We start from the raw sequence: 65,325 nt of genomic DNA on the forward strand, positions 1-65,325 counted from the left end.
TGACATACATTAGACCTGATATACTCATCGTCACTGGTGTTATCCATAAGGAAGGTGACACCAGTGACAGTAACACCAGTGACAATTTTCATGAAAAATGCATTTTACAAAATGTCTGCTGCAAGGTATCAAGCCACATGTTGTCAGTCATGGTATACTCACTAAATTAAGTAGTTTAATCCATTTGTATTATAGTTTTTTTTACATTTCCCTAACAATAAATAGGTCACACCAGTGACATCAACTAAAAGCTTCATATGAAATCATGAGATAAATGAGAAAATTTATCATAACTGAAAAGAAACAGTGGACTAAACATGGGCCTGTTTTCATAGATGTTTAGAAAATAGGAAGGAGGAAGTCGAGTGATGTCATCAGTGTGATTTTTTATTCCAAAATAAAAGACTTTTGTTAAGCGGTAACACCAGTGACACAACTCCAGGGGACCACTGTTTTCATTATATATTTTATAATATTTTTTTGGTATTTTGTTTTATTATGCCATTTATATCATATATTTGATAGTTATGAATAGACTTTTGTATTTTAAATGGTAGAAAATCCTGTTTTTGACCTCAAAATAAAGCACTTTCCTGCTGTGCTGTGGGGACGAGCAGTTTTGTGGTACTTGGAATTCTATATAATTAATAAAAAAAATAATAATGCCACATTGATGGCTCAGGAAGATGTAATTGTTCAAATAACATATTGTTTCATTTTCAAATATAAAAAAAATTGTAACCCTAATGTGTATTTCAATTGTAATATTTCTTTAAAGTCTAGGGACAGAAAAGTGGACGTTTCTGTAGAATGACCCACCTCAGGAATCTTGCTAGCAGTCTCCGGCGCGAACTGGCGCGAATCGTCTCCTCCGTAGTAAAAAGGTGTTGAGGAGCAGTTTTGACGCGAAGGTTAGTCGATTAACATAATTAAGCGATTATGGTATAAATGCGATATTTTACTTACAACAATACAGAAATAAAACGAAATGGCATGTCGCGGTCATAACAGACTAAAATGACTATGGGCTGACTGGATTCCGTTCAAAGAAACTAACCTAAGGTTAGTCCCTATTGGTTCACACTAGCTAATTTAAATAACGGACGTCTTTAAAAACTACACATAAAGTGTTAGCACATTGGTCTACACATATTGTGTTAAATGCTGTGTGTAAATTCAGAAGTTGTGTTGATTTTTAAACTACACATAAATATGTGTAAAAGAGATTATTCTTTTCTACACATTTTTATTTAATATTGACACAAAATGTGTAAATTAGAGTGTGTAATTTTTTAACACACCTTTTCTAAGAGTGTATATGTATTTTTTTATTTTATTTTTTTTGACAGCTATGACCGATTCTGTGGCAGAGAACAGGTGCGTTCAGCCTGAAGAGGCACTGTGCAGTAGAACTGGGAATCGATTCCAAAAAGAATCGACTCCTCATTCAGAGCTTTTTTCAGTTCAACAAAGCTTATCTGGGTGCCTCTCAAATGGAAGGCTGCATCCTACACATTTAAATTCACGAAAATAAACTGAAAGAAAATGAGTCGGTACTAGATCATCATAATTTGAGGATGCAGCCTTCCGTTTGAGAAGCACCATTCGCCTCATGCTCGATAAAAGCCGTAATTACGAGAGTTGTGAGATAAAAGATTAATTTTTATATATAAAAGATCTATTTCATTTTTATATTTACCCTTCGCCTCATGCTCGCTAAAAGTGATTAGAAGTCTGATTCGTTTCCACGAAAAGTTTTCGGATAGTTTTAATGAACCAGTTAAAAAAAAAAAAAAAAATATATATATATATATATATATATATATATATATATAGATATATATATATATATATATATATTCAGGGGTTATTTTACGGTGGAACTGGCTTATATTGTCCACAATTATGAGCGCTGCACGACAGAATAGATCATGACGTGATTGAGGATCTTATTTCCATCTAAAATTCTATTTTTATTTCTATCAGCCAATGATAATTCTAAAAGAAAACGTCACGAGCATAAATCAGTGGCCGAGCATCTGAGTGACAAATAAACCACGAGCTCTATCGGTGTTATTGTTAATGTTCTGGTTATTTTGTTTCAATGTACAGTTTGTTAATTTTGTCCAAAGCATACAGTCAAAGTAAACTTCATCATTCAGCTGAACTGTGCACATTTATTTTAGACACTTCATGTCTTGTTCAATTCATGCGATAAATGCATGTCCCTGCTGAGCAGTGAGCTATGACTAATTTCCCGGGCAAAGCAGAAAAAATTACAATTTAAAAATCAATCATAGCTATAGAAATGTATTGTAATTTTTTACAAATAAAGCTTCATATTATGAGAAGGATGCTATCTACGACCTTTTATATCCTGCAGTCATGGCGAGATTTGGTTCCTTCGATCTAAAAAAAACAAGAATCGAAAACAACAGAGGAATCGATTCTCGGAATAGACTCCCATCGATTCCAGAACCAGGAATAGGACTCGAGTCCAAAAATTTCGGAATCTTACAGCCCTACTGTGCAGACCCATCAGCGTACCAAAGTATCGCGAGAGCTATATAGAGAGCAGACAACTTCGTATGCTTTTGAATAGCTCTCGCGGTAGTTTGATGCCATAATCCGATTGGTCTGCAACGCTTCAACTCAAACACATTTACTTTCAGTTTTCTTACAAGTAACGTTAGCATTTCAGAAATATTATGCAAAATATACAATAATTATATCGGGGCACCATGATCATCGGGTATGTTCATGTTAGTAACACTTTACAATAACAGTACATTAATTATCATGTACTAATACCTTAATTAATAATTACTTGACTATGAACTAATGAAGAGTTAAGACATGTATTAATCAAGAACTAATGAAGAACTAACTTAACTACGACATGAGTCATATGAATTACCTCATGAATAACACCACCTTAATTACATGTTAGTTCCTGCATGTTAGTTAATGTATTAATTAACACTTTGGGGTAAACTAAATCAAACATGCTCTAGAAGAAAGATTCATGAAAATGGCACACTGCAAAATTGTTTATAAATTTTCCACCTGCAGCTATGTCACAAACATCAGTGAATGACAGTGGATTTCTTGCAATATTTACGTTTAACCTAACTCATCCAACGCACAATGATGCATTCATAATTAAAAACAATTTCATCTCATCCTGTTTGGAGTGATTCCACTGCTGCCCTCCTACAATAATGTATTCATTAAGCAGATGCAATTTCCCAAATTAAAATCAGTGTTAGCATAGAGATGATGGTTATGTTATGGATTGGTTTACTGTCTTTATATCATAATAATTCACTGCAGTCAGACGTTTGTCTTGTGTTCTTGCTCTTCTTTTGGGCCACTATTGCTCCTTCAAAATGTTAACCTTCCTCCTACCGTTCAGTTCCTTCTCCATCCAAATGCAGCCACATGACCTCTGCTCTTCCACTTTTTTACAAAAAAATTTCTTCCAAATATCTGATTTTATAGGAGGCGCCATGTATGATTTAAATCAAACTTCGCTTATCAATACATACATAAAACACGTGCATATACACCTATAAATTACTCGCATATGCATGTATACTATTGGATGTTCACAATATATATACGAAAAACACGTGCACACTAATATGAAATCCATACCAATACATATTAGGTTAGTAATGAATGCATATACACTTGTGAATAACTTGTGTATACATATAAACTTGACGCATGCATACACCTATAGACACTCGCTTATATATATAAACTCGATCCATGCATATACACCCACAATAACACACGCACATACATATAAACTTGCTGCATGCAGACACACCTATACATACTCGCATATACATACAGTATAAACTTGATCCATGCATATAAACACTCACACATACATATAAACTCGATGCGCGCACACACCCATAAAACACCCGAGCAAACATACAAAATAAAATTCACAAACGTATACAATTCCGATAAGAAAGACAAAGACTTTAGTTGTGTATATACGTATATGCAAGTGATTTTATATGTGGATGTGCGTGAACTTCTCAGTGCAAACGGAAGGCATTTCAGTGTAAACGGAAGCAGCGGCACTTCCGGCGGCATCTCCAGATGCCAGGACATTTGAAAATGCTTAACGTGGCTTAATGCATTAAAACAGTGTTTTTAAAAGACCAAACTCAATAAACACATTATTAATAAAGAATACGATGTATAGACAAGCAGATGAGTCCAGAATAAGAACGTAACCCGTTTAATTACGCGTAAAGCCTTTTCTTCCCATAATATGCTTAACCTGGCTTAAAAAAGTGTTTTTAAAATGCCAAACTCAGTAAACACATTATTAATAAAATCAAACTATGTACAGTATAGTATGATTTATTCATAATGTGTGTATTGAGTTTGGCAGTTTTGGAAAAAAAAAATAATATCATGAAAAAATATTTAATGACATGAAAAAATATTTAAAAACGTATATTGTAGCAGTAAATTTAAACTGGAGAAAGTTTTGAAGCGCTATTGTGCTTGATGGTTAAGGAACTGTCTGACAATTCCATCGACTGGGTTAAAACGTCCAATGTATTTTTAATTAAAATTACTTTTAAAATAACACATTGTCAAACTGTAAAGCTTGTATTACTTATATAGTGATTTACAGTGATTTTTTTTTGCCAATACATCCCTTAGGTAGTACACAAATATTTAAATAATAAATGCAAGTCCAATTTTTCATGTAAAATTATTGTGTACTGTACGTACAGTGAGGGAAATATTGGAAGTATTGTCTAAGGTGAGATATTGGCAAAATATATTCAAATATATTCAGTCAGTTTGCCCACTAGGCAAATCTCCAGATGCCGGGACATTTTAAAACGCGTAAAGTGGCTTAATGCATTAAAACAGTGTTTTTAAAATACCAAACGCAATAACATAGTACATCGTTTGATTTTATTAATAATGTGTTTATGGGCGTCGGAACCATTGTATGTGGGTGGAACAGGACCCACCCACTTTTGAAGACCGATATTGGTCCCACCCACTTTTACCGTCTTTAATTCAGCTAATATGTCTGTGCACTTTTCAGAGCGCCGTCAGTCAAATCCATTCCACGTGACATGACGAATGCCCTAATAAATTAAACTTAATTTAGCTACAGCCTTGAACACTGCTGCTTCCTCAAATCTATTGCACTTGGCTCATTCAGAGTCCATATAAATGAAACTCCATTCCGTGTTTTCACTAGTTACTCGCGCCTGCTGCACTACCGAGACACAGCGAAGTAAACAAAGCATCTACCTGCTGCTCAGATACACCTAACCCTAACCGATACTTTATTTATACTTTTAGATTATTTCCTTCATTTTTATTTTTATTGAAAACAAATGCCTTTCCGATGTAATAAGAGATGTGAAAAGGGAGAAGAACGATTTCGGTAAAAGGCGGACGCGAACCCGGGTCTCTCGCGTCAAAAACACTGTGGTACAGGCTTTACCACTTATGCCACTTAAATTGCATATAATTAGCTGTTTTTTGTAATATTGTTATGATAGTGAGCAGAGGTAAATTTTAACATCCAATAGTATACATGTATATGCGAGTAATTTATAGGTGTATATGCATGTGTTTTATGTATTGATAAGCGAAGTTTGATTTAAATCCTACGTGGCGCCTCATAGATTTAGATGAGCTGAATATGTATAAAACATGTGTAATTGATAACTTTTTAAAGATGTGCCCCTCCAAGACAAGTCATGACATGATACATTAACAACTCATAAATTCATGTTACCTTATAAGTAATTAATTATGAGTTAGTAATATTCTGCCCCAACACTTTGTTGACCAAAGTGCTGTACAATAATAAAAATAATTCCACAAAACAGAAGAAAACAGTAACAAAACACCAAAATAAAACATCAAGGGACAGTACCAGAAACCAATGCCTCAACACGCTGCCGTCTCAAAAGCTACACATAAAAAAAATGAGCCTTCAGACGTTTTTTAAAAATATTTAGAGTAGGGGCAACTCTAATGTTGGAATGAAGACTGTTCCATCGTTTTGGAGCCGCCACCCCAAAAGCCCGATCCCCCCTTCGCTTGTACTTTGTCCTCGGAACAATTAAAATAGAGTGGTCAGAAGACCTCAAAAACCTAACAGGTTTGTGTACCAGTAATAGCTCCGACAAGTAGGAGGGAGCTAACCCATTCAAAGACTTATAAACCAAAACTAGGAGCTTAAAGTCAATCATATACTGGACTGGCAACCAGCCCAGAGAAGACAGAATAGGGGAAATATGATCCCACTTACGAGTCCCTGTCAAAAGCCTGGCGGCAGCATTAAATAGTAGTTGTAAACGGTTTAAAGTATTTTGACAAACACCTACATACAACGAATTGCAGTAATCAAGCCTCGAAAACACAAAGGCATGGATCACCTTCTCACAGTCTTTAAAAGACAGAAATGGTTTAACCTTCGCCACCAGTCGTAAATGAAAAAAAAACAGATTTAACGACTGAGTTCATCTGTTTATCAAATTTGAGGGTATTAATCAAATAATACCCCTAAATTTTTGACCACAGGTTTACAGAAAGGGGTCAACTCACCTAAATTTGACAGTTCAGGTGAATTAACTGTCCAAACCAAATGAGTTCTGTCTTATTCTCATTAAAATTCAAGAAGTTTGCTGACATCCAGGCTTTAACTTCCTTCAAACAATTCACAAGAGAGTCCAAAGCATTCACGTGATTTTTCCTCAAAGGCAAATAAATTTGTGTATCATCTGCATAAAAATGATAGGAAATCCCATACTTTCGAAAAATTGCCCCTAAAGGTAAAATGTAAAGGGAAAATAAAATAGGAGCAAGAGGAGCTCGAATAAACAGACTTTCAAAGTGTTCAACAGCTGTAGAGTCTAATTTCCTAACAAAACGAGTAGAAACAGCAGACCTACTTGTCTCATGACTGAAAGACATCTCAAAAGTGACAGCTTTATGATCTGAAAAGGCCACATCCTCTAGTACAATATTCCAAATTGACAAACCATAAGATAAAACAAGATCTAAGGTATGTCCACGGTCATGTGTAGGCCCCTGAACATGCTGCAGTAGATTAAAAGAATCCACCAGATTTAAAAAATCTTTCGCCAAAGTATCAGATGGGCAGTCTACATGAATATTAAAATCACCCAAAATTAATAATCTGTCATACAAGGGTAAAAGTCCACTCACAAAGACAGCGAATTGTTGAATAAAGTCCTTATTCAGTTTGGGAGGCCGATAAATTAGTGCACATACTACAGGACCAGAGTGTGTATTTGAAACAACTGCAGTTCAAAGCTGGAAAAAACTTCAGCGTGCAGAAGCCTGCAGTTAAAACAGTTCTTATATATAGATGCAAGACCTCCTCCAAGTCCCGACAGTCTAGGAGTGTTAAAATAATTACAGTTCGATGGGACAAGTTCGGTAAAAGGACTAAGATCTCCTATGGTAGCCCAAGTTTCAGTCATGAATAAAAAGTCCAAGTCCCTGGCGTTAAAAAAATCGTGCTATGAATGTTGGCTGGGTGGCTGCATTAGGATGGAGAAGGAACTGAACGGTAGGAGGAAAGTTAACATTTTGAAGGAGCAATAGTGGCTTGCTGACGTCTGACTTCAGTGCATTATTATGATATAAAGACAGTAAACCAATCCATAACATAACCATCATCTCTATGCTAACACTGATTTTAATTTGGAAAATTGCATCTGCTTAATGAATACGTTATTGTAGGAGGGCAGCAGTGGAATCACTCAAAACAGGATGAGATGAAATTGTTTTTAATTATGAATGCATCATTGTGCGTTGAATGAGTTAGGTTAAACGTAAATATTGCAAGAAATCGACTGTCATTCACTGACGGTAATGCCATGGTCTGTCTGAATACTGGATTCTGATTGGCTGGCAGGTGTTGATTAAATTCGTTGAACCGCACAGGTAGTTCCAGGTCAGTTTAATCACGTTCTATATTAATGCACTTCCTATAAACATTGGTAACCATAGTAACATACAGTTACAGTTGAATAGTAATACAGACGAAAATAACCGTCATTTTTATCGTCCCGGACAAATATTGCAGCGCAAATATTATTAACATCTTTAATATGTGAATGCTGGGAAATGACCATGGCATAAAACGGGATAATCAACTGTTTTTGTTTGAAATAAACAGAAAACATCCATCCTTTGGTAAGAGTAGTAGTCACAATTTTAAAATGTAGCCGACTTATTTGGGGGATATCACATTCATAAATTAGTTTCCACAAAGAACCCAATTGTTCATTTTTAAGATGTTACTGTTGTGATTAGTAATTAATTGGTTGTTCTTTATTAATTGGTCATAGTTTGCAAGTAGTTCTCAATGAGGATATTTTTATTTAATAATTATCACATATTTAATAAGGAACTACCTTTGTCATAAAATTGTTACTACTTACTGCTTAGTTAATCTTGCTTCTCTATTAGTTAACAGTATTAAGTTAAGTGTTAATGTAGTACTACCTATTACTTCCTGCGTAGTTACTTGTTAACAACGGACCATTATTCTAAAGTGTTACTGTTTTGAGTTGACAAAACCAAACCACTCCAATCTTTGTTGGTACCATGATGCTGATCATCAGCTTTCTTTGTCAACTCAGGCTTTGATCCTGAGTTTGTGGAGCGCGTGCAAATGTGTGACATCAGTGTCAAGCAGCCAATCACATGCCTCACAACACAGAGCAAGTGTGATTCACGTCTCGCGACAGAGCCAGCAAGATCCAAAACTGTTCTGCTAAAGGTTAAGAGATTGAAGAATATGAGGAATTTAAAGGGGTGGTTGACTGTTTTTTTTTTTCTAGGCTTGATTGTGTTTATGGGGTGCAGTCAAACATGTGTTCATGCTTCGTTTTTTTAAAAATGCATTATTTTTCACATAATTTACCTTTATTCTACACCGCTCTGTCCCTTCTCTGATAAACGCTCTGATCTTGGTTTTATGAATCCCCTCCCTCAGAAATATGTGATGGACTCAGATTGGTTAGCTGGTCCAGTGTGTTGATTGGCTAAACTGTCTCTAGTGCGCGTCTAAACGTCCCGCCCCTCAGCTCAGCGGCATGTGCTCCGGTTGTATTTTAAACAATGGCGTCATCAATATTGCTTATCAATTTGAGGCCGATTGAGACCCATAGAATATTAGTTAAAAGGATTGTGCAGAACCTGTGCAAGCACGGCTCTTAATGGTATGTTTTTTGTTTGTTTGCTATTGGTTCGTACTTTCAGATACACTGTTATTTGTAAGTGCTACTGCTTTGGTTTTATCCTGATGAAAGCTTTAATACATCACAGCAACCGCACGCGTGTCCATGTATAACGCTTCTCATAGCTATGTGAAAATAAGTGTATAATTGGAACAGTTTGTTGGAGCTGAGCTGACGATCTGAATGAGAGAGAGAGATGCAGAGCAGGGTGACCCGAGGAACAGTATTAAGAACCGCTACTTTATAACATATGATTTTGAAACTTGTGAATCCATTAGAATCGTTAGAAGACAGAATCGCGATTCATATATGAATAGATTTTTACGTGCACCCCTAGTTTTCTCTTCCTCTTCTCTAAAGCAGCACAACGTGGCCTCGCCCCATGACCTCGGGGTTTATCTGGGTCCGTGACTTAACGGACCTGGGAAGTAACTTGTTGTAGTTCCTAAGAGCCATATTTGTAGGCATTAAACTGCCAGATTTTTAAAGGACGATATCTCCTTTCGCATTGAACTTTCAGCGCCGCAACTTTGCAGATATTGTTTATGCTCAAACAGCAACATTACACACTAACTAACGTTAAAAAAGTGAAATCGCAATCAACCACCCCTTTAAATGCATTTACACTGAAGAAAGTACTTGTCCATGAAAGAGGACAAATAAAAGACATTATCTTGCTTTATCAGTGCAGTCACAAGTGAAACTTGTAAAGTTAATTTATAGTTATATTTATAGAGAGAATGTATATTATTATATTATAATAATATATTAATACATAATATATTAATATTTTATAAATATATATAAATTAATTTATATAGAGAAACTGGGGGAGTGACTTTTTTGCGTTAGACATCAATTTCAGTTTGAGATCTCTAACTCAGAACAAAACCTGCACCGGAGCAGGTTAGCTGTGGAATGTAAGTTACTATGGCGATGAATGTAGCTAAAAGCCAAGCTACTTTCATGGTACCTAAAACCCAGGATTGGTGCAAACTAACCTGAATCTTACCTGGCTAGCCAGCTAATCCGTTTTCATGGTACAGGCCCCTGATCCAGCTAATCAAGTCCTTCTGGCTATTTGAAAACTACATGGGATGTGTGTTGGAGCAGGGTTGGAACTAAACCGATGTGCGTTAATATGGGTAGTCACTTCCCATCATGCTTTTAATGTTGTGAGATTATTGACATCATAGCAAGTCAGAGAGCATTTCTAACTGTCATGATCCCTGGTGATCAGTTCTGCTTATCTCAAACAATGTCATGATCTACTGGTTGAGATCAAGAAAGTTAAAGGAACTTGTTTTTGGTCTGTTTCTGCAGTTGGTGCTCCATCTGTGTGTTTGCTGCGCTGATAAATAAAGGTAAGCACAAAACAAACTACATTTTAAAGTTAAATTTATGCCACATGTATAAATGTCAGACTGTGTTTTTACAAGTAAAGTTTGTGTGATTTCAGTGTGTCTGCAGGTCACAGTAGAGGCTGTTATTGGAGGTTCTGTTGTCCTGCCGTGTTCTTCAACTGAACATGATCTTAAACTTCAAGACATTAGTGTGCTTTGGAGACACAATGGCAGTGAGACTATTTATGATTTAATTAGGGGTAATGATTCAGTAGCAGGACAGAACCCACGGTACAAGAACAGAGCTAAAACTTTCCCTGATGAGTATCTGAGAGGAAACTTTTCCATCAAGCTCATAAATCTTCAACACACTGATGCAGGAGAGTTCAGCTGCTTCATCATACACTCATCTGATTCAAAACAGGAGACTGTATGGCTGCTCATTAACGGTGTGTAAAAATAGTTTATTTATGTTTGAAGTTTTAAAGGTGTAGTATGTAATATTGACAGCTAGCGGCTGAAATGGCTAAAAATATTGGAGAAGGTGATTTCTCCTTCCCCCTCTTTCTCCGACTTGACGCTCATGTGGGTTGCCAGATTGGGGACACATGACAGGAATGAGTGCAATTATAAAGGAAACAAGCCTTACACTGTATGTTGATGTCAAAGAGCTGTGTGGTCAAAGAGCTTTTAGATGGATACAGAGGCATTGTAGATCGGGTAGAATCTGCCGTCTCTGACCCTGTTCATTTACTCGCTTCTATGGCTGCCAAATGATTTGTTTTCCACCAACTGGCAACCATGGGGTGTCAAAATACTATGGCGGTGGCATGACTCTAAATAGTGCAAATAGTGATATACTGTACAGTGCTGCTTAAAAGTTTGTGAAAATGTTCTATATTTCTACATAAAAATAATCCAAAACATTATCAGATTTTCATGCAAGTCCTGAAAGTAGAGAACCCAAACAAATGAGATGAAAATATAAACTTTGTCATTTATTTATTCAGGAAAATTATCTGATATTACATATTTGTGAGTGCAAATGTTTGTGAATATCTAGGATTAGCAGTTCATTTGAAGGTGAAATTAGAGTCCATCTGTGCAGAGGTGTTTTCATTCAGTGGAATGACTATCAGGTGTCAGTGTCTGCCCTGTTTTATTTAGAGAACAGGGGTCTATCAAAGTCTGATCATGTTTGTAGAAGTGAATCATGGCACGGACAAAAGAGATCTCTGAGGACCTCAGAAAAAGAGTTGCTGTTGCTCATCAGGCTGGACCATGCAACTAGACGCAACTAATCAAATGTTAATGATCACGAGTCCACCATCAGGAGAACACTGAACAACCATAGTACGCATGGCACAAGGAGAAAGCCACGTGCATTTCAAAGTAGAATAACTGGCTGTAACTTTGTTTTTCAGAGAAACAAGTATGTGAACTTAGCATGTTTCCTAAATATCGAATATTCCAAACATATATTTATGCTTTAGTAGTCAGTCAAAAAAAAAATTACATGCAGCACATTTAAAATAAAAACAGCCTGGGTTCCATTCTGAATGCTGCTGTATACAGTAGTAATTATAGACACATCTGTTGTCTTTATCACAGTGCAGTAATGTTGTTGTTTTTTTCCCCTGAACTTTTGTTGCAGAATCAACAGTAGAAAAAGGAAGCAGTTCTACTGATCAAGCAAACCAAGAACCAGAAACAAATGCACATATATATGCATATTATATATCAATAATCTGTGTTTGCATTATTTTATTTTTAATCATTTCTGTGTCTGTAATCTGTGTCATACATCGCTTGAGAAAAAGACCTCGAGCTCCCATATAGAAGGAACTGTGGCAAACTGAAGGGCCCGCTGCACACAGCAAGTGTCAACAGCATCTGAGCAGCCTGTATTTTCCAGCACCCATGTTAACAATTAAGTGTTCACATCAGACGCATGAGCAGCATGTCATTCGTATTCTCTCACCTCATATAGTCTTGTTACAATGTTGCTGACAGAAATCAATGTGCACTGCTTGAAACACTGAAACGGGAACAATTTTGCTGTCAACCCTGTCAATGTTCTGTACCGCAAGTGTTTTTGCCAGAATAAATACATTTAGTATTCTTTATATATTTCTTATTTGTTAATATTGGAACTGTACGTCATTTTAAAAAACTCTGATTTATTAATTCCTGATAACGCATCAGCCAATTTAATGAATTCTGTTTGCACATAGTCTGCTCAAGATAAAACATGGTGTTCATGCTCATGATTGAGACTGTTACACGACTCTGTAGACTGTTGTCAGAACGGTAAAATTATTTAGTTTATTTGCTGTACTACGATATGCCCTACTGAAAAGGAAGCCTCTTTATTTGGCCCATTTTACCAAGTCTTATACCAGGAGAGGAAAGTTTTCTTGTGAATTTTAAAGGTGCCATAGAATGGAAAACTGTATTTACCTTGACATAGTTGAATAATAAGAGTTCTGTACATGGAAATGACATACCGTGAGCCTCAAACAACCATTGTTTCCTCCTTCTTATGTAAATCTTGTGAATAAAAAAGACCACTGAAAAATAGGCGAATCAGAACATAACACCGACTGTGACGTAACAGTTGGGATCACTAATAGTTACGCCCCCAACATTTGCATATACCCGCCCATGTTCTATACCAGACACCAGCCAAATCATCAGAAGTTCTGCAGGTGTTGTGAAGAAACAAGCGAGGACAACAGTGAAAATGGCAGATCATGGAACTAAATGTTATGTTCCAGGCTGTGCAGGGGATGTGATGTGCAGGGATAAAATAAAATAACACGAGCCACTAAAGGGACATGGTTAGCTCCTTGCTAGTAGTAGCCTGTTACATTACAGTGCATAAGATTTCACTTACCACATAGACAGTGTAAGGAGAGATGACTGAGGATGATGGAGAATGATTTACAGAGCACCACTGAAAAGCATCTGATCTTGTAAAATGTGTGGTAAGTACTGTTGCTCCATAGTATAAACAGTTTGTGCGATCGCAAATCTCGAAAGTGAAAGTAAAAAGCGATCGTGAATTTGAAAGCAGTTTCAGTGCCCCGCATATTAATAGAGGATCCCTGATGCCTGCATTTTATATGCAGTATAATTACCCGATGATATAACTGCGATAGAAAGTATTGAAATATATATTTTCCTCCCTGTGTTTCCTTCCTGCTGTGTGAGAAATTAGCTGAAAACTTATTCATAACCCTTCCAAATAAGCCAATAACAGACCATTTCATTCTAGGGAGAAATCCTAGGGTTGTAAATGCACATGTAAAACCGTTTCTGGAGAATTTTTGCCCTTACTTAAATTATATGGACATGTTCTGGAGAAAGTAGAGTCCTTTAGGTTTTTGGGAATAGTTTTTGATACTAGGTTAACATGGGCGGGTCATATAGAGAAAGTTATAGTAAAGTGTAAAAAAGTATTAAATGTGATTAGATGTTTGACAGGAGTGGATTGGGGGGCGAGCAGGCAATCATTGAGGGAGATATATGTTGCACTGATTAAGTCTGTTATAGATTATGTTTGTATAGCATAGAGATGCAGCAAGAACTACACTGACTAAATTGGAAGCAATACAAACCCAAGCACTTAGAATATGTAGTGGGGCTTTTCGGATGTCACCTGCAGTGGCGTTGCAAGTAGAGATGGGTGAGATGCCTTTGCATTTAGGGAGGAACAGTTGACAGCTAACTATTGGGCAAACCTACAAGGACATGGTAGGTCCCACCCCACTAGAGTAGTAATGCAGGTATGCTGGGAGCATGAAAGGGTTAAAAGTCCGAGTTTTGGATGGGTATGTGGTGCTATTGGAAAAGACTTGAGGTTGGAGGGTATGGAAATTATTCCAACAGTTCCGTTGCCAGTCAGACCACCTTGGTTGTTTGTGGAACCTATAGTGGACCTGCAGATATTATATAGTCACTTAAAGAGTAGAGAGGAGGTGGATTTATGTGAAGTGTTTTATAACAATCTGAGGAGTTTAATGGGTATCTGGATATTTACACAGATGGGTCTAAGGATCCTCAGTCTGGGCAAACAGTCAGGTGCATCATTTGGAGTACCAAAGATGGGAGTCAAGGTACAGAAGAGACTGTCTGACCAAGTATCTGTATTTACAGTGGAGTTGATGGGTATCTGGTTGGCTCTACAGTGGATAGAAGAAAGAAGACCAGCTAAAGTTGTAATTTGTAATTTGTAATTTGTAAAGTTGTTAGTTGGAAGTTTAATATGACTCTAGTGCAGTCATAAAGAGTTTGCAATAATTTAAGTCACAATCAAGGAAAGACATAGTGTATGAAGTACTAGAATGTTACAAAAGGATTTCTCAGTTGGGGGTGAAGGTAAAATTGACATGGGTGCCAGCACATATAGGGGTTAAAGGAAATGAAATGGTAGATGGTTTGGCAAAACTAGCCAGTAAAAGAGAATATGTTGATATATCAATCTCAATAAGTAAAGCAGAAGCTAAAACAAAAATCTGGATGGAAATTATGAAAAAGTGGCAGAGTAATTGGGATAGAGAGGGAAAAGGGAGACATTTATACCAACCTGTCCTCCAACCAATACGCCCGTATAGGTCGTTTATCCAAATCCCTGAAATACGACCCCTCAGAGCGTATGCTACAATTGCGCCCCTATCGGCAACAGGACATTTTCATATTAACGTTTTGTACTCTTTTGTCTGCGTCATCATAGTTCGGGTTTTGTGTAGCTCGGTTGGTAGAGCATTGCGTTATATGACGATATGTATTTATGTGATCATGCGATCATGAGTTCGATCCCAGAGAACGCACGCGCTCATAAAATGTGCACTAAAAATCATGATTTTGCATGATTCCTGTAAGGGGTAGGTTTAGGGGTAGGGTTAGGTGTGGTCATTCGTACGAATTAGCCACCTAGTAAAATATGTACGAATACTGTGAGATCGGTGTAAAAAGTCCACATATTGCATTTAAATAAACACGCATTTTGATTGGTAATGACAGTCATACGTCATTTCATGACGACAGACGCAACACGAGACTGTCATTATTTTTACGCGCGCTAGAGAGCGCTTAACTTTAAAACGTAAATATAGGTCATAATAAGGGCTTGCACAAACGACCTATAGGGTCGTTTTTTGTTGGAGGACAGGCTCATTTATACAGTATACAACAGAAGGCTGGGACAGGGAAGATCACTGGAAGGAATCGAAGGGAAGACATACTTTTCACTAGGTTAAGGATTGGACATTGTGGGTTAAATAAGTGCTTACATGTCTTAGGTAAGCATATATCAGGAAGATGTGAATTCTGTGACAGTATTGCATCTGTTGAATATGTGGTACTTGAATAGGGTGACCACCTGGCTATTGCTCTGTTGCAGGACAGCCGACGTGATTTTGCGGGACAATGCGGGACACAAGGGAGTGATAACTTAATATATTATTCCATGTAAATAAATGATTATTTTATACAACATGTGTTCTTACAGTGATGATTAAAGCTCATTTTTAATGCTTCAGCTGCTTCACAAAGGTCTTGGAAGCTAAATTCCTGTTTGATAGCCAGGCATGAGATGAGATGGTAGTTGCCATCAGTGAAATCAAACCACTGCGGAGGTTGAGAGGGAATGGAAAAAGCCGTTTTCCTCTCGCATTCATAGGTTTCAGCATACCAGTTATGCTGACATTGAGGGGATGTGTGAAATCGGCTATGAGGGGATGCCCCCTGTGGAAGAGACGCTGGCCAGCTATCTCTCTGTGGAGACATCCTCTCTCAAGGCTCCCTCCTTGCCATCTAAGCCCCTTCAGGAAACATCTCGCTTAAATGGCAGGGCATACACAGCAGCAGGTCAGGCTGTCGCTTCGTTGCACACGATGGCGGTGCTTCAGGCATACCAGGCTGATCTGCTGAAGGACCTGGATAAGGGTCAGGGCTTGTCACCTGATGAAGTAGCTGAGCTGCGCCGCACCACGGATTTGGCTCTCCGTACCACTAAGCAGGCCGCCACTGCTATGGGCAGGTATATGGCGGCCATGGTAGTAACGGAGAGACATCTGTGGGTGAATCTAGCAGATGTTGGGAAGAAAGAGAAGGGCTTTCTTCTCGATGCTCCAGTCTCGCCTTCTGAGCTTTTCGGTACCTCCGTCGAGAAATTTAGGGAGGCGAAGGCGCGCTCTGCGGCCTTCAAAACCTTCATTCCAAGAAGGTCCAGGTCTGAGCCCGAACAACGCAGGGGTCCTGGCCCATCTCCATCTGGGGATCAGAGATGGGCACAGAAGGCTAGTGTCGCGACTCGTGCCCCTCCCCCGCCTGCGGGTAGGGCTAGAGGGAGGCGCGGGTCAAACAGAGGTAGGCAAGACCTGAGGGAGGTGATCCAGACGAAGTGTTCTCAACGCTCTCGTCCGGACCAGAGTAAGAATTGAACATCTACTCCCTTTCCTCGGGAGGGCTCGTCATCTGCCCTTATCTTCCCCTCTCTAATTCCCCTGCAACCACCGTTTTATTCCACCTGACCGAGGTTGGGTGGGTACCAAGATAGAAACCTGCGCTTTAAAAATGCTGGACTTATGATGTTTTGGTTAAGTTCTATGCTTCATAGAAACTACCTTACTGATGGTCCGGACCCGACTCTTCGGATTTCGCCTCCGGGACTGATCTCATGCGCAGGAACCATGGATGGGTGAGTACGATCCAGTTCTACTATTTACTGGTATTTATGTGTTCCACACTGGCAACACTGCAGTTCCAGGACCTGCGGGTCTTTTTACTTCAGTTTCTTTGGTTTGAGAAGGTGCATGGCTATCTGAGGATATCTATGTGCTAGCTTAGGGACTGCTCCCCTTCCGAGGGTTTTTAAGTAGCCCTGATCCCTTGCCTAGAGTGTGTGTCTCCCCTGCTAGGGTTTAAGTATAGAGCCCAGAAGTTTTGTGTGGCAGCTTCTCTGGAGGGCTTACTGGTTTTTAGGCCAGTGGTCGCTTTCCAGAGTTCTGTCATTCGGCCCTTTGCTCTCCTTGTTGGTCAAGCTGGCATTGCTCCCCTCACCTTTGAGGGTCACCTATGAGCATGCTGCTCCCATCTGAGCGTCTAAGATTCCGCTCATGCTGAGAGTTGAGTTCTCCGCTCTCCAGAGCTATGTTATTGGTCGAGCTAGCATCGCTCCCCTCACCATTGAGGGTCACCTATGAGCATGCCGCTCCCATTTGAGTGTATGAGATCCCTCTCATGCTGAAAGTTGAGTTCTCCGCTCTCCAGAGCTCTGTCATCAGCAGCCTCAGGTTGTTAGGCCTCTCTTGCCTCCCTGTTGGGTTGCTCTCCTTGTTGGTAGAGTTAGCATTGCTCCCCTCATCATAGAGGGTCACCTATGAGCATGCAGCTCCCTTCTGAGTGTCTGAGTTCCCTCTCATTCTGAGAGCTGAGCTCTCCGCTTCCCAGAGTTCTGTGAGTCAGTGATCGATCTAGCATTGCTCCCCTCACCATAGAGGGTCAACTATGAGCATGCTGCTCCCTTCCGAGCATCTGAGTTCCCTCTCGTACTGAGAGTTTGTTTCTCTCCGCTCTCCGGAGTTCTGTCATTCAGCCCTATGCTGTCCTTGTTGGTCGAGCTGGCGTTGCTCCCCTCACCATTGAGGGTCACCTATGAGCATGCCACTCCCATCTGAGTGTCTGAGATCCCTCTCATGCTGAGAGTTGGGTTCTCTGCTCCCTCAGAGCTCTGTGACCCTGACCCTATGCTCTCCTTGTTGGTCGAGCTGGCGTTGCTCCCCTCACCATGAGGGTCACCTATGAGCATGCCGCTCCCTTCTGAGCTGCCTGAGTTCCCTCTCATGCTGAGAGTTGGGTTCTCCGCCTCCAGAGCTATGTCTGTTGGTCGAGCTAGCATTGCTCCCCTCACCATTGAGGGTCACCTATGAGCATGCCGCCCCTTCTGAGCTGCCTGAGTTCCCTCTCATGCTGAGAGTTGGGTTCTCCGCCTCCAGAGCTATGTCTGTTGGTCGAGCTAGCATTGCTCCCCTCACCATTGAGGGTCACCTATGAGCATACCGCCCATTCTGAGCGTCTGAGTTCCCTCTCATGCTGAGAGTTGGGTTCTCCGCTCTCCAGAGCTATGTCTGTTGATCGAGCTAGCATTGCTCCCCTCACCATTGAGGGTCACCTATGAGCATGCCGCTCCCTTCTGAGCGTCTGAGTTCCCTCTCATGCTGAGTGTTGCCCTCCGCTCCTCAGAGCTCTGTTATCAGCAGCCTCAGGTTATTAGGCCTCTATGCCTCCCTGTTGGGTTGCTCTCCTTGTTGGTAGAGTTAGCATTGCTCCCCTCATCATAGAGGGTCACCTATGAGCACGCCGCTCCCTTCTGAGCGTCTGAGTTCCCTCTCATGCTGAGAGTTGGGTTCTCCACTCTCCCGAGCTATGTTGTTGGTCGAGCTAGCATTGCTCCCTCGCCATAGAGGGTCACCTATGAGCATGCCGCCCCTTCTGAGCTGCCTGAGTCCCTCTCATGCTGAGAGTTGGGTTCTCCGCCTCCAGAACGGTGTTTCAAATCCATGTTATGGTGAGCGCACGCTAGTCTCTGTGCACTTTCTGAAAGCCACGTTGTGGTAAGATAGCACACCAAGTGTTTTGCGATCTTTCTAAAATCCTGTATGGTATGGGTTACGCTCTGCGGCTTCGTGCCCTTTCTTTGAGTCGGTCAGGTCCCGGTTTTCACCTTGGGCCCCACTCTACCTATGTATCCCCAGTGATACTGACTTGAACAGGGTGTTGCTACCAAGGATCTGTTGAGACAATTCCTTCAGCGAGCTCATGAAGAGCAAGCAGTAGCCCCTGGTGACAGGCCAAGGCCTAGTTACTATCCTAGGCGCTTGGTCGTATCCCCTTAAAGGAATCTCTGCTAATCTGATTCCAAGCCTTTGAGCTCTACCCTGGGTCCAGGAGGCCCGGCCCCTAACAGGTAAGTTCTGGGGTATGCAGCTCAGGTTTTTGGTCAAGGGATAATGTCACTGACAGCCGCCGAACCGACCCAGGGCAGCTCCATTAGCCGGGTAGAGTTGGTACTTAGTGCTCGCCTTTTGTGCTTGGCTTGCACTCCCTCAGCATGGTGGCGTGGGTATTCCGTTCCCCATAGCGACCCCTAGAGGACGCAGTTCGAAGTTCCCTCGAAAGGGAACGTCTCAGGTTACATATGTAACCATGGTTCCCTGAGTAGGGAACGAGACACTGCGTCCTCTAGGTTCGTTGCCATGCTTCGGACACAAGCTTCAGACGAAGAAGTGAATGACGTATTTTCCCGGCGTCCCTTTATACTGTGGTCGTGCCGGTAGTGACGTCATAGGCTGTCGCCAGCCAACATGTGGTGTTTTTGTATATATGCTTCAGACACGGGTCACGCTGACGGCGTTCCCCATAGCGACCCCTAGAGGACGCAGTGTCTCGTTCCCTACTCAGGGAACCATGGTTACATATGTAACCTGAGACGTTCTTTGTCAACTCAGGCTTTGATCCTGAATTTGTGGAGCGCGTGCACATGTGTGACATCAGTGTCAAGCAGCCAATCACATGCCTCACAACACAGAGCAAGTGTGATTCACTTCTCGCGACAGAGCCAGCAAGATCCAAAACTGTTCTGCTAAAGGTTAAGAGATTGAAGAATATGAGGAATTTAAAGGGGTGGTTGACTGTTTTTTTTTTCTAGGCTTGATTGTATTTATGGAGTGCAGTCAAACATACGTTCATGCTTCGTTTTTTAAAAAACACATTATTTTTCACATAATTTACCTTTATTCTACACCGCTCTGTCCCTTATACAATACAATACAATATTTATTTGTAAAGCACATTTAAAAACAACGAAGGTTGACCAAAGTGCTGTACAGAATAGAATTAAAAAAACAAAAAAAAAAACACAGGAATAGGATAGATACAACAATACTATCAAATTTAAAACACAACACTAACAAAACAATTCAACCAATGATCAAGGGGTATTGAAAGCTAGAGAGAAGAAATATGTCTTTAGAGCAGACTTAAAAGCAGAGATAGAGGGGGCTAATCTGATATAGATGTAGCAGGGTAAGTGTGTTATCTGCTTTTGGCCCGGTTTGGATCTGATTGGTGGACCAATGAGATGTAAGCAGCCCTACTACTTAAGGACTCTTATTTTGAGGGGTAGTGTGGTGTCCGGTTGATTCTGAGCTCTCCTCTTCCTGGCGTTCCCGTTTCCGCTCCTCACTGCGTTCAGTCTGATTTTTAGAGTGGGGCTGGTGGCATCGATATTGCGGCAAGTGTGTGGCGGAGTTCGCTTACAGTAATGGTGATACAAGCGGATGTGTGAATGTTATTTGGTACGTTGAGTCACGACACTTGTTGGAGTAACCATATAGCTTTGCACTGGTCTTCGTTCAACCCTAACCAGAGGTGGGTAGTAACGAGTTACATTTACTTCGTTACATTTACTTGAGTAAATTTTTTGGGTAACTAATACTTTTAGAGTATATTTAAAATGGGTACTTTTACTCTTACTCAAGTACATTTTAGTGAAAAACGGTACTTTTACCGTTACTGTGGGCGACGCTCCTCTCGTTACTTTATCTTAATGCATTAAAAATCCTTCAATTTATTCCAAGCGCGCCTACTTTTTTTTTTTTTTTTTTTTTTCTGGGCAATGAGCGATGCCCGTTCGCGAATGATTCATTCTTTTGAGTCAATTCTGTTCGAAGGCTTGATCAAACCAGTTGGCAGACCAGTGAATCGGTTCGCGAATCAGTTTGAATGATTCGTTCAGTTCCCTGCCGCACCCCGCACGCGCTGAGTCTGAAGCGGCTCTCACTCAGAGTTGTAACATCAAGAGCGTTGAAGACGTGGAAAGGCTATTGCTAGCTATGAAGATCTTTATTAGATGAACACCGCGTGTGCTGTCGGTTCCACAGGTATAGATTCTATTACAGTACACGATACCATGACATTACCAATTTGTTGTACATGTACCTTCTATACAATGTATAATTTATTCATTGTCACAGAGTATGAAATAAACAGCCGCCAAACCCGCGTTAGTTCCAGGAGGAATGCCTTGCCAAGACACAATTAATATTGATATTTTCACAATATTTACGCTTGCAGAAATAAAGGCTACATTTGTTTACATTTTGCAGAACAGACGGAAGAAGTGCATTTGTTTCGTTATGTTCAGATGTTCTGTAGCGGTCATGTGAGGACTTTTACTCTTCTCCGTGTCAGAGGTTATATACATTTATAATACATAATTAAACTTTAAAATATAATTTAATTTAACTCAGTGATGCAAATCAGAATTTGTATCAGCTGTTACTCCAGTTTTCAGAGTCATATGATCCTTCAGAAATCATTCAAATATATTGATTTATTACCAGTGTTGTTGAAAAAAAAAAAAAAACAGCATATGCTGATATGGTATGTTTTGAAGCTGGGATGTTGGTTTGTGCTGTCATGTGCTGGTCTTGAGCTGGTGCTCAAACCAGCATCCCATGCTTCAAAACATACCATACCAGCATATACTGTTTTTTTCAACAGGGAACAGTTTTGTTGCTTAATATTTTTGGAACCTGTGACATTTTGTTCAGGATTCTTTTATGAATAGAAAGCTTAAAAAAACAGCACTGATAATAAATCAGGCTGATAAAAATTTGATTTGCATCACTGAAATAAATTACATTAAAGAAAAACAAACATTAAAAGTATTTTGAACGGCAGTGTGTGTGTGTATATAAAAATGTATCTAAATATCTATATATCTAAATAAAAATAGACTATATTCAGTATATGATCCAAAGTAACTAGTAACTAACTACTTGAGTAGTTTTTTATCCGATACTTTTTACTCTTACTCAAGTAACTATTCAGACTATTACTTTTACTTTTACTTGAGTACAGTTTTCGGGTACTCTACCCACCTCTGACCCTAACCGTAAAAGGGGGAATGGAACATCACCGTCTCTAAGGTGATCTCTCATTGAAGATATTACATGTGAGGCCGCTGCTGTTTTGCTTACGGGCATTTTTTTGTTTTTGTTTTGAGTACGGATCTGTTGTAAGTCACTGCTTACGGCTTCGCTGCTTGACGGGTCGTTTGGGCCGATCTCTGTGCCTTTGCTGGGTCATCTATCTGTTTTATTTTGATTCAAGTTTCTTTTAGTATAATTTTGGTTGCGCATTGCGCTGGGTTTTTTTGTTTTGTTTTGTGCTATGTGATGGTTCTGCAGCTTCATAACGGTTCCTTTATATTTCCGTGTTATGTATTGTACTATGTCATCGTAAAGAATCCCCATTCTTTACTTCATTTGTTTTGTAATTCTGGTGTCATTCAGGCACTGTGATTTGCTCTCATTGCATGTTGTGCCCTTAGGAGGCCAGCGTACTGGAGTCCCTACAACTAGTGTCCGTAAATTTAGTCTGCTTTTTCATTCGTTGTAATTTTTGGTTAATGTTTTTCACTTTTGTCTCCAGGAGCCAGTGAGGACTCTGTGTGGAGCAGGGGAGGCCTAGCCGCTTTCCTTCCATGGTGTCGCTCACAGGGTGCTGTGTCTGTCTGTGAGGTGTTTATGGTCAACCTCCCGAGTTGCAGCCGGCCTGCCCTGTTCCCACTAAGCCTGGCCCTGGAGTTATTTTACTAATCTGGTGGTGTGTTTCTGGAGAGACAGAATTTTATTGATATTATAATAAAGTGTATTTTTTTGTATTGACACTCCTGTCTCACTAGATCTTATTTCCTTGCCTTCAATTGGTAAAACGTACCTGTGTCCTTACTGGGAGTATTTCCCTGGCGCTCCACCAGGGTGGCGTAGTCGGATTAAATTAACTGTGGTTTTTGGGGTCTTTTAGACCTATGTGAGTGCCACATAAAGAGGTAGACTATTCCAGAGTTTCGGACCTGCAGTCGCAAAAGCGTGATCGCCTCGTTTTTTTTATGTCTACATCTAGGCACGATGAGTAGACAGATCACTAGATCTCAAAGTTCTAGAAGGGGTGTATGGATGAAGCAGGTCTGTCAGGTTCTGAGGGGCCAAGTTGTTGAGGGCTTTATACACAAATAGAAGAATTTTAAAATCAATTCTATATTTGATGGGTAACCAGTGCAATGCAGATAAAATAGGGGTTACTGGCTCATACTTGCGGGTACCAGAAAGAAGTCTAGCAGCTGCATTTTGCACTAGCTGAAGATGAGAGAGAGAAGACTGAGAAACACTATAATAAAGTGAATTACAATAATCTAAACGAGTCGTTACAAAAGCATAGATCACCATTTGGAAATTACTCTGCGATAGGAAGGATTTTACTTTAGAAAGTTGACGGAGATGATAAAAACATGATTTTACAACGGCATTAATCTGTTCGTCAAATTAAGTTATGATCAAATAGAATGCCCAGATTTCTAGCGCACTGAGTTTCATATGGGGCCAGAGGGCCACAGTCAACATCCAACACACAATTTTCCTTATGCCCAAATAAAATTATTTCAGTTTTATTTTCATTTAAATGTAAAAAATTACTTAAGAGCCAAAGCTTAAATTCTTCTAGACAGGCCAACAGCGATTGTAGGCCGTTTTTATCATTGTGCTTTAAAGGAAAGTAGATCTGAGTATCATCAGCATATAGATGAAAGGATACTTTATATTTGTTAAAAATGGAAGCCAGAGGTAGCATATACAGGGTAAACAATACCGGCCCAAGGATAGATCCCTGTGGCACTCCACAATTAAGAGGTATACTAGAGGAGGACTGATGACCAATACAAACATTAAAACTTCTGTTGGTCAGATAGGAACGAAACCACTGTAAGACTGTGCCACGCAGGCCCACAGATGTCTCCAAACGTGTCAACAGGACCTCATGATCAACCAAATCAAAAGCAGCACTCAGATCTAATAAAACTAAAGCCATGGGGTTCCCAGAGTCAGTTTCTGTAAAGATATCACTCGAGACTCTTAAAAGGGCAGATTCAGTACTGTGTAAAGCTTTGAAGCCAGATTGAAACATCTCATGAACAGAATTAGCAGTCAAATAAGATTGTAATTGAGCCAATACAATTTTCTCAAGGATCTTTGAAATAAAGGGTAGATTAGAAATAGGACGAAAATTGGAAAAAGAAGGATCCAGGTTTGTTTTTTTAAGATAAGGAACCAGTAGACAAACATTTGTTAATAACCAATAACAGACCAGAACCAACTGTGTCCATGATTTGTCTAAGAAACAGTGGAATTATATCTTGAGGGCAGATAGTTGGTTTTAGGTGACCAACAATTTCATTACATGAAATCAAACCAATAGGCTCAAACTCAGACCAGGTAGAAGAACATAATGGAACATCATGCAAAATATATATTGAATTAGACCGCTGGGATCTTAATGTTGTGATCTTCTCAACAAAAAACTTCCTGTCTGCTGAACTCTCTGTCCCTTCTCTGATAAACGCCCGATCCTGGTTTTATGAAGCCCCTCCCTCAGAAATATGTGATGGACTCAGATTGGTTAGCTGGTCCAGTGTGTTGATTGGCTAAACCGTCTCTAGTGCGCGTCTAAACGTCCCGCCCCTCAGCTCAGCGGCATATGCTCCAGTTGTATTTTTAAACAATGGCGTCGTCAATATTGCTTATCAATTTGAGCCCGATTGAGACCCAGAGAATATTAGTGAAAAGGATTGTGCAGAACCTGTGCAAGCACGGCTCTTAATGGTATGTTTTTGGTTTGTTTGCTGTTGGTTCATACTTTTAGATACACTGTTATTTGTAAGTGCTACTGCTTTGGTTTTATCCTGATGAAAGCTTTAATACATCACAGCAACCGCACGCGTGTCCATGTATAACGCTTCTCATAGCTATGTGAAAATAAGTGTATAATTGGAACAGTTTGTTGGAGCTGAGCTGACGATCTGAATGAGAGAGAGAGATGCAGAGCAGGGTGACCCGAGGAACAGTATTAAGAACCGCTACTTTATAACATATGATTTTGAAACTTGTGAATCCATTAGAATCGTTAGAAGACAGAATCGCGATTCATATATGAATAGATTTTAGGGAAGTAACTTGTTGTAGTTCCTAAGAGCCATATTTGTAGGCATTAAACTGCCAGATTTTTAAAGGACGATATCTCCTTTCGCATTGAACTTTCAGCGCCGCAACTTTGCAGATATTGTTTATGCTCAAACAGCAACATTACACACTAACTAACGTTAAAAAAGTGAAATCGAAATCAACCACCCCTTTAAATGCATTTACACTGAAGAAAGTACTTGTCCATGAAAGAGGACAAATAAAAGACATTATCTTGCTTTATCAGTGCAGTCACAAGTGAAACTTGTGAAGTTAATTTATAGTTATATTTATAGAGAGAATGTATATTATTATATTATAATAATATATTAATACATAATATATTAATATTTTATAAATATATATAAATTAATTTATATAGAGAAACTGGGGAGTGACTTTTTGCTAGACATCAATTTCAGTTTGAGATCTCTAACTCAGAACAAAACCTGCACCGGAGCAGGTTAGCTGTGGAATGTAAGTTACTATGGCGATGAATGTAGCTAAAAGCCAAGCTACTTTCATGGTACCTAAAACCCAGGATTGGTGCAACTAACCTGAATCTTACCTGGCTAGCCAGCTAATCCGTTTTCATGGTACAGGCCCTGATCCAGCTAATCAAGTCCTTCTGGCTATTTGAAAACTACATGGGATGTGTGTTGGAGCAGGGTTGGAACTAAACCGATGTGCGTTAATATGGGTAGTCACTTCCCATCATGCTTTTAATGTTGTGAGATTATTGACATCATAGCAAGTCAGAGAGCATTTCTAACTGTCATGATCCCTGGTGATCAGTTCTGCTTATCTCAAACAATGTCATGATCTACTGGTTGAGATCAAGAAAGTTAAAGGAACTTGTTTTTGGTCTGTTTCTGCAGTTGGTGCTCCATCTGTGTGTTTGCTGCGCTGATAAATAAAGGTAAACACAAAACAAACTACATTTGAAAGTTAAATTTATGCTACATGTATAAATGTCAGACTGTGTTTTTACAAGTAAAGTTTGTGTGATTTCAGTGTGTCTGCAGGTCACAGTAGAGGCTGTTATAGGAGGTTCTGTTGTCCTGCCGTGTTCTTCAACTGAACTCCATCTTGAACTTCAAGACATTAATGTGCTTTGGAGACACAATGGCAGTGAGACTATTTATGATTTAATTAGGGGTAATGATTCAGTAGCAGGACAGAACCCACGGTACAAGAACAGAGCTAAAACTTTCCCTGATGAGTATCTGAGAGGAAACTTTTCCATCAAGCTCATAAATCTTCAACACACTGATGCAGGACAGTTCAGCTGCTTCATCACACACTCATCTGATTCTAAACAGGAGACTGTATGGCTGATCATTAACGGTGTGTAAAAATAATTTATTTATGTTTGAATTTTAAAGGTGTAGTATGTAATATTGACAGCTAGCGGATGAAATGGGTAGTTCAGTCCAAATTAAAAATATTAGAGAAAGTGATTTTTCCCACCCCCTCCTTCTCAGACTTGACACTCACGTGGGTTGCCAGATTGGGGACACATGACAGGAATGAGTGCAATTATAAAGGAAACAAACCTTACACTGTATGTTGATGTCAAAGAACTGTGTGGTCAAAGAGCTTTTAGATGGATACAGAGGCATTGTAGATCGGGTAGAATCTGAGGTTGAAATACTATGGCGGTGGCGTGACTCTTTCCACTAAGTGCAAATAGCGATATACTGTACAGTGCTGCTTGAAAGTTTGTGAACCCTTTGAAATTTTCTATATCTCTGCATAAAATAACCCCAAACATCATCAGATGAAGTCCTGAAAGTAGAGAACCCAATCAAACAAATGAGATGAAAATCGTCTTAGGTTACGTATGTAACCCCAGTTCCTCGAGGAACGAGACGCCGCGCCCAAGAACGCTAGGGGAACGCCTCCAGCGTGACCACGCCTGATACAAATGTAATCTGTCCAAAGGATGGGCGAGACGTCACGGGCGGGGTGACGAATGGCCAGGAGGCATAAAAGCACGTGCGGTGGAACCGGCGTCAGCTTCAGGAATGAAGCAACCGCTCGTAGGGATGCCGGAAGTATGGCCTTGAGACGCAGCGCCTGCTCCTCGAGGAACTGGGGTTACATACGTAAACTAAGACGTTCCTCTTCAGGAACTCGAGCTGTGTCCAAGAACGCTAGGGGAACGAGATCCCCACGCCGCCAGACTGACAAATCCCTGCCTAGTGTGGATGGAGCACAGCTAGGGCGAGAGAAAAAAGGCCACAGGTGGCTAGGTGAGCGGGGCCTGCGTCCCGAAGGCCAACTTCTGAAGAGTGAGTCTTGATCCCCAAGAGGGGAGAGCAGAGGACTCGAGGCTATGGAATAGCATCCTGATCCACCACATAGCAACGCTCTCTGGCCGGAGGCCTCAGCCTCTGGAGGAAACATGTACTAGGGGGTGTCTACCCACTGAAGGTCACCGAGAAGGGCGCGGTAGGCCGGTATAGCCGCCACGTAAACCCTCAGGGTGGAGTGGGTTAACCCTGCGGAGGAACAGGCCCGCACAAACTCCAGAACTGTACCAAACGGGCAGTTGGCTGGGTCGAGCTGGCAACCTCTGCACCATGAAGTGACACTTCACTTCAGGGTGTACAAGTCCCTTGTGTTGTGGAGAAAACATGTAACTAGGGGGTGCCTACCCACTGAAAGGCCACCGAGAAGGGCGCGGTAGGCCGGTATAGCCGCCACGTAAACCCTCAGGGTGGAGTGGGTTAACCCTGCGGAGGAACAGGCCCGCACGAACTCCAGAACTGTACCAATCGGGCAGTTGACTGGGTCGAGCTGGCAGTCTCCGCACCAAGAAGTGAAAAGTTCCACTTCAAGGAGTATAGTTTCCTCGCTGAGGGAGCTCTGGATTGGAGGAAGGTCTCAACAACCTCGGTTGGGAGACCGGAAGCTATGGGCTGTGCCCCTCAGGGCCACACCCACAACTTCCAGCTCCGGGCGGGGTGACAGACCCCGCCAGAGAGGAGATCCTCCTGACGGAATCTCCCATGGAGAGCCGTCGAGGAGAGAAATCAGGTCCGAGAACCATACTCGGCCCGGCCAGAACGGTGCTACCAGAAGTAGACTGACCTCGTGCCAGCGCACTCTCGCCAGAACTCCCGGGAGCAGAGCGATCGGGAAAATGTACAGACGAAGCCTCGGCCACGTCTGTACCATGGCATCCAGCCCCAGTGGAGCTGGATGAATTTAGAGAGTACCAGAGGGGACATGCGCTGTATACTTACCTGAGTAGCGAAGAGGTCCACCTGAGCCTGGCCAAACACTCTCCAAATGTGCTTCACCCCTCAGGGTGAAGCATCCATTCCCCGGGCCTCAGCCCCTGCCTCGACGGGATGTCTGCTCCCACACTGAGATGCCCAGGCATGTGAACTGCTCTCAGCGAGAGGAGTTTGTCCTGGGACCACCCAAGGATCTGGTACGCCAGCCTGTGCAGGGGGCGTGAACGCAGACCTCCTCGGTGGTTGATGTAAGAGACCACCGCAGTGTTTTCGGTGCTATCGCACCAACACCGGCGATCTCTAGGTCTGGGAGAAAGTGTTTCTGTGAAACACCGCCAGCATCTCCAGGCAGTTGAAGTGCCACATGAGACGGCGAGTACTCCACAGACTGCGGGCAGGGTGAGGGACACGTCCGTCGCTAGCGTACGCAGCAACACGGAGCTCCCAACACCAGGCCCTGAGACAAGAACCAAGGATGTCTCCACATGTCTAAGGCACGTAGGCACCACCACGTGACCTTGATCATGTGAAGCGGTTTTCCCTTGGGAGAACCCTTGGTCTTGAGCCACCACTGTTGAGTGACTGGCCTTCTTTCACTTTCCTGACTGCTGTGAGGATTGACTCGATCCGAGCAGGGGACACACATGCCTGCATCGTGGTCGAATCCCACACCACACCAAGATAAGTGGTTCTCTGTAATGGAGAAAGCACACTCTTCTTGGCGTTCAGTCTTAACCCCAACACTTTCATGTGAGCAAGAACAACATCTCGATGTTGAGCCGCCATCTGCTCTGATAGAGCAAGAATCAACCAAAGTGGATATGCGGATGCCTTGTAGCCGCAACGGAGCTAACGGCATCCACACACTTTGTAAAAGTGCGTGGTGAGTGTTAGGCGAAGGAAGAACCCGATATTGGTGAGCTTACCGAAAGCAAACCTCAGGAACTCCCTGTGAGTGGGAAGGTTGGAGATATGGAAGTATGCGTCTTTTAGATCGATCGCGACAAACCCGTTCGCGGACATGATCTGAGACACGACCTGTTTGAGCATCTTGAACTTCAGTCTGCTGACTGAGTGGTTCAACTGATGCAGATCTAAAATGGGACGCCAACCCTTCATCCTTCTTGGGAACTATGAAGTACCGGCTGTAGAACCCGGAATCTCTTTCGTAAGGAGGGACCACCTCGATGGCCTCCTCTCTCAAGAGAGTACTCTACTGCTCCATTACCAGAACCTGCTCGGGGCCCACCAGAGTGGGATTCAACCCGTTGAAACGAGGCGGAGGAGAACCAAACTGGATTCTGTAGCCTCTTTCTACAGTATGCAGGTCCCATGGAGACACATTTGGCAGTAGTTTTCACGCTGCCAAATAGTCTACTAAGGGAACCAGTTTCTCAAGACTGGCCTCTGGTATAACCAGGGCGGCTAGCTCGGTGTCCTGGAACGGCACGCCAGCTGCTCTAGAAACCCCTGAAGGGGGTGGCGAGCATCTCAGCTCCGCGGAAGAAACTGAGATGTGTGCTCGCTGGAGATCGCTGCGCCCTGGAACACTGACGTGGCAGGGTTGGCAGACCGATCTCCTGAGGGCACTGAGGAGAGACGGGCACCGTGTACCGCGGTGTACGCCGTTCTTCCCCAGAGGGGACTGCCCTCATAAGTTCTGGGCCATGGGCACCAGGACTGCCTCAGCCGAAGTCTCCTATTGAAGCGACTGTCCTCAGACTCACATCATCTTCAAGGAAGACTAGACTGGTAGAACCAGAGCCTGCAATGCAGGACCCAATGAGACACGCTTGGCAGGGGCTCCCACACCGCCAGGTGCCTACTAAGGGAACCAGTCTCTGGAGACTGGCATCTGGTATAATCAAAGCGGCTAGTTCGGTATCCTGGAACGGCACACCAGCAGGAGAAAGCCAAACTAGCTGCTCTAGAGACCCCCGAAGGGGTGGCGAGCATCTCAGCTCCGGTACGTTTCCGGGCAGAAGAAACTGAGATGTATGCTCGCTGGAGATCGCTGCGCCCTGGAACACTGTACGTGGCAGGGTTGGCAGACCGATCTCCTGAGGGCACTGAGGAGAGACGGGCACCGTGTATGCCGCAATTCCCCAGAGAGGCCGGCCCTCAGAAGTCCTGGGCCATAGGCAGCAGGATGTTTTTAGCCAAAGACTATCCAGCGAGAGTGACGGTCCGCAGATCCGCCTTCTGCTAGAAGGCCTCGGCCCGGGAGCGCCACTCTGACTCCAACATACTGGGGAGTACGAGAAGTGACGCTCCCTATAGGAGGAGCTGGAACACGGTTGGGGCTGCTCCGCTCAGCAGCCCCTGCTGACCACATCAACCTCCTCAGAGGAAGAGAAGTAAAACATTAGTAAAACAAGCTCTTACTCGAGAAAATCCCAAGTTTTCTTAGGCTCCTTACACATACACATCTAACTTCTCCTAGTTAGATGAAATAGATCATTTAATTCCTCAAAATTAAATGGAGAAAAACAACCAGACAAGTAAACACGGTCTGATATGAAAGGATTCATGAAACGAACGAGAATGACATAATGCACGCTGCCGCCTCGGCAACGCGTGCTGCAACAGTGAGCTCTCACTCAAAGGAGGAAGAACCGCACTGCGGGCTTCCAGCCCCGAGCGAGAGCGCTAGATCTGAGGATTGCAGGTGGAGAGAGGGCGAACCCGTCTCCAACCCGTCCGCCAGATCTATGTGCGATCCCCGCGATCTCATTCGCCGCCGTGCCTCAGCAGCGGCGGACCGGTTCTTTTAACCGCGAGATCATACGGCGGGAGAAGCACGATCAGCCCCTTTTTTTCGAGCTGACAGCGCAAACTCCGTTCCTAAGCAGTGACACTGCTATAATGACAACCTCGTTCATAATAAGCTTGTGCAAACACTGCGATTTTACAAAGCTCATCGACACCATTCACCACGTCTACCTTCTCGGAGAAAGACAGGCGGAGCGTCGCGCCTCTCTCTGGGGAAGTACCGCGGGCTTCGAACCCAGAGAGCGGGCGCTGGATCTGATGGGAAGGAAGAAGATAGGGGCTCGCCTGCCTTCATTCCCTCCACCTGATCCATCTGCGATCCGGCAACGCAAGGAACGCATGTGAAAGCTCCCTCCTCAAAGAGAGCCCTCTGAGAGTAAGCATACGCAGCGACAAACGCTCACAAGCCTCGAGAGCTGACTCTGCGTGCTCTGCTCTCAAGCAGACCAACACACGGACTGTTAGTGAAAAACACAGCCTGTAATGCGATCTGCTCTCGCCCAAGTGCTAGTTTCTCTGCACTTTAGACATTGTGGAGCTTATTTCAAGTGACAAACAACACTAAATAAGACTCACAACACAGATCGACAGACACACAGAGTAGCGGTAGCTGAATGACAAAAGCTGACGCCGGTTCCACCGCACGTGCTTTTATGCCTCCTGGCCATTACGTCACCCGCCCGTGACATCTCGCCCATCCTTTGGACAGATTACATTTGTATCAGAGCGTGGTCACGCTGGAGGCGTTCCCCTAGCGTTCTTGGACGCAGCTCGAGTTCCTGAAGAGGAAATACACTTTGTCATTTATTTATTCAGGAAAATTATCTGATACTACATATTTGTGAGTGGCAAATGTTTGTGAATCTCTAGGATTAGCAGTTTGATTAAAATCATGTGGACAAGCCAGAGAGCTACTGGAGAAATATTTTGTGGACAAATGAGAACAAAATAGAACTTTTTGGTTTAAATGAGAAGCGTTATGTTTGGAGAAAAGAACACAAGAACAAAAGCATTCCAGCATAAGAACCTGATCCCATCTGTGAAACCTGGTGGTGGTAGTATCATGGTGCGCCTGTTGTGCTGCATCTGGGCAGGACGACCTGTCATCATTGATGATGGAACAATGAATTCTGAATTATATCAGCAAATTCTAAAGGAAAATGTCAGGACATCTGTCTGTGAACTGAATCGCAAGAGAAGGTGGATTTTGCAGCAAGACAATGACACCAAGCACACAAGTTGTTCTACCAAAGAATGGTTAAAGAAGAACAAAGTTAATCTTTTGGAATGGCTGAGTCAAAGTTCGGACCTTAATGCAAGTGAAAGGACCTGAAGCAAGCAGTTCATAGGAGGAAATCCATCAACATCACAGAGTTGAAATTCCTACAAGCTGCTGTGCAGGACTGATCAGCAGTTACAAGAAAGAAAGAAAGAAAAAAAGCAGAAAGCAAAGATTCACATACTTTTGACAGATATGCAACACTGGTTCAATTATTAAATGACAAAGCAAACATTTTTGTCACCTTTGATTGGATTACAGTAAATTCTATTCGCACTAAAATGGCAGTATTCATTTATCAGTAGGCTGTGTGACAAGCCTATGCCAACAAGACAGGCTATCTGCACAGTGTACAGACACTCCTAAATACTGTTGGGTAAACTGGCAGTGGGCGGAGTCACACAGACTAAAACAAAAACAGACATTCCGACACGGAACGTGCATTTCAAAGTAGAATAACTGGCTGTAGCTTTGTTTTTTCAGAGAAACAAGTATGTGAACTTAGCATGCTATATGTGAACTATCTGCAAACATATTTTTTATGATTTAGTAGTCAGTCAAAAAATTACATGCAGCACCTTTAAAATAAAAACAGCCTGGGTTCCATTCTGAATGCTACTGTATACCGTATGAATTATAGACACATCTGTTGTCTTTATCACAGTGCAGTAATGTTGTTGTTTTTTTCCCCTGAACTTTTGTTGCAGAATCAACAGTAGAAAAAGCAAGCAATTCTACTCAACAAGCAAACCAAGAACCAGAAAAAAAAAGCACACCGATGGTATCTATCAATAATCTGTGTTTGCATTTTTTTATTTTTAATATTTTTTGTGTCTTTAAGAATCTGTCATATTTCATTTGAGAAAAAGACCTCAAGCTCCCATATAGAAGGAACTGTGGCAAACTGAAGGGCCCGCTGCACACAGCAAGTGTCAACAGCATCTGAGCAGCCTGTATTTTCCAGCACCCATGTTAACAAATAAGCGTTCACATCCGAAGCATGAGCAGCATGTCATTCGTATTCTCTCACCTCATATAGTCTTGTTACAATGTTGCTGACAGAAATCAATGTGCACTGCTTATTCTTATTGTATAACAGAACGAGATCTTGAAACATTGAAATGGGAACAATTTTGCTGTCAATCCTGTCAATATTCTGTACCACAAGTGTTTTTGCCAGAATAAATACTTTTAGTATTCTTTATGTATTTCTTATTTGTTATTATTGGAACTGTACATCATTTAAAAAAAAAAAACTCTGATTTATTCATTCCTGATAATGCATCAGCCAGTTTAGTGAATTCTGTTTGCACATAGTCTGCTCAAGGTAAAACATGGTGTTCATGCTCATGATTGAGACTGTTACACGGCTCTGTAGACTGCTGTCAGAACAGTCAAATTATTTATTTTATTTGCTGTACTACGATATGCTCTACTAAAAAGGAAGCCTCTTTATTTGGCCCATTTTACTGAGTCTTATACCAAGAGAGGAACGTTTTCTTGTGAATTTTAAAGGTGCCATAGAATGGAAAACTGTATTTACCTTGGCGTAGTTGAATAATAAGAGTTCTGTACATGGAAATGACATACCGTGAGCCTCAAACAACCATTGTTTCCTCCTTCTTATGTAAATCTTGTGAATAAAAAAGACCACTGAAAAATAGGCGAATCAGAACATAACACCGACTGTGACATAACAGTAGAGATCACCAATAGTTACGCCCCCAACATTTGCATATACCCATGTTCTATACCAGACACCAGCTGAATCATCAGAAGTTCTGCAGGTGTTGTGAAGAAACAAGCGAGGACAACAGCGAAAATGGCAGATCATGGAAATAAATGTTATGTTCCAGGCTGTGCAGGGGATGTGAAGTGCAGGGATGGGTTGGTGTCTGAATTCAGAAAGGCACGGAAAGCAAATAACATGTTCTAATAAAATAATGTGAGCCACTAAAGGGACATGGTTAGCTCCTTGCTAGCAGTAGCCTGTTACATTACAGTACATAAGATTTCACTTAACACATAAATAGAGTAAGTATAGAGATGACTGAGGATGATGTTGAATGATTTACAGAGCACCACTGACAAGCATCTGATCTTGTAAAATGTGTGGTAAGTACTGCTGCTCCATAGTATAAACTTTGTGCGATCGCAAATCTCGAAAGCGAAAGTGAAAGTAAAAAGCGATCGTGCTTTTGAAAGCGGTTTCAGTGCCCCGCATATTAATTGCGGCTCCCTGATGCCTGCATTTTATATACAGTATAATTACCCGACAATATAACTGCGAGAGAAATTATTGAAATATATATTTTCCTCCCTGTGTTTCCTTCCTGCTGTGTGAGAAATTAGCTGAAAACTTATTCATAACCCTTCCAAATAAGCCAATAACAGACCATTTCATTCTAGGGAGAAGTCCTAGGGTTGTAAATGCACATGTAAAACCAGTCAGACCACCTTGGTTGTTTGTGGAACCTATAGTGGACCTGCAGATATTATATAGTCACTTAAAGAGTAGAGAGGAGGTGGATTTATGTGAAGTGTTTTATAATCATCTGAATGAGGAGTTTAATGGATATTTACACAGATGGGTCTAACGGTCCTCAGTCTGGGCAAATGGGTGCAGCATTTGGAGTACCAAAGATGGGAGTCAAGGTACAGAAGAGACTGTCTGACCAAGTATCTGTATTTACAGTGGAGTTGATGGGTATCTGGTTGGCTCTACAGTGGATATAAGAAAGATGACCAGATAAAGTTGTAATTTGCTCAGACTCTAGTGCAGTCCTAAAGAGTTTTCAATCATTTAAGTCACAATCAAGGAAAGACATAGTGTATGAAGTACTAGAATGTTACAAAAGGATTTCAGTTGGGGGTGAAGGTAAAATTGACATGGGTGCCAGCACATATAAGGGTTAAAGGAAATGAAATGGTAGATGGTTTGGCAAAACAAGCCAGTAAAAGAGAATATGTTGATATATCAATCTCAATAAGTAAAGCAGAAGCTAAAACAAAAATCTGGATGGAAATTATGAAAAAGTGCCGGAGTAATTGGCATAGAGAGGGAAAAGGGAGACAATTATACAGTATACAACAGAAGGTTGGGACAGGGAAGATCACTGGAAGAAACTGAAGGGAAGAAATAATTTTCACTAGCTTAAAGATTGGACATTGTGGGTTAAATAAGTGCTTGCATATCTTAGGTAAGCATATATCAGGAAGATGTGAATTTTGTGACAGTATTGAATCTGTTGAACATGTGGTACTTGAATAGGGTGACCACCTGGCTATTGCTCTGTTGCAGGACAGCCGACGTGATTTTGCGGGACAATGCGAGACACAAGGGAGTGATAACTTAATATATTATTCCATGTAAATATATGATGATTTTATACAACATGTCTTCTTGCAGTGATGATAACATGCTTTAAATAGCTAATAGAAGTTAAAAAAAGTTAATGACGGCGCTGTGAACAGACATCATCAACGTACGTCACTCAGTTTGGCACAGGTTCTATGGTACTAGACCTATTCAATCTAAATATAAAGTGGAAAAATAATCTAAGCCTTAAACAGCACATTTCCACGGTTCCTTGTCTCTGTCCACGCAGGCGTCATCAGAGAAAACACCCTTTCCATGAATGCGTTGGAGACAGGAATGCTCAAATCCAAAGATGCCAGAGCTGTCATGTTTGGGGCACTAACGTCCTTCAGCAGAGCTGTCCACTTTGATGCAACAGGATTTGTTGTTGCTGCGATTTCCTTTACGAGTGGCAAAAGAACACAGAATTCATCATACAGCTGGTTCATGTCCAGTTTAAAGCTAATTTTTAATACTTCAGCTGCTCCACGAAGGTCTTGGAAGCTAAATTCCTGTTTGATAGCCAGGCATGAGATGTGCTTTAGGTAGTTGCCATCAGTGAAATCAAACCACTTGTTTAGGTAAGCAAGCGCTCTTTGATAGAACATAAGAAATTCCTGCTCTATAACAGCGGCCTGTGCGGTAGGAAACTGTTGCAAGAGAGTGCTTGTCTCCAATCCAAAGAATCTATCCTTTTCCCTTTGCGCGAGTTTCAATTTGAGATCGGTCATCAACTCGAAAAGTTCACACACAGTTGTCTTGTCTCCCTCAATGTTAAGTACGGCGTCGAAAAAAACTTTGAGGCTATTTTGCAAAAACATCAGGTATGCCTGGAGTTCACAGGGCACGTCCTCTCCATCCTCGCCATTTGCGAGCAATTTCCAAATTGCTGATGGACAGCGCTCTTCTCCAAGAGATAAAAAATAACTTTTGATAGCTGATCAGGAGTCGTGTAGGCACTTGACAGTAGGCCACAAGCTTAGCCACCTTGTCGGCACATCCTTGTAAAGAGTAGTGTGCTCCTCTTCCACAAACTCAAACACATCCTTTAATTCTTGCATACGTTTAGCTGAAGACGAAAAGTAGTTGCATACTTTTGTGATTACGTTCTCAATGTCAATTCTCAGCTCATCACTTGCATGCCTCCCACAGTTGTGCAGAATATGGGCCATGCAATTGGCCTTGATAATTGACGCATTTTTGTCCATCAGTTTTTTGTACTCTGAGTTATGCACACCAAAATTAACGCTGGCGTTGTCCGCCGATTATGCAGAGATCCGTTCTAAGCCCAGGTTGCTCTCCTCAAGCCTTGAAACGATCTGGTTAAAAATCGCTTCAGAGTCTTCCTTACAGTCATCATAAAAGTCCAACAGTTTGTTCTGCACTCCTAGGTCAGGTGTGTAATATTGTAATGCTAATGGGAATAATTTGGTTGTTCCGTGGTTTGATGCATCAGACGCAATTGAGAAAAGTGGCAGAGAATGTGGCCTATCTGCAATAATTGGCGTATTTAACTGTTTCAAGCTAATTTCTAAAGATGCTGGTGCAAGCACACCTGTAACAATGGATGCACTCTTTGTTCTTCCACAAGCAAGCTTCTTAGCTATTTCTGAATCGGGGAAAATTACCGGGGCTAGTTTAGTAGCACAGTCACCTGCACTATCAAAATGAACTAGATAAATGCTGCGTCCGAATATGATTGTTGAACAAACATACAAATGACTAATTATTCTCCATTTCCGTGTTCTGCGCTCGCGGTTGGACAGTACCATTACCGCCGGCAGGGTGCGGAGGGACGCACGCACAGCTTTCAGACACAATATTCTTCATTTCTTTATATTTCTGAGTTTGAGGCAGCTCCTATCGCGTTATTTTAACAACAGCTGTCAAGTAAAGAGCGTATTATTGTAACATGAGTGTGAATGAATGCGATCACTCTCGCGCTACTTTTATCTCTGAGTTACGTTAGATATCGATTAGCATCTCCGATGAAAATTGTAAATAAATTAAGGAATTACAATTTTCATCGGAGATGCCTTGCTTGGTCGATATCTTACAACATTAAATACAGGAGATAAGATAATTCTAGAGCAAGAACAGAGATGAAAGCGCTTTTATGCGAGAGTGAAGGAAATCCACCCGCGCCTCAAACTCAGAAATATAAAGAAATGAAGAATATTGTGTCTGAAAGCTGTGCGTGCCCCCTCCCGCACCCTGCCCGGCGGTAATGGTACTGTCCAACCGCGAGCGCAGAACACGGAAATGGAGAATAATTAGTCATTTGTATGTTTGTTCAACAATCATATTCGGACGCAGCATTTATCTAGTTCATTTTGATAGTGCAAATTGAACAAAGCACTGCAAAGCCTTACACGGAGTTTCCTATTGTGAGAGAAAGTCAGAGTTGTGAGATATAAACTCGCAATTGCGAGAAAAAAAGTCAGAATTGCGAGATAAAAAGTCGCAATTGCGAGTTTATATCTCAGAATTGCGACTTTATATCTCAGAATTCTGAGAAAAAAAGTCAGAATTGCGAGTTTATATCTCAGAATTGCGAGTTTATATCTCAGAATTGCGACTTTATATCTCAGAATTCTGAGAAAAAAAGTCAGAATTGCGAGTTTATATCTCACAATTCTGAGAAAAGAAGTCAGAATTCTGAGAAAAAAAGTCAGAATTCTGAGATAAAAAGTCGCAATAACCTTTTTTATTTTTTTATTCAGTGGCGGAAACGGGCTTCCATAGAAACGGGCTTCCATATGCTTCCGTAATATTCTTTGATAATGTAAATGTTCTTTGTTCGCTGTATAATTTGTTCGTTGTTTGAATAATAGTGGACATGCGCGTTATAATTAAACTTAAAATGTCTTTTTATTAAGCTTGATCAGGTTAAATTCAAATTCAGCCTTATTAAAATATTTTGTCATAATATGGATAGCCTACTTGCCTAAAACGTTATGATGTGTGTAGTTAATAGATTACATTAGGCTACAGACTGCAGTGGTTTGAGCACGTTTGACCAGAGAGCTCAATTAAAGAGCAGTGCTTATTGACGGTGGCCGTCTTGAGAAGCGAGAAAGCTTCGGAAAACAGCTCATAAAAGGGACGAGGACGTGAATGGTTTTTACAAGTCGGAATGTAAAATTATGGTTATATTGCGTGAACATTCACATGTATTTCAGTCAGTGTGAGGCGGAGATGTACGCGCGCCGCGAGGAGCGCAAAAAAAATACAACCGCACAAGGCTATTTATTTCTGGACAGTTTAATAAATAATCACAAAAATTAAGTATCTTGGGGATGATCAAGGGGCAAAAGGAAAATCTCAGTCCGCTACAGTGGCGGTAATGCACCATTGAAGTTGGATGCCAACCGCCGTTAAACATCAAGGAAGAAGAAGAAGAAGAAGAAGAAGAACACGGAAACATAGGTGCGTTCAGCCTGAAGAGACACTGCAGACCGATCAGCGTAACAAAGTATCGCGAGAGCCATGTAGAGAGCGGACTACTTCGTATGCTTTTGAATAGCTCTCGCGGTAGTTTGATGCTATAATCCGATTGGTCTGCACCGCTGCAACTCAAACACATTTACTTTCAGTTTTCTTACAAGTAACGTTAGCATTTCAGAAATATTATGCAAAATATACAATAATTATATCGGGCACCATGATCATCGGGTATGTTTATGTTTTTAGTGATATTCTGTTTCAACAAATACTTCCCACATATTTCTCTTCAGATCTGCTGCGATACTTGCAAAAAGTGATCAAATTTGCGGACTCGCATTTGCATTTGACCTGGTTTGTTGTAGCCCTCACTTAAACTAGCATTACCAACAACTAGCATTAGCAAACATTTTCAGTGTCATTAATGCATTCCTCATGGTTTGGTTTATTAACGAGTTACAGGTTAATACTCAAAGAAATAGCTGTAACTATTATTTTGATTTAGCCATTAGCATTAGCATGTGGTATTGCCTTTGTTCCGGGCATGTGCAGTTTAGTTCAGTTTAGTGAACAGTTTACTCAGTTTGACTGACTGAGTCTTAAAGTGTATTCAAGATATTAAAGATTTTACCAGTAGGGGAGGATGGGTGAAGATGCTCCCTTAAAAACAAGAACATTTACTGCTGAATCATGTTCAGAGTTTAGCATTATAATACAACATTCAGGAGGCTATTAATAACATAAATTGTGAAGTTTTAAGTTTAAATTTGATGCATTTTGACAATTTAGTGACAATTGGCAAATAAAATCCAGTTAATTCCACATCAAAATAAAAATAATATCGAAATATTAAAATACATGTTATTAAGGGATAACCATTTGATAAATGTGTTAAGATTTAGTGAAGTCTATGCAGGGTTTCATTACTTTAAAATGGAATGTAACTTCAGTGACAAACAGTTTGTCCACACTGAACATGACACAGAGTGTCACACGACACAATCACAGTTTCGTCTTAGTCTTAAAAACTAAAATTAGCTTTATAAATATGTAGAAACCATGTTTGTGGTAAAGAGAAATATTAATGGTGGTGGGGCATCTTAATTAGGTGTGTTATGTGAGGCAACAATGCTGCCTTCATGTGCTATAGGAATTATCTTAATTACAAGTTTCCTTGTCAGAAATTGGACTTGAACAGCATCTCAAGTCATATTTACAACTGGGAAACTCCAAGATAATTTTGATAGCCAAGTTTGTGAGTTGAGCCAAAAGTTTAAACATGGCAGAATAGAGAAATAGCTGTAGTACTGTAAAGTTTTATTCATTTTCCCCACAAAATCAACACTGTTTTTTCTGTGGTTACAGTCATGAATATTTATGTATATAAATAACCATTTGATGCATATCTCATGTTTTAAATAGCATTTATTTGACCTAAATTTAGGATTCGTCAGCCAGCTGAATATCTAGGTAGTGCGGTGAATGTTTATATGGTTTATATGGTTGGGCCATCCACCATGATTCCTGTTTGATACACTGTTATTTGTAAGTGCTACTGCTTCGGTTTTATCCTGATTTAAATCTTTACAGCACAGCAACCGCACGCGCATCCATGTATAACGCTTCTCATAGCTATGTGAAAATAAGTGTCTCACGATCTGAATGAGAGAGAGATGCAGAGCGTGTGCAGAGCAGGGGGATGCGAGGAACAGTATTAAGAACTGCTGCTTCAGAACATATGATTTTGAAACTTGTGAATCCATTAGAATCGTTAGAAGACAGAATTGCGATTCATATATGAATAGATTTTTACGTGCACCCCTAGTTTTCTTCCTCTTCTCTGAAGCAGCACAACATGGCCTCGCCCCTTTGCTGCATGTTCCCAAGGGCGGGGTTTATCTGGGTCCGTGACATAACGGACCTGGGAAGTAACTCGTTGTAGTTCCTACAAGCCATATTTGTAGACATTAAACTGAATTTTAAAAGACGATATCTACGTTTGCATTGAACTTTCAGCGCCGCAACTTTGCAGATATTGTTTATGCTCAAACAGCAACATTACACACTAACTAACGTTAAAAAAGTGAAATCGCAATCAACCAGCCCTTTAAATGCATTTACACTGAAGAAAGTACTTGTCCATGAAAGAGGACAAATAAAAGACATTATCTTGCTTTATCAGTGCAGTCACAAGTGAAACTTGTGAAGTTAGTTTATAGTTATATTTAAAGAGAGAATGTATATTATTTTTCATGGTACAGGCCCCTGATCCAGCTAATCAAGTCCTTCTGGCTTATTTGAAAACTACATGGGATGTGTGTTGGAGCAGGGTTGGAACTAAACCGATGTGCATTATTTTCGGCAGTCACTTCCCATCAGGCTTTTAATGTTGTGAGAGTATTGACGTCATAGCAAGTCAGAGAGCATTTCTAACTGTCATGATCCCTGGTGATCAGTTCTGCTTATCTCAAACAATGTCATGATCTACTGGTTGAGATCAAGAAAGTTAAAGGAACGTGTTTTTGGTCTGTTTCTGCAGTTGGTGCTCCATCTGTGTGTTTGCTGCGCTGATAAATAAAGGTAAGTACAAACCAAACTACATTTGAAAGTTAAATTTATGCCACATGTATAAATGTCAGACTGTGTTTTTACAATTAAAGTTTGTGTGATTTCAGTGTGTCTGCAGGTCACAGTAGAGGCTGTTATTGGAGGTTCTGTTGTCCTGCCGTGTTCTTCAACTGAACATGATCTTAAAGTTCAAGACATTAGTGTGCTTTGGAGACACAATGGCAGTGAGACTATTTATGATTTAATTAGGGGTAATGATTCAGTAGCAGAACAGAACCCACGGTACAAGAACAGAGCTAAAACTTTCCCTGATGAGTATCTGAGAGGAAACTTTTCCATCAAGCTCATAAATCTTCAACACACTGATGCAGGAGAGTTCAGCTGCTTCATCATACACTCATCTGATTCAAAACAGGAGACTGTATGGCTGCTCATTAACGGTGTGTAAAAATAGTTTATTTATGTTTGAAGTTTTAAAGGTGTAGTATGTAATATTGACAATTATAAAGGAAACAAGCCTTAAACTGTATGTTGATGTCAAAGAGCTGTGTGGTCAAAGAGCTTTTAGATGGATGCAGAGGCATTGTAGATCGGGTAGAATCTGCCGTCTCTGACCCTGTTCATTTACTCGCTTCTATGGCTGCCATATGATTTGTTTTCCACCAACTGGCAACCATGGGGTGTTGAAATACTATGGCGGTGGCGTGACTCTTTCCACTAAGTGCAAATAGTGATATACTGTACAGTGCTGCTTGAAAGTTTGTGAACCCTTTGAAATGTTCTATATCTCTGCATAAAAATAACCCAAAACATCATCAGATTTTCATACAAGTCCTGAAAGAAGAGAACCCAATCAAACAAATGAGATGAAAATATACACTTTGTCATTTATTTATTCAGGAAAATGATCTGATATTACATATTAGTGAGTGGCAAATGTTTGTGAATATCTTGGAATAGCAGTTAATTTGAAGGTGAAATTAGAGTGTATCTGTTCAGAGGTGTTTTCATTCAGTGGAATGACTATCAGGTGTCAGTGTGTACCCTGTTTTATTTAGAGAACAGGGGTCTATCAAAGTCTGATCATGTTTGTAGAAGTGAATCATGGCACGGACAAAAGAGATCTCTGAGGACTTGCTGTTGCTGGAAAAGGTTACAAAACCATCTCTAACGAGTTTGGACTCCACAAATCCACAGTCAGACAGATTGTGTACAAATGGAGGAAAGTCAAGACCACTGTTTCCCTCCCCAGAAGTGGTCGACAAACAAAGATCACTCCTAAAGTCCATGAGGTAGCAAAGGACTCCAGTGTAACTTCTAAGCAACTAAAGGTTATTGGCTAATGTTAATGTTCATGAGTCCACCATCAGGAGAACACTGAACAACCATTGTGTGCATGGCACAAGGAGAAAACCACTGCTCTCAAAAAACACTAAAACACTGCTGCCCGTCTGCAGTTTGGTAAAGATCACGTGGACAAGCCAGAGAGTTACTGGAGAAATATTTTGTGGACAGATGAGACTAAAATAGAACTGTTTTGGTTTAAATGAGAAGCATTATGTTTGGAGAAAAGAACACACTCCAGCATAAGAACCTGATCCCATCTGTGAAACCTGGTGGTGGTAGTATCATGGCTTGGGCCTGGTTTGCTGCGTCTGGGCAGGACGACTTGTCATCATTGATGATGGAACAATGAATTCTGAATTATATCAGCAAATTCTGAAGGAAAATGTCAGGACATCTGTCTGTGAACTGAATCTCAAGAAAAGGTGGATATTGTAGCAAGACAATGACACCAAGCACACAAGTTGTTCTACTAAAGAATGGTTAAAGAAGAACAAAGTTAATCTTTTGGAATGGCTGAGTCAAAGTTTGGACCTTAATGCAACTGAAAGGACCTGAAGCAAGCAGTTCATAGGAAATCCATCAACATCACAGAGTTGAAGCAGTTCTGTACTGAGGAATGGGCTGAAATTCCTTCAAGATGCTGTGCAGGACTGATCAGCAGTTACAAGAAAAAAAAAACCAGAAAGCAAAGATTCACATACTTCTGCCACTCACAGATATGCAACACTGGTTCATTTTTCTCAATTAATAAATGACAAAGCGCACATTTTCAAAGTAGAATAACTGGCTGTAGCTTTGTTTTTTCAGATAAACAAGTATGTGAACTTAGCATGTTTCCTAAATATCTGCAAACATATTTTTATGCTTTAGTAGTCAGTCAAAAATTTACATGCAGCACATTTAAAATAAAAACAGCCTGGGTTCCATTCTGAATGCTACTGTATACCGTATGAATTATAGACACATCTGTTGTCTTTATCACAGTGCAGTAATGTTGTTGTTTTTTTCCTGAACTTTTGTTACAGAATCAACAGTAGAAAAAGGAAGCAACTCTACTGATCAAGCAAACCAAGAACCAGAAACAAATGCACACCAATGGCATATATCAGTAATCTGTGTTTGCATTATTTTATTTTTAATTTCTGTGTCTGTAATCTGTGTTATACTTCGCATGAGAAAAAGACCTCAAGCTCCCATATAGAAGGAACTGTGGCAAACTGAAGGGCCCGCTGCACACAGCAAGTGTCAACAGCATCTGAGCAGCCTGTATTTTCCAGCACCCATGTTAACAATTAAGTGTTCACATCAGACGCATGAGCAGCTTGTTACTCGTATTCTCTCACCTCATATAGTCTTGTTACAATGTTGCTGACAGAAATCAGTGTGCACTGCTTGAAACACTGAAACGGGAACAATTTTGCTGTCAATCCTGTCAATATTCTGTAAGTCTTTTTGCCAGAATAAATAAATTGTATTTCTTATTTGTTAATATTGGAACTGTACATAATTTTAAAAAACTCTGATTTATTAATTCCTGATAACGCATCAGCCAATTTAATGAATTCTGTTTGCACATAGTCTGCTCAAGGTAAAACATGGTGTTCATGCCCATGATTGAGACTGTTACACGACTCTGTAGACTGTTGTCAGAACAGTAAAACTATTTCGTTTATTTGCTGTACTACGATATGCTCTACTAAAAAGGAAGCCTCTTTATTTGGCCCATTTTACTGAGTCTTTCCAGGAGAGGAAAGTTTTCTTGTGAATTTTAAAGGTGCCATAGAATGGAAAACTGTATTTACCTTGGCATAGTTGAATAATAAGAGTTATGTACATGGGAATGACATACCGTGAGCCTCAAACAACCATTGTTTCCTCCTTATGTAAATCTTGTGAATAAAAAAGACCACTGAAAAATAGGCGAATCAGAACATAACACCGACTGTGACGTAACAGTTGGGATCACTAATAGTTACGCCCCCAACATTTGCATATACCCGCCCATGTTCTATACCAGACACCAGCCAAACCATCAGAAGTTCTGCAAGTATTGTGAAGAATCAAGCGAAGCGAGGACAACAGTGAAAATGGCAGATCACTAAATGTTATGTTCCAGGCTGTGCAGGGGATGTGATGTGCAGGGATAAAATAAAATAAAATAACGCGAGCCACTAAAGGGACATTACAGTGCATAAGATTTAACTTGCCACATAAACAGAGTAAGAAGAGATGACTGAGGATGATGGAGAATGATTTACAGAGCACCACTGAAAAGCATCTGATCTTGTAAAATGTGTGGTAAGTACTGCTGCTCCATAGTATAAACAGAGTTTGTGCGATCGCAAATCTCGAAAGTGAAAGTAAAAAGCGATCGTGCATTTGAAAGCAGTTTCATATTAATAGTGGCTCCCTGATGCCTGCATTTTATATGCAGTATAATTACCCGACGCTATAACTGCGTATTGTATTACGTATTGGATTGTAACTGTGTAAAGTATTGAAATATATATTTTCCTCCCTGTGTTTCCTTCCTGCTGTGTGAGAAATTAGCTGAAAACTTATTCATAACCCTTTCAAATAAGCCAATAACAGACCATTTCATTATAGGGAGAAATCCTAGGGTTGTAAATGCACATGTAAAACCGTTTCTGGAGAATTTTTGCCCTTACTTAAATAATATGGACATGTTCTGGAGAAAGAGTACTTTAGGTTTTTGGGAATAGTTTTTGATACTAGGTTAACATGGGCGGGTCATATAGAGAAAGTTATAGTAAAGTGTAAAAAAGTATTAAATGTGATTAGATGTTTGACTGGAGTGGATTGGGGGGCGAGCAGGCAATCATTGAGGGAGATATATGTTGCACTGATTAAGTCTGTTATAGATTATGGTTGTATAGCATATAGAGATGCAGCAAGAACTACACTGACTAAATTGGAAGCAATACAAACCCAAGCACTTAGAATATGTAGTGGGGCTTTTCGGACGTCACCTGCAGTGGCATTGCAAGTAGAGATGGGCGAGATGCCTTTACATTTAAGGAGGGAACAGTTGGCAGCTAACTACTGGGCAAACCTATAAGGACATGGTAGGTCCCACCCCACTAGAGTAGTAATGCAGGTATGCTGGGAGCATGAAAGGGTTAAAAGTCAGAGTTTTGGATGGGTATGTGGTGCTATTGGAAAAGACTTGGGGTTGGAGAGTATGGAATTTAGTCCAACAGTTCCGTTGCCAGTCAGACCACCTTGGTTGTTTGTAGAACCTATAGTGGACCTGCAGATATTATATAGTCACTTAAAGAGTAGAGAGGAGGTGGATTTATGTGAAGTGTTTTATAATCATCTGAATGAGGAGTTTAATGGGTATCTGGATATTTACACAGATGGGTCTAAGGATCCTCAGTCTGGGCAAATGGGTGCAGCATTTGGAGTACCAAAGATGGGAGTCAAGGTACAGAAGAGACTGTCTGACCAAGTATCTGTATTTACAGTGGAGTTGATGGGTATCTGGTTGGCTCTACAGTGGATAGAAGAAAGAAGACCAGCTAAAGTTGTAATTTGCTCAGACTCTAGTGCAGTCCTAAAGAGTTTTCAATCATTTAAGTCACAATCAAGGAAAGACATAGTGTATGAAGTACTAGAATGTTACAAAAGGATTTCAGTTGGGGGTGAAGGTAAAATTGACATGGGTGCCAGCACATTTAGCTGAAGACGAAAAGTGGTTGCATACTTTTGTGATTACGTTCTCAATGTCAATTCTCAGCTCATCACTTGCATGCCTCCCACAGTTGTGCAGAATATGGGCCATGCAATTGGCCTTGATAATTGACGCATTTTTGTCCATCAGTTTTTTGTACTCTGAGTTATGCACACCAAAATTAACGCTGGCGTTGTCCGCCGATTATGCAGAGATCCGTTCTAAGCCCAGGTTGCTCTCCTCAAGCCTTGAAACGATCTGGTTAAAAATCGCTTCAGAGTCTTCCTTACAGTCATCATAAAAGTCCAACAGTTTGTTCTGCACTCCTAGGTCAGGTGTGTAATATTGTAATGCTAATGGGAATAATTTGTTTGTTCCGTTGTTTGATGCATCAGACGCAATTGAGAAATGTGGCAGAGAATGTGGCCTATCTGCAATAATTGGCGTATTTAACTGTTTCAAGCTAATTTCTAAAGATGCTGGTGCAAGCACACCTGTAACAATGGATGCACTCTTTGTTCTTCCACAAGCAAGCTTCTTAGCTATTTCTGAATCGGGGAAAATTACCGGGGCTAGTTTAGTAGCACAGTCACCTGACCTATACGATAAACGTACCATGCTTTACATTATGGTAGACACTTGTCACTTCAGCTGCTGTGATTTTATTTAAGTTGCTATCTTTTGTTGGAGAGAAAAAACTTGTCAAGCTAGCATTAATATTTCTTTGGTGTGCATTTCTCTTGTGAGTTTCACCATCTTCATGCCTCCTTACATCCCCCTCACCATGTGTGATGGTGAAACTTCAGTGACATACACAGCACTCCTCGCCTTTTTTAGGGTCATCTGTAACTGGTTCTAACCATGTGTATTTTTTTCTCCCAAAGCTGCTTTTTCTTCTCTGGAGCTCCCGATAGAACCATTTTTTTTCTGTTGCCGGCTTTATTTTTGCAGTGCTTATTGACGGTGGCCGTCTTGAGAAGCGAGAAAGCTTCGGAAAACAGCTCATAAAAGGAACGAGGACGTGAATGGTTTTTACAAGTCGGAATGTAAAATTATGGTTATATTGCGTGAACATTCACGCGATATTCAGTCAGTGTGAGGCGGAGATGTACGCGCGCCGCGAGGAGCGCAAATAAAAATACAACCGCACAAGGCTATTTATTTCTGGACAGTTTAATAAATAATCACAAAAATTAAGTATCTTGGGGATGATCAAGGGGCAAAAGGAAAATCTCAGTCCTGGCCCTGCGGCAGGGGGTGCTGCATCACCCTCAGCATCCCTAGTTCTCGTGGCCATGTTCCCTTTATCTCTGTCTAGCTCCGGTTCACTCCAGTAGGCTACAGTGGCGGTAATGCACCATTGAAGTTGGATGCCAACCGCCGTTAAACATCAAGGAAGAAGAAGAAGAAGAACACGGAAACATACTCAGCCCAAAGAGACACTGCAGACCGATCAGCGTACCAAAGTATCGCGAGAGCTATATAGAGAGCGGACCACTTCGTATGCTTTTGAATAGCTCTCGCGGTAGTTTGATGCTATAATCCGATTGGTCTGCACCGCTTCAACTCAAACACATTTACTTTCAGTTTTCTTACAAGTAACGTTAGCATTTCAGAAATATTATGCAAAATATACATTAATTATATCGGGGCACCATGATCATCGGGTATGTTTATGTTTTTTAGTAATATTCTGTTTCAACAAATACTTCCCACATATTTCTCTTCAGATCTGCTGCGATACTTGCAAAAAGTGATCAAATTTGCGGACTCGCATTTGCATTTGACCTGGTTTGTTGTAGCCCTCACTTAAACTAGCATTACCAACAACTAGCATTAGCAAACATTTCCAGTGTCATTAATGCATTACTCATGGTTTGGTTTATTAACGAGTTACAGGTTAATACTCAAAGAAATAGCTGTAACTATTATTTTGATTTAGCCATTAGCATTAGCATGTGGTATTGCCTTTGTTCCGGGGCATGTGCAGTTTAGTTCAGTTTAGTGAACAGTTTAGTCAGTTTGACTGACTGAGTCTTAAAGTGTATTCAAGATATTAAAGATTTTACCAGTAGGGGAGGATGGGTGAAAATGCTCCCTTAAAAACAAGAACATTTACTGCTGAATCATGTTCAGAGTTTAGCATTATAATACAACATTGAGGAGGCTATTAATAACATAAATTGTAAAGTTTTAAATTTAAATTTGATGCATTTTGACAATTTAGTGACAATTGGCAAATGAAATCCAGTTAATTTCTCATCAAAATAAAAATAATATCGAAATATTAAAATACATGTTATTAAGGGGATAACCATTTGATAAATGTGTTAAGATTTAGTGAAGTCTATGCAGGGTTTCATTACTTTAAAAATGGAATGTAACTTCAGTGACAAACAGTTTGTCCACACTGAATATGACACAGAGTGTCACACGACACAATCACAGTTTCGTCTTAGTCTTAAAAAACTAAAATTAGCTTTATAAATATGTAGAAACCATGTTTGTGGTAAAGAGAAATATTAATGGTGGGTGGGGCATCTTAATTAGGTGTGTTATGTGAGGCAACAATGCTGCCTTCATGTGCTATATGAATTATCTTAATTACAAGTTTCCTTGTCAGAAATTGGACTTGAACAGCATCTCAGGTCGTATTTACTACTGGGAAACTCCAAGATAATTTTGATAGCCAAGTTTGTGAGTTGAGCCAAAAAGTTTAAACATGGCAGAATAGAGTAATAGCTGTAGTACTGTAAAGTTTTATTCATTTTCCCCACAAAATCAACACTGTTTTTTTCTGTGGTTACAGTCATGAATATTTATGTATATAAATAACCATTTGATGCATATCTCATGTTTTTAAATAGCATTTATTTGACCTAAATTTAGGATTCGTCAGCCAGCTGAATATCTAGGTAGTGCGGTGAATGTTTATATGGTTTATATGGTTGGGCCATCCACCATGATTCCTGTTTGATACACTGTTATTTGTAAGTGCTACTGCTTCGGTTTTATCCTGATTTAAATCTTTACAGCACAGCAACCGCACGCGCATCCATGTATAACGCTTCTCATAGCTATGTGAAAATAAGTGTCTCACGATCTGAATGAGAGAGAGATGCAGAGCGTGTGCAGAGCAGGGGGATGCGAGGAACAGTATTAAGAACTGCTGCTTCAGAACATATGATTTTGAAACTTGTGAATCCATTAGAATCGTTAGAAGACAGAATTGCGATTCATATATGAATAGATTTTTACGTGCACCCCTAGTTTTCTCTTCCTCTTCTCTGAAGCAGCACAACATGGCCTCGCCCCCTTTGCTGCATGTTCCCAAGGGCGGGGTTTATCTGGGTCCGTGACATAACGGACCTGGGAAGTAACTCGTAGTTCCTACAAGCCATATTTGTAGACATTAAACAGAATTTTAAAAGACGATATCTACGTTTGCATTGAACTTTCAGCGCCACAACTTTGCAGATATTGTTTATGCTCAAACAGCAACATTACACACTAACTAACGTTAAAAAAGTGAAATCGCAATCAACCAGCCCTTTAAATGCATTTACACTGAAGAAAGTACTTGTCCATGAAAGAGGACAAATAAAAGACATTATCTTGCTTTATCAGTGCAGTCACAAGTGAAACTTGTGAAGTTAGTTTATAGTTATATTTAAAGAGAGAATGTATATTATTTTTCATGGTACAGGCCCCTGATCCAGCTAATCAAGTCCTTCTGGCTTATTTGAAAACTACATGGGATGTGTGTTGGAGCAGGGTTGGAACTAAACCGATGTGCATTATTATCTGCAGTCACTTCCCATCAGGCTTTTAATGTTGTGAGAGTATTGACGTCATAGCAAGTCAGAGAGCATTTCTAACTGTCATGATCCCTGGTGATCAGTTCTGCTTATCTCAAACAATGTCATGATCTACTGGTTGAGATCAAGAAAGTTAAAGGAACGTGTTTTTGGTCTGTTTCTGCAGTTGGTGCTCCATCTGTGTGTTTGCTGCGCTGATAAATAAAGGTAAGCACAAAACAAACTACATTTTAAAGTTAAATTTATGCCACATGTATAAATGTCAGACTGTGTTTTTACAATTAAAGTTTGTGTGATTTCAGTGTGTCTGCAGGTCACAGTAGAGGCTGTTATTGGAGGTTCTGTTGTCCTGCCGTGTTCTTCAACTGAACATGATCTTAAAGTTCAAGACATTAGTGTGTTTTGGAGACACAATGGCAGTGAGACTATTTATGATTTAATTAGGGGTAATGATTCAGTAGCAGAACAGAACCCACGGTACAAGAACAGAGCTAAAACTTTCCCTGATGAGTATCTGAGAGGAAACTTTTCCATCAAGCTCATAAATCTTCAACACACTGATGCAGGAGAGTTCAGCTGCTTCATCATACACTCATCTGATTCAAAACAGGAGACTGTATGGCTGCTCATTAACGGTGTGTAAAAATAGTTTATTTATGTTTGAAGTTTTAAAGGTGTAGTATGTAATATTGACAATTATAAAGGAAACAAGCCTTAAACTGTATGTTGATGTCAAAGAGCTGTGTGGTCAAATAGCTTTTAGATGGATGCAGAGGCATTGTAGATCGGGTAGAATCTGCCGTCTCTGACCCTGTTCATTTACTCGCTTCTATGGCTGCCATATGATTTGTTTTCCACCAACTGGCAACCATGGGGTGTTGAAATACTATGGCGGTGGCGTGACTCTTTCCACTAAGTGCAAATAGTGATATACTGTACAGTGCTGCTTGAAAGTTTGTGAACCCTTTACAATTTTCTATATCTCTGCATAAAAATAAATAAGTCCTGAAAGAAGAGAACCCAATCAAACAAATGAGGTGAAAATATACACTTTGTCATTTATTTATTCAGGAAAATGATCTGATATTACATATTAGTGAGTGGCAAATGTTTGTGAATATCTAGGATTAGCAGTTCATTTGAAGGTGAAATTAGAGTCCATCTGTTCAGAGGTGTTTTCATTCAGTGGAATGACTATCAGGTGTCAGTGTGTACCCTGTTTTATTTAGAGAACAGGGTCTATCAAAGTCTGATCATGTTTGTAGAAGTGAATCATGGCATGGACAAAGGAGATCTCTGAGGACCTTAGAAAAAGAGTTGCTGTTGCTGGAAAAGGTTACAAAACCATCTCTAATGAGTTTGAACTCCACAAATCCACAGTCAGACAGATTGTGTACAAATGGAGGAAAGTCAAGACCACTGTTTCCCTCCCCAGAAGTGGTCGACAAACAAAGATCACTCCTAAAGTCCATGAGGTAGCAAAGGACTCCAGTGTAACTTCTAAGCAACTAAAGGTTATTGGCTAATGTTAATTTTCATGAGTCCACCATCAGGAGAACACTGAACAACCATTGTGTGCATGGCACAAGGAGAAAACCACTGCTCTCAAAAAACACTAAAACACTGCTGCCCGTCTGCAGTTTGGTAAAGATCACGTGGACAAGCCAGAGAGTTACTGGAGAAATATTTTGTGGACAGATGAGACTAAAATAGAACTGTTTTGGTTTAAATGAGAAGCGTTATATTTGGAGAAAAGAACACACTCCAGCATAAGAACCTGATCCCATCTGTGAAACCTGGTGGTGGTAGTATCATGGCTTGGGCCTGGTTTGCTGCATCTCGGCAGGACGACTTGTCATCATTGATGATGGAACAATGAATTCTGAATTATATCAGCAAATTCTGAAGGAAAATGTCAGGACATCTGTCCGTGAACTGAATCTCAAGAGAAGGTGGATATTGTAGCAAGACAATGACACCAAGCACACATGTTGTTCTACTAAAGAATGGTTAAAGAAGAACAAAGTTAATCTTTTGGAATGGCTGAGTCAAAGTTTGGACCTTAATGCAACTGAAAGGACCTGAAGCAAGCAGTTCATAGGAAATCCATCAACATCACAGAGTTGAAGCAGTTCTGTACTGAGGAATGGGCTGAAATTCCTACAAGATGCTGTGCAAGACTGATCAGCAGTTACAAGAAAAAAAAAAAGCAGAAAGCAAAGATTCACATACTTCTGCCACTCACAGATATGCAACACTGGTTCATTTTTCTCAATTAATAAATGACAAAGCGCACATTTTCAAAGTAGAATAACTGGCTGTAGCTTTGTTTTTCAGATAAACAAGTATGTGAACTTAGCATGTTTCCTAAATATCTGCAAACATATTTTTATGCTTTAGTAGTCAGTCAAAAATTTACATGCAGCACATTTAAAATAAAAACAGCCTGGGTTCCATTCTGAATGCTGCTGTATACCGTATGAATTATAGACACATCTGTTGTCTTTATCACAGTGCAGTAATGTTGTTGTTTTTTTCCTGAACTTTTGTTACAGAATCAATAGTAGAAAAAGGAAGCAACTCTACTGATCAAGCAAACCAAGAACCAGAAACAAATGCACACCAATGGCATATATCAGTATTCTGTGTTTGCATTATTTTATTTTTAATAATTTCTGTGTCTGTAATCTGTGTTATACTTCGCATGAGAAAAAGACCTCAAGCTCCCATATAGAAGGCACTGTGGCAAACAGAAGGGCAGCTGCACACAGCAAGTGTCAACAGCATCTGAGCAGCCTGTATTTTCCAGCACCCATGTTAACAATTAAGTGTTCACATCAGACGCATGAGCAGCTTGTTACTCGTATTCTCTCACCTCATATAGTCTTGTTACAATGTTGCTGACAGAAATCAATGTGCACTGCTTGAAACACTGAAACGGGAACAATTTTGCTGTCAATCCTGTCAATATTCTGTAAGTCTTTTGCCAGAATAAATAAATTGTATTTCTTATTTGTTAATATTGGAACTGTACATAATTTTAAAAAACTCTGATTTATTAATTCCTGATAACGCATCAGCCAATTTAATGAATTCTGTTTCAATCTGTTCATGCTCATGATTGAGACTGTTACACGACTCTGTAGACTGTTGTCAGAAGATTCAAATTATTTAGTTTATTTGCTGTACTACGATATGCTCTACTAAAAAGGAAGCCTCTTTATTTGGCCAATTTTACTGAGTCATATACCAGGAGAGGAAAGTTTTATTGTGAATTTTAAAGATTGATTGTTAAACAATTTAATCTTTTTGTTTTGCAAGTTTCATAGCAAGAATTATAAAAGCTGCATTTACTCAAGGTATTATTACGCTGCTCTCGAACCCAGCATATCTTCCTTTTAGTTTCTTAAGCATGAACAAGATTCTATAATAGGTCCCAGTCTCCTCTTTTGTCTGACACATTTGTAATATTAATACTAATAGATATTGTTACTTTGTCAGATATGATTTCAGATGAAAACTTTGTTTTGTTTTCAGACATTTGTAAAGAATTTTATTCATTTACACATTTATTTATTTACGTATACATGTATGTATGTATTGATGGAATTTTTCAAAATCACAGTGAAGGATAAAGCGACTTGTCTAGATAGGATGTCATTTCTAAGAATATGTGCATTATATGTTTTGACAACTAAAAGAACAGGAACTAAAGAATTTGCTTTCTAAACATGTGAGACTCTTGTCTGGTTTATTCTACTTCTCTTTATGTTGATGTTCAGATTTACATTACATTACAAAAACTGTAGTTGTGAAAAGACAGTCTTAATTTTCTCAGATTTCTTCTATTAATAATACATTTAAATTATACAGTTTGTACGGTTATACGGTTATACAGTTTGATGCAACAGAGAAATGCTGTATAAAATTCAATTTATCACCATAACTGAGCTAAGAACAATATCATTTTGGTTAGTAAATTATTTTATTGTGATGTAATTATAATTAAAATAATTAAAGTGCTGCTCTACAAGAAAGTTCTTAGTTTTATTTCTGATGACAACTTAAGTGATCTAAAAACTGAACATTTATATCATTTGGTTAATAATGTGAATAGAGAAATATAGAAAAGAGTCAGTTATCTCTACGTTAGCCTATATTATTAAAGAAGAGCTGGATGTTGCCGAAGCTCAATCTATTGAAAAGGGCAGCATTGAATTAAATAATGAGTAAATGTGCTCAAACTTACATGAGTATCTCAGTGAAGCTTCCTTTCTCATCTGGAAAAAACACTGTATTTTGGATCCTGATCCTCAAGTGGATCATTTCTCTGAACGATGTTTTATATATTCTTGCTGTCGCTCAATACACTGTCATAACTTGACTTCAGGTTATTGCTACTGTGCAGGCAGCACAAGAATGCAGATTTTCCTGTTACAACCTCATTCATAAGCAGCAGCAAAACCGAAAGGAAAAGATCGAGAACTGAGAGAGAGAAAGAAAAACAGATGGAGTTTCCATGTATTTGCCTTTCAAATTTTGTTTATTAACTAAGATATATAAAATATATTATATAGTATAATAATACTATATATATATATATATATATATATATATATATAACATATAACTAGTTTATTAGATATTCAAAATATAACTTGTTACTAGACAAGCTGTCAGTCTGTGTTAATGGTGGGGATTTTTCCAAGATTTCAGTGCAGGTTACATTGTTACGCCAGTAGGTGGCAGCAAGGGACCATCTTTATGAGTGGGTGAGTCTGTCAGTCAGTCGCTGACACCAGTAATGTGAAACTTTAAATTTAGCGTGTAATAGCCTATACTTGTGGTATTCTTTTCTTCCTTGTTGTGACGTATAGTAAAATGGCTTCTTAAACAAGAACAAATGTAGGGTGTAACTTCACGTTGTCCATCGGGAGTTGATCACTGTCCCAGTGTTCATACTATCCTTCCTAAATAGTATAGAATCAGGGGCGGACGTTCTGGAGACAGCCGTCGGGCTGGCCGGTTCATCATCAAAGAAAAAGTGTCAGATTAGGTGACGTTGACGGCCGACAAAAGGGGGCGCTAATGCAATCTATTTTTGCTTATAATAAACCGAAACTGATGCGAAGGAGAGTTTGGGCTCGTGGTGGCAAGCAAAAAACGTAAAGATAAAGGAGGTTGGGAGAAGCTAAAAGAAAAAAAAAAAAAGGGGGAACGGTTACGTCGGGTTATTTTTGCCCGCCTCTCTCACTATACACAGCATATAGCCGACTGCTATTTATCACTCTGCATTGTCTGGCTTGAATATTCTATTTATTCATAAAGAGACAGCAGCGATTCTACAACGGGTTACACTCAGTAGCGTGTTTAGGCACCACGCAACCCATGCAATTGCGTGGGGCCCCGCGGTCCAGGGGGCCCCCGCGGAACGCGATTTCTTCCGATGGGAATCGAGAACCGGCATTTTTTTTGGACCGGTGCGTAATTAGGTCAATACCGGACTACCGATGAGCTTGAGGACAAACTGTTATCGATACGTGCGTTGTTTTATCTCCGTACTTCTGTGTTAATGGCGAATTAGAAGCTGTTCGCATAAACCGATCTCACGCTGTCTGCCTGCCGTCAGGCACGACATGCACCTTCTCGGTCTCTGTCCAGCACGGGTAAAATAATTATAATGCTGAAGGTGAGGTACAATTTATATTTCTTTATTAAATAACTTATAAAATATTTGAAAACTTTCTGTGAGGCGTAATTTTACAAACAGCATGAGTTCTTGAGCTCTCTGTCTTTCCCTCTCAAAATGCGCAAATGGCTTCATATCACCACATCGCGTCTGCACTATAAGAGCTGCACACTGCACGGCTGTCACGGGAATTGTCAGTTTACATCATCACTAAAGTTTATACTTTGCATTTCTTTTTTAAGTTTAGCCAGTATTTATCCAGTGTGCACTCTCAACAATTGCCCCATTGTAAAAATAAAAATACACAGTATGATCAAACATTTAATTACATATATTTGAGAGAAAAAAAAGTAAAAAAATTCCACACTCCACCACTCAAAAAAATAAAAATAAAAATCCTCTTTCCTGCAAGAGTCACCTAAGCGGGGAATTCACCCCATTTTCAAAAATGAAACTCAGGACCTGAATGAATGTCTGTACAAATCCTGATTGGAGGATCACTATAAACAAGTCTACATGTTAAAAAGAAGCCTTTTTTATCATGCAGATAAAAACAGAGGTAAAAAAGTTGCTCTAAAACATAACATAACACTCTCTGTTAGGAGAAATCACGCCTGCTCCCTGAGAGAGTCAATAATTAAATTTTCTTTAATAAAAATAGCTAGAGACGCCAGAATTCTCTATTACATTCTGTTGTGCTCCTATGCACATGATGTTCAAATATGTTGTGCTATGGTATGCTGAGGAAATCTCTCTCTCTCTCTCTCTCTCTTTGAAGGGCCTTTTTATTTTAAAAATGTGCTTTATGTGCCTTTTTCTGTTTGCTTGGAGGCATTTGTAAACTGCAGTAATATAATAACTTGAAATTTTCAACATCTTTTTACATCATTTATTTTTGCACCAAATTATAGAGAGTAGTATGGAAAAGTGTATTGATAAGTATCGTATCAGTATCGATAAAATGTAAACGATACCCTACCCCAGAATCGATCGCAAAATCCACCGAGGGGGGCCCCTCGGGGAGCTCTTGCTGAGGGCCCCCAAAACACTAAACACGCCCCTGGTTACACTTGAGAGATGAGTTAGAAAATAGAGTAAATGAAGTAGCCTATAAGGTGATTGCTCCAATTAACGCACACACACACACACACACACACACACACACACACACACATGAATACTCAAATTGAAGAATGTAGTTTCAGGTTTCTAGATTTTATGTTTATTATTATGTCATATACATTATTGCTTTCTGCTCTTTTTATGTAGATTTCAAGTATTTGGCATTTGTAGTGGAAACCATTAGAATTTCTGTGATGGTTTCTATTGTTTTTTTTCAGCAGGGTCACCATGAGTTTTGTGATGTTATTTGCCATAAATGCACTACATTGGTTGCTGTAATATTGTGAGATAGTAGAGGCTGTTTGTAGTTGCGGTGGGCCTATTTGGGAGAAAATCCAGGGCCGTTTTTTTACTCCCAGTCCGGCCCTGTATAGAATAGTGTGTCCCAAAGCAGAGTATGGTGAAAAGAGTAAGAGAAAAGTCCCAGATATTATTCTATTTCAGGCAGAGTTTTGAAGTGTGGATCCGTGCACACTCTAATGGCTAATATTGGCCACAATCCATTGCGTTTTGGTCAAGGATTCTGTTCAGAACTACAAACACAAATAAAAACTACAAACATGGCGGATGTGCACACACTACAGGTAAAGTAGAGAGGTTTAGATAAAGGGGTTTGAGTTGCTAAAATAAACATTTAACCAGGTAAATATATATATATATATACAGTATATATATATATATATATATATATATATATATATTTATTTAATATTTAATGTTGTCAGTGTTATATTTCACCTGCAACAACTATGTGAACTTTTATAAACATTTGTTTGTCCTTTAACTTTTTAATGCATCATTATGCTAAAATATGGGCAGAGTTCAAGGTGCTACTTCTTTTCTCTCCAATACGGTAGGAAGTTAAATGAAATGAAATGTAGAGGATGTTAACTGTGACAAGATGATTGTCAGGCCAGTTTACAGTGACAGGGTGTGTGTATCATGCAACAGAGCGGTCCGTTAAGACGCAGTTGTGTGACGTGATAGTATGTCCAAAATCTTGCCTACACTTATACTTCACTCAAATGTGTGCACTATTTCTTCACCAAAAGGGCATATACTTTAAGGGCGCAGTATAGGCACATTGGGACGCTATTGTTGTGATGTCTTGTGAGCGACATGTTGTCATGTTGTTGCAAGAGGGTGGGAAAGTTAAACTGATCAGCCACAACACTGAAACCACTGACAGGTGAAATTAATAACATTGATTACATTGTTACAATTGCACCTGTGGGGTTGGGATATATTAGACAGCAAGTGAACAGTCAGTTCTTGAGTTCTTGAAAATGAGCAAGTGAAAAGTGACTGAAAAATCGTGATGGCTAGATGACTGGGTCAGAGCATCTCCAAAAAGGTCAAAGCCTGTCTGAAAAACGTAATACTGGTCATGATAGAAAGCTGCCAGAACAGTTTGCTGCGTATGGGGCTGCATAGCTGCAGACCAGACAGAGTGCCCATACTGACCAATGTTCACAGTCAATGTCCACAGTGCCTACGAAGCAGACATGAGTGTCAGAACTGGACCGTGGAGCAATGGAAGAAGGTCGCCTGGTCTGATGAATCATGTTTTCTTTCAGATCAGGCGGATGCCTGTGTGCGTCATTTATCTGGGGAAGAGATGGCAGCAGGATGCACTATGTGAAGAAGGCAGGCTGGTGGAGAGAGTGTTATGCTCTGGCCAATGTTCTGCTGGGAAACCTTGGGTTCTGACATTCAGTGGATGTTACTTTGACACCTACCTTTGGCACCTCACCTACAAAAGATTGTTGCAGACCACATGCACCCCTTCATAGCAATGGTGTTGCCTGATGGCAGTGGCCTCTTTCAGAAGACCTCTTGAAAGTGTGTGAACCTGAGAGGAAGTACGTACACTTCTTACACACGTAAGACTGTTCCAGGTTGGAAAAATGGCAATACGCATAATGAACACTAAATCCAAACATCACTTAAACTGCTTTGAAGCAGTAGGCTATTTGTGGCTAAGTGTGTCTAATCATTCATCAAGTTCCCTGTGCCCTGATTTTGCATCATGTCTATGAAAACTTTCCAGTGTAATTTAAATTAATTAGATATTACATATAACATGGTAGTAAAACGTAAAGTGTTGCAACTGCTTTTTAGCACTTCATTAGAAGCACCACATATACTAAATTGGAGCTTACACATAGTGACTGAACCAGCAATTAAAAACTGTAAAAACTCTACTGTAAGTAGCTATGTTTCCATCCAAAGATGCAAATTTAACTTATGCACAAAACTGGAATATCACATAAAACATTTGCGAATGAAGCACCATTTCCATCCGATGACTCAAAGGGAACAAAACTGTCACTTCCTAATACACTGGCACTAAATATCACTAAGAAAAGTAGGAGAAGCGACTGAATATAATAATTTTAACAACAAAAACGGGCAAAAAACTTTAAAAGCGATTTTCTCAGGTTTTCAATTGGAAAAAGAGGGCAGACGACCATAATTCAAATGGGTATATCTTTAAAACCATTCAAGGTATGACTTTGACTAGGATATCATTTTAAAGCTTATGGTCTTTCCATTGATACCAAAATGTAAATTTTGAAATTTGGGTCACTGTGACTCATTTTGCTGGATCAGGTCACGTATGATAAATTACTTGTGCCTCAGAGTGAGCAGACGAAACACAATAAATGCAGTCATTGCTTTCGGAGGTGGATGCCTGCTATTTGGGAATGCAGTCATGTAAGACAATTATACAGAAATTCTTTGATGACAGACTTTCAGAACAACCAAAACAACATTTCAGATGCTGTGCAATGAGATTGATCTGCTAGTTAGTCAAATTATCCCATCCCATCATGCAAAGTCAAAGTATATTCTAAAATGCATTTAAAAATAGATGGATGAAAACATAGCTAGTAAGTGTCCCATCATGTGATCAAAAGTTCTGCATATGCAATCTTCATGCCCACTTGAACATAAGTCAATTACAGAAAATGCATTGTGTACTTTTATTATGTGTACACAAGCTCACCAGTTCTGTGATTAAAATATTTATGCTTTATTTCTGCTAAATATTTCTACCAACTAACGCTGTAGTTGTGTTTGAATATTTAGTCAAAATTACATTATACATACAACAGGAAGATAATTTACATTCATAGCACTCATGTTTTCTTTGTATATATCACTGTTTAATGTAGCTAAAAAAGGTTACTTTTGGGGAGTTTCCATCTCGCCACTTGCGGTAGCTAAAGGGTCTGAACCATGTTAACCAGCCAAACCTTGATCAATAAGAAACTCTTAACTTTTGTCCTCCATCTATCATCTATTTGTGGGATATTCATTGCAAGAGATTGGACAGAATTAACCTTTACTCTTTTACCGTTGATCTGGCAGCAAATTACAGAACAATGTCATTGCAATACAGTAAAGAAAAAGACAAGACTATTTTACAGCACAAAGAAAAAACAACAACAACAATAAAGGTTTAGTATGTGACAGTGTCATGTCTATAATATGATGCTTGATAGCAACACAAGACGAGGCGTATACGTGAATTCACTTCAGCCTTTACTGAGCAGAATCACCCCATACACACAGGCATAATCAAACAACCCTGCATGTGTTGAACAACATACATACATAACATAACAAAGATGTCTGCTGTGCTGATGATACACAACATTTACTCCACCTTTAAAACAAGAAAGAGTAATTATATCTGCTGAAACAGTGCTGGTTTCTGAAAGGGATGTAGATGGTGACACGGGTGGGTGAGGGCAATGCACAGCCAATGAACAAGACCAAAATCCATCAAAACAAAACACAAACACAAGAAACAGGGTCAAAGAACCCACACCATGTGCTCATAACAAAAGACAAAACATGAAGCGTGAGCATCTGGATTCCAACTAAGAACCAAAACCAGATAGGAGCTTCAGGTTCCAGATACCAGCCTTCAAACACACAACACATCACATGAGTGTCCTGGATAGTTGAACAAGAGTTTTGAGAATTTTCAACTGTGATTTGAAAAATATACCAAATCAACTGTAACATGATTGAATATCAAAGGTGTTTAACTTAATGAAGTGATGATGGTGATGAAGAATTGGGTTTTGTGGTGAGAGCAAATTTGACTTTGACTTCCTCTGCTTGATGTGGGAAGGTTTTTCTTTTCTTCCTGTCTTTGCTTCAAAGCTGCAGTAGATTCATCTTAAATTTAGTGTGGAGGGAACCAAGTTTTATAGTGTTTTAACCACGACAACAACATGAGGATCATTCACCTTCAGTTCTGTGAGTTTATTACATGATTTCAATGTATTTACATGATTTGTAAACGTACTGACATTCTAAATAGTTTAATGTTATGCATCACAGGTTTTATTTGGGTAATCTTATTTATTTTTATCTTATAGATGTATTAATCTGTTGTCAGTATGGAATGGCAGATCTAGTGACTGATTTGGGATCAAATGTGACCATAAACTGTGATCTTGATGAAAATGAGGTTTATTGGATTTTACTGAAAACAGCAGATCCTCCAACAGTGATTCTACGAACATTCCCGACAGCAATAACACCTCATTACTATAATAAAACATTCAGAAAGAAATATTCAGTGCAGTTTAAACATCGTCTGGTTATTAATAATGTGACTGCTGATGAATTAGGAGTTTATTACTGTATGAACACACGCACACCTCCAAAACTCAGCAACAGCACCAGAATATACTTCAACGGTGAGTTCATTTACTTCTGTAGTGATCAAGCTACATTGATGATCACCACTTACATACATACTAGTTATTAACTACCTACATTTTTAAATTAAGAATGGATAATTTTTGCAGTGATTAATATATTTGTTGTGATATTTTTTTTCAACAATGTTATGCAACATAACAGCATTTATTTCCATCAAGAGTTGCATTAATTTTTGGCCGAGATCTTGTATGGGCAATGGGATAGTCGACTCCAGCACAAAGACTTTCAATAGGGTTAAGCTCAGGACTCTGTGGTGGCCAGTTCATACATGAAAATGATTCTTCATGCTCACTGAATCAATATTTCACAATTTTAGCCTCATAAATCTTTTTATTGTCATTCTGGAGTATGTGCATTGGTACATCTTCCGACATGGTTAAAAGCTATGCACTGCATCAGTAGCCGGGTTTCCATGCAAAGTTGCGAATTTAACTTGTGCGCAAAATTGGAAAATCGCATAAAACATTTGTTTCCATCCAACGAGTCAAAAAGAACAAAATCGTCACTTCATGGTAAACTGGCACTAAATAGCCTATAGAAAACTAGGATAAGCTACTGAATATAATAATTTTCATATATGAAAAATGACTTGCGCCTCAGAGCGGGCAGACGAAACACAATAAATGCTGTCATTGCTTTCGGAGGTGAATGCTGCTGTTTGGGGACACAGTCGTGTAAGAGATTTATACAGAAATACTTTGATGACAGACTTTGCTCAGGCATTTCAGAACGACCATAACAACATTTCAGATGATGTGAACGAGATCAGTCCGCTGCTAGTCAAGTTATTCTGTTTTATAGCGCAGTCACATGACTTTTTTGATGAGCTTGGAGGAATTTATTTGCAAAATGCATTTCCATCTCCCATTATTCGCATTAACCATTTTTCGCACAAGTCAAAAACCACCTCAAGCGAGCATAAAAACTTTTTTGCGAATTTAGGGATTTTTATTCGAAATTTGGCGTTTCCATCACTCCTTTCTCATGCGAAGCTTTATGGAGATGCTGATTTCATTTTCCAGCAAGACTTGGCACCTGCCCACACTGCCAAAGGTACCAAAAGCTGGTTCAATGACCATAGTGTTACTGTGCTTGATTGACCAGCAAACTCGCCTGACCTGAACCCCATAGAGAATCTATGGGGTATTGTGAAGAGGAAGATGAGAGACACCAGACCCAACAATGCAGATGAGCTGAAGGCAACTATCAGAGCAACCTGGGCTCTCATAACACCTGAGCAGTGCCACAGACTGATCGACTCCATGCCACGCCGCATTGCTGCAGTAATTCAGGCAAAAGGAGCCCCAACTAAGTATTGAGTACATGCTCATACTTTTCATTTTCAGACTTTTCAGTTGGCCAAGATTTCTAAAAATCCTTTCTTTGTATTGGTCTTAAGTAATATTCTAATATTTTGAGATACTGATTTTTGACTTTAATGAGCTGTAAGCTCTAATCATCAAAATTAAAAGAAATAAACATTTGAAATATATCAGTCTGTGTGTAATGAATGAATATAATATACAAGTTTCACTTTTTGAATGGAATTAGTGAAATAAATCAACTTTTTGATGATAAATATATATACAGGTGCTGGTCATATAATTAGAATATTATATGACCAGCACCTGTATATATATATATATATATATATATATATATATATATATATATATTCTTTTCAGACACCAGTTCCTTGTTACATTCAAATTGGTTGTCATAGTAACGACAGTGATTTGTGGAGATTGAGTTCCACAAATCTGAGTGCATTATTTGTAAATTGACATAAGATTAACATTTTGCACAATTTATTATCTGTAATATTGTGTTGCCACTAGATGTCTATATAGCCCTATGTAACAATCCCTAGTAGCTAAGACATTGCACATAATTTACACATAAATCACACATAAATTAATTTTATTACATTTGGATTTGGATACATGTTTAGATACTATCAATGGCTATTTTTTTTCTTTATCTGTTTTTTTTGTTCTATTGTTTCGTTGTTATTGCTTGAAACATTGATTTAAATTGTCAGTTATTGCATTATTATTTCACTCAAACCTATAAAACCCTTTGTTGCCCCAAACTACATATAAAAGCCTGATCAGTGGCATAAAAGTAATCAATGCAGCTACTTAATCCTTTGCTACTCATTAACGCAAACTTCCCCTTTAAATAACGTGATGCTCTGCCCTCTATGTGTACAAGAGGGTCTGGCTGCAGACATAGGGGCGAGTGGAGCTCCACTCAAGAGCGGAAATACGTCACCTCCACTAGCGACGCGTCCGCCATGTTGGTTCGGGCAAGACTGCCATAAAACTAATGGAGGTAAACGGAGCTGCGTTTTTCTGGATAAAACACGATGATGTTTACATTTATCAGTCGATTTCAGTGGTTTGTGATCTACATGGAATTAAAACAACTCTCTCCAGTTATTTAGTTATGCTTGGAAAATGATTAATTTTCATTAAAAATTGTGACAGCTCACACGCTTGTTGATTTGGCTATTTTTATGGTAACAATTCTAATA

The 65,325-nt window shown here is 39.9% G+C and overlaps 3 protein-coding genes across 5 annotated transcripts; all 3 read left to right on the forward strand.

Annotated features, from left to right (window-relative positions):
• The first annotated feature begins 20,827 nt into the window (after nt 1–20,827).
• On the forward strand, nt 20,828–34,213 carry LOC131529709 (ICOS ligand-like). Of its 3 annotated transcripts, XM_058759563.1 has the most exons (5): nt 20,828–21,058; nt 26,586–26,626; nt 26,722–27,054; nt 33,711–33,784; nt 33,867–34,213. In XM_058759563.1, the coding sequence occupies exons 1-5, from the start codon at nt 20,976–20,978 to the stop codon at nt 33,909–33,911; spliced, it is 576 nt and encodes a 191-aa protein (XP_058615546.1). In that variant the 5' UTR covers nt 20,828–20,975; the 3' UTR covers nt 33,912–34,213. The 3 variants fall into 3 exon arrangements, 2 of the variants coding, with proteins under 2 accessions (XP_058615546.1, XP_058615544.1); XM_058759561.1 differs by having other exon boundaries at nt 33,711–34,213; XR_009268186.1 differs by lacking the exons at nt 26,586–26,626; nt 26,722–27,054; nt 33,711–33,784; nt 33,867–34,213 and adding an exon at nt 23,126–23,337.
• Nucleotides 34,214–35,590: 1,377 nt separating this feature from the next.
• Nucleotides 35,591–45,142, forward strand: LOC131531027 (CD276 antigen homolog). The gene is made up of 4 exons (XM_058761580.1): nt 35,591–35,658; nt 42,345–42,385; nt 42,481–42,813; nt 44,746–45,142. Exons 1-4 carry the CDS (start codon nt 35,591–35,593, stop codon nt 44,919–44,921), a joined length of 618 nt encoding a protein of 205 aa, XP_058617563.1. The 3' UTR covers nt 44,922–45,142.
• Nucleotides 45,143–47,100: 1,958 nt separating this feature from the next.
• LOC131531028 (CD276 antigen homolog) lies at nt 47,101–54,101 on the forward strand. The gene is made up of 4 exons (XM_058761581.1): nt 47,101–47,168; nt 51,399–51,439; nt 51,535–51,867; nt 53,788–54,101. Exons 1-4 carry the CDS (start codon nt 47,101–47,103, stop codon nt 53,964–53,966), a joined length of 621 nt encoding a protein of 206 aa, XP_058617564.1. The 3' UTR covers nt 53,967–54,101.
• Nucleotides 54,102–65,325: the final 11,224 nt, after the last annotated feature.

The sequence above is a fragment of the Onychostoma macrolepis genome, chromosome 22 (genome assembly GCF_012432095.1).
Source record: "Onychostoma macrolepis isolate SWU-2019 chromosome 22, ASM1243209v1, whole genome shotgun sequence".
Lineage (NCBI taxonomy): Eukaryota > Metazoa > Chordata > Actinopteri > Cypriniformes > Cyprinidae > Onychostoma > Onychostoma macrolepis.

Bases quoted from the DNA above. Each gene is read 5' to 3' on its own strand.
- LOC131529709 (XM_058759561.1), top strand. From the start codon at position 20,976: ATGTTATTTGGTACGTTGAGTCACGACACTTGTTGGAGTAACCATATA. The intron at 26,627-26,721 runs GTAAACACAAAA...GTGTGATTTCAG, and splicing joins TGCTGCGCTGATAAATAAAG to TGTGTCTGCAGGTCACAGTA. The intron at 27,055-33,710 runs GTGTGTAAAAAT...CTTTTGTTGCAG, and splicing joins TGTATGGCTGATCATTAACG to AATCAACAGTAGAAAAAGCA.
- LOC131531027 (XM_058761580.1), top strand. From the start codon at position 35,591: ATGGGTCTAACGGTCCTCAGTCTGGGCAAATGGGTGCAGCATTTGGAG. The intron at 35,659-42,344 runs GTACAGAAGAGA...CTGTTTCTGCAG, and splicing joins TACCAAAGATGGGAGTCAAG to TTGGTGCTCCATCTGTGTGT. The intron at 42,814-44,745 runs GTGTGTAAAAAT...CTTTTGTTACAG, and splicing joins TGTATGGCTGCTCATTAACG to AATCAACAGTAGAAAAAGGA.
- LOC131531028 (XM_058761581.1), top strand. From the start codon at position 47,101: ATGGGTCTAAGGATCCTCAGTCTGGGCAAATGGGTGCAGCATTTGGAG. The intron at 47,169-51,398 runs GTACAGAAGAGA...CTGTTTCTGCAG, and splicing joins TACCAAAGATGGGAGTCAAG to TTGGTGCTCCATCTGTGTGT. The intron at 51,440-51,534 runs GTAAGCACAAAA...GTGTGATTTCAG, and splicing joins TGCTGCGCTGATAAATAAAG to TGTGTCTGCAGGTCACAGTA.